This window comes from Haliotis asinina, chromosome 16, assembly GCF_037392515.1.
Source record: "Haliotis asinina isolate JCU_RB_2024 chromosome 16, JCU_Hal_asi_v2, whole genome shotgun sequence".
Classification (NCBI taxonomy): Eukaryota; Metazoa; Mollusca; class Gastropoda; order Lepetellida; family Haliotidae; genus Haliotis; species Haliotis asinina.
The window spans coordinates 2,877,666-2,949,754 of NC_090295.1; the positions used below are offsets into that span (position 1 = coordinate 2,877,666).

Sequence of the window (72,089 nt, forward strand, 5' to 3'; positions counted from 1 at the left end):
TCATGTTGTGAAATAAACGGGTCTAACGCTCATGTTGAAAAATGAACTGGTCTAACACTCATGTTGAAAAATAAACTGGTCTAACACTCATGTTGTGAAATAAACTGGTCTAACATTCATGTTGTGAAATAAACTGGCCTAACACTCATGTTGAAAAATAAACTCGTCTAACACTCATGTTGTGAAATAAACTGGTCTAACGCTCACGTTGTGAGATGAACTGGTCCAACGCTCATGTAGAAAAATGAACTGGCCTAACGCTCATGTTGAAAAATGAACTGGTCTAACGCTCATGTTGAAAAATGAACTGGTCTAACGCTCATGTTGAAAAATGAACTGGTCTAACGCTCATGTTGAAAAATGAACTGCTCTAACACTCATGTTGTGAAATGAACTGGTCTAACACTCATGTTGAAAAATGAACTGGTCTAACACTCATGTTGAAAAATGAACTGGTCTAACGCTCATGTTGAAAAATGAACTGTTCTAACGCTCATGTTGAAAAATGAACTGCTCTAACACTCATGTTGTGAAATAAACTAGTCTAACGCTCATGTTGAAAAAAGAACAGGTCTAACGCTCATGTTGAAAAATGAACTGGTCCAACGCTCTTGTTAAAAAATAAACTGATCTAACACTCATGTTGTGAAATAAACTGGCCTAACACTCGTGTTGAAAAATGAACTGGTCTAACGCTCATGTTCAAAAATGAACTGGTCTAACGCTCATGTTGAAAAATGAACTGGTCTAACACTCATGTTGTGAAATGAACTGGTCTAACACTCATGTTGAAAAATGAACTGGTCTAACACTCATGTTAAAAAATGAACTGGTCTAACGCTCATGTTGAAAAATGAACTGGTCTAACACTCATGATGAAAACTGAACTGGTCTAACGCTCATGTTGAAAAATGAACTGGTCTAACGCTCATGTTGAAAAATGAACTGGTCTAACACTCATGATGAAAACTGAACTGGTCTAACGCTCATGTTGAAAAATGAACTGGTCTAACGCTCATGTTGAAAAATGAACTGGTCTAACGCTCATGTTGAAAAATGAACTGGTCTAACGCTCATGTTGTGAAATAAACTGGTCTAACACTCATATTGAAAAATGAACTGGTCTAACACTCATGATGAAAAATGAACTGCTCTAACACTCATGTTGAAAAATGAACTGGTCTAACACTCATGTTGTAAAATAAACTGGTCTAACACTCATCTTGTAAAACAAACTGGTCTAAGCGCTCATGTTGAAAAATGAACTGGTCTAACACTCATGTTGAAAAATAAACTGGTCCAACGCTCATGTTGAAAAATAAAATGGTCTAACACTCATGTTGAAAAATGAACTGGTCTAACGCTCATGTTGAAAAATGAACTGGTCTAACGCTCATGTTGAAAAATGAACTGGTCTAACGCTCATGTTGAAAAATGAACTGGTCTAACACTCATGTTGTGAAATAAACTGGTCTAACACTCATGTTGAAAAATGAACTGGTCTAACACTCATGTTGAAAAATGAACTGGTCTAACGCTCATGTTGAAAAATGAACTGGTCTAACACTCATGTTGTGAAATAAACTGGTCTAACACTCATGTTGAAAAATGAACTGGTCTAACACTCATGTTGAAAAATGAACTGGTCTAACGCTCATGTTGAAAAATGAACTGGTCTAACACTCATGTTGTAAAATAAACTGGTCTAACACTCATGATGAAAAATGAACTGGTCTAACGCTCATGTTGAAAAATAAACTGCTCTAACACTCATGTTGTAAAATAAACTGCTCTAACACTCATGATGAAAAATGAACTGGTCTAACACTCATGTTGAAAAATGAACTGGCCTAACGCTCATGTTGAAAAATGAACTGGCCTAACGCTCATGTTGAAAAATAAACTGCTCTAACACTCATGTTGTGAAATAAACTGGCCTAACGCTCATGTTGAAAAATAAACTGGTCTAACACTCATGTTGAAAAATAAACTGCTCTAACACTCATGATGAAAAATGAACTGGTCTAACACTCATGTTGTGAAATAAACTGGTCTAACATTCATGTTGTGAAATAAACTGGCCTAACACTCATGTTGAAAAATAAACTCGTCTAACACTCATGTTGTGAAATAAACTGGTCTAACGCTCACGTTGTGAGATGAACTGGTCTACCGCTCATGTAGAAAAATGAACTGGCCTAACGCTCATGTTGAAAAATGAACTGGTCTAACGCTCATGTTGTGAAATAAACTGGTCTAACACTCATGTTGTTAAATAAACTGGTCTAACACTCATGTTGAAAAATAAACTCGTCTAACACTCATGTTGAAAAATGAACTGGTCTAACGCTCATGTTGAAAAATGAACTGGTCTAACGCTCATGTTGAAAAATGAACTGGTCTAACGCTCATGTTGAAAAATGAACTGGTCTAACACTCATGTTGTGAAATAAACTGGTCTAACACTCATGTTGAAAAATGAACTGGTCTAACACTCATGTTGAAAAATGAACTGGTCTAACGCTCATGTTGAAAAATGAACTGGTCTAACACTCATGTTGTGAAATAAACTGGTCTAACACTCATGTTGAAAAATGAACTGGTCTAACACTCATGTTGAAAAATGAACTGGTCTAACGCTCATGTTGAAAAATGAACTGGTCTAACACTCATGTTGTAAAATAAACTGGTCTAACACTCATGATGAAAAATGAACTGGTCTAACGCTCATGTTGAAAAATAAACTGCTCTAACACTCATGTTGTAAAATAAACTGCTCTAACACTCATGATGAAAAATGAACTGGCCTAACGCTCATGTTGAAAAATGAACTGGCCTAACGCTCATTTTGAAAAATAAACTGCTCTAACACTCATGTTGTGAAATAAACTGGCCTAACGCTCATGTTGAAAAATAAACTGGTCTAACACTCATGTTGAAAAATAAACTGCTCTAACACTCATGATGAAAAATGAACTGGTCTAACACTCATGTTGTGAAATAAACGGGTCTAACGCTCATGTTGAAAAATGAACTGGTCTAACACTCATGTTGAAAAATAAACTGGTCTAACACTCATGTTGTGAAATAAACTGGTCTAACATTCATGTTGTGAAATAAACTGGCCTAACACTCATGTTGAAAAATAAACTCGTCTAACACTCATGTTGTGAAATAAACTGGTCTAACGCTCACGTTGTGAGATGAACTGGTCTAACGCTCATGTAGAAAAATGAACTGGCCTAACGCTCATGTTGAAAAATGAACTGGTCTAACGCTCATGTTGTGAAATAAACTGGTCTAACACTCATGTTGTTAAATAAACTGGTCTAACACTCATGTTGAAAAATAAACTCGTCTAACACTCATGGTGAAAAATGAACTGGTCTAACACTCATGTTGAAAAATAAACTGGTCTAAGCGCTCATGCTGAAAAATGAACTGGTCTAACACTCATGTTGAAAAATAAACTGGTCTAACACTCATGTTGAAAAATGAACTGGTCTAACACTCATGTTGTGAAATAAACTGGTCTAACACTCATGTTGAAAAATAAACTGGTCCAACGCTCATGTTGGAAAATAAACTGCTCTAACACTCATGATGAAAAATGAACTGGTCTATCACTCATGTTGAAAAATAAACTGGTCTAACGCTCATGTTGAAAAATGAACTGGTCTAACACTCATGTTGAAAACTAACTGGTCTAACACTCATGTTGAAAAGTAAACTGCTCTAACACTCATGATGAAAAATAAAATGCTCTAACACTCATGTTGAAAAATGAACTGGTCTAACATTCATGTTGAAAAATGAACTTGTCTAACGCTCATGTTGTGAAATAAACTGGCCTAACACTCATGTTGAAAAAATGAACTGGTCAAACACTCATGTTGAAAAATAAACTGGTCTAACACTCATGTTGTGAAATAAACTGGTCTAACACTCATGTTGAAAAATGAACTGGTCTAACACTCATGTTGAAAAATGAACTGGTCTAACACTCATGTTGAAAAATGAACTGGTCTAACACTCATGTTGAAAAATGAACTGGTCTAACACTCATGTTCAAAAATGAACTGGTCTAACGCTCATGTTGAAAAATGAACTGGTCTAACACTCATGTTGAAAAATGAACTGGTCTAACGCTCATGTTGAAAAATGAACTGGTCTAACGCTCATGTTGAAAAATGAACTGGTCTAACGCTCATGTTGAAAAATGAACTGCTCTAACACTCATGTTGTGAAATAAACTGGTCTAACACTCATGTTGAAAAATGATCTGGTCTAACACTCATGTTGAAAAATGAACTGGTCTAACGCTCATGTTCAAAAATGAACTGGTCTAACACTCATGTTGAAAAATGAACTGGTCTAACGCTCATGTTGAAAAATGAACTGGTCTAACGCTCATGTTGAAAAATGAACTGGTCCAACGCTCTTGTTAAAAAATGAACTGGTCTAATATTCATGTTGAAAAATAAACTGATCTAACACTCATGTTGTGAAATAAAGTGGCCTAACACTCGTGTTGAAAAATGAACTGGTCCAACGCTCATGTTGAAAAATAAACTGGTCTAACACTCATGATGAAAAATGAACTGGTCTAACGCTCATGTTGAAAAATGAACTGGTCTAACACTCATGTTGTGAAATAAACTGGTCTAACGCTCACGTTGTGAGATGAACTGGTCTAACGCTCATGTAGAAAAATGAACTTGTCTAATACTCATGGTATAAAATGAACTGGTCTACCGCATCTTAGCACGTGCAATAAAGACACTGCATGGATTTTCCCTGCGTCAACGTATTCTGTCACATACAATGTGTTCAGTGAAAGTAAAGCACTCCGTGATAAGTGTCTCAGTGGGTAAATGCCGAGATGCAGTTGTCAGATTGGACAACGCAGTGAAACCTCAACGTTGAGATTAACTCACACCAGGTATGAAGGAGTACATCTTGAAAGAACAACCTGTCTCTGCCAGACAGGACCACTTCACATGAACCTTCTGCACTAATGATTAAATGTTTGCGAGGATGAACAGCCAAAGACAAAACGTAAGTACAAGACAATTTTCAAACTTTGAAGTCGAACACTGTACATGGTTAGGGTGTTTTCTTCACTGTATTTCTGTTTTTTCTCCTCATACCCTATGGCAGTCGAATTAAGACCCACCCCAAAGCGATGTCATTGGAACTATTCATTTTCAATACTTTTTCATTACATATGTTTCGTTGCAATAAAATGGTAAAAAATGTCGAATGACGGGGTGGGTGGTTCAAGTGAGAGACATTCGATAACCCAGACCCCTCCGGACCTCGAGATATAACGGAAGATTCAGGTCTATGTAGGACGCCCTGATATAAACGAGAGAACGTAAGTACAAGTCATTTGCATACACACATCACAGTTTACAATGTCAGCATGTTTACTTCCCTTAGACGCGTCCATTCATACATTATTTTAAACACGGTGTACATGTCTATTTCACATTTCCTCAGTTGATTGTGAAATGGCGAATGAATAGTCATGTAAGGGGAATAACTCCATACAACCTCAGTAGCACATGTATCTCTGCACTATATCTTGAAGTTGAATTAAGTAGCTCATAACACAGAAGTATTTTACGGGAAAAAGCATATCAGAACATCGGTATCCTTTAGCAAAATATTTGAGTGTCTCCAGAAACGCACGTTTTCTTTTCCCCGAATATTCCACAGCGACTTCTTTCCTTATTTTCAACACAATCATAATGCTAATTAGTAAGTGAAAATTAGATGTTGCTTAAATACACCCAAACTTTGCACTTTGTTGCTAATCTTGGTGCCTGTACAATAGGTAATTTTCTTCATTACGTATTAAATAGGGCTCGGCCATTTAAGCACGGGCAGTTCATTCACGTTAAAGAAGTCAACCCAAATGAGAAATGCACCCAAAGTGTGCTAATTTCAACATGATCTTTATTTAATGGCGATGATTAGACAGTATCATGCGTTCTCTAAAATCAAATACACAGACATAGTGTTTCTCAAAATCATTATTATCCCCATAGATAAAAAGGTTAATCGGCAACAGTAAATAACGCAGGTGCCATTGGTTTTAGATACTATCTCATTGAATATATTTGATTTGAAAGTGGCTAAAAAGGTCGATTGACGGGGTGGGTGGTTCAAGTGAGAGACATTCGATAACCCAGACCCCTCCGGACCTCGAGATATAACGGAAGATTCAGGTCTATATAGGACGCCCTGATATAAACGAGAGAACATAAGTACAATTCATTTGCATACACACGTCACAGTTTACAATGTCAGCATGTTTACTTCCCTTAGTCCATTCATAGTCTTATTTTACACACGGTATATATGCCTATTTCACATTTCCTCAGTTGATTGTGAAATGGCGAATGAATAGTCATGTAAGGGGAATAACTCCACCTAGCCATCTAGCCTCAGTCGCACAAGTTGAAAAACCTCACAACATACACATCGATTTCAACAACTACTGCTAGACACATATTAGATGAGAGGCGGTACAACGAACTGGGCGAGTACACGTGGCTGCTACAGGTAGCTTGACGATTATGCACGTGCAAGACTGCAATTTCAGGCATAAGATACTGATATTCCACGCTAACCTTTAGTTAAGACGAAGACAAATAGATGATTGGGGCATTGACAAGCAGTTTAGATATTCAACAATTTTGTTTAAAAAAACCAGGAAAATGTCATTTGCTTCGTGAAATTCATCGGTGGTCCTAAACATATTTGCTCAGTATATTGTGTTGATTCAATTCGTTGGGATTGTACCTGTTCCCAAATCGAGTGTGCTATAACAATTCATGCGTGAAACGCACGGGGAAAATGAACTTCTCATTATTTATCAGACAACCTGTCTCCCTCTTGTTTGAAGTGGATCGTTCTGTGGGGCGTTCCCAAGTATGCAAATTGGGGTCATTTGTCAGGTCGTGGATCATCTTATATGTGTTTACCAGTACTTCACGAAAATAGCAGATCAGAACATACGTTCTCGTTAGGAAAATAGTTCAGCGTCTCCAGAAACGCACAACCCCACGTAGCATCCGTAGCGTGCGTGCGTGCGTGCGTGCGTGCGTCTGTCTGTCTGTCTGTATATGTATGTATGCACTGTTTCTTGAAGTTAAACTAGTTCACGAAATACACACAAATTCCGCCAACTACTTCAAATCAGAAGTTTCGTTAACACAGAACTACTTTACCGAAAAAGGCAGATCAGAACATCGGTATCCGTTAGAAAATATTTTAGTGTCTCCAGAGACGCATGTTTTCTTTTTTTTCGGAATATTCCACGTCTTCCGTCATTTTCAACACTGTGTCATGATTATTGATAAACGGAGTCAGTGTATGTTTAGATACTCATGATCGAGACTGTAACGTGACTATGACGATAAACTGTCAAAAGGCGTTACAAATGCAGGCTATCAACTCGCCAGTTATAATTCAAATATAACGATAGGCCGTCGAATATACAATAGAAACTGTTTGAGGATAGCTCAAGTCCGAAGTTCTAACCTGTGGCAAGCAGGCAGAGCAAGTAATGTGGACGAATGCACCCGCTGGCTCCTGGGAGATTGCGATTAAGCACGTGCAATACATGCTGACCATGGGTGAAATCAATACCGCTACTGTTTAACACGTGTCTTGTACAGGCCCCCCTAAGTAATTGAAGGAATTACAGCAAATTTGAAGGAATTGCATCTCAAATGTAAACAAACACAGCCCACTCGCGAAACAATTGCAGCGATATCGGTAATTTAGCGGTAATAACAGAAACACATCGGCCCTATCGGAAGCAATGTCGGTAATACTGGAAACACGATCGGCCATCTTCGGAGATTTTTCGGTCGCAAGCGGAAACTCACGCAGCAAAACATGGCGTCGTTGGAAGAAGCACCCGTCTCGGTGAGATTTGTTTTTAGTTCCTACTATTACATTTTTATACTTATCCATCTTTGACCACCCGTGTTGAATGCGTTTAGGTATGAGGTGTTGTCGGGGCAATAGCTTATGTTTTTAGGAAAAGATTGTCACTGCAGAAGAGTGTCACAAGTCATGCCACTGGAGATTGTTTACATCTGAACATCGAAGTCGTGCCGATGATTACGAACATCATGAACGTGTGCCATGAAGAAGTTTATGAGCCATAATTTTTCTTGCTATGAAGTGCAACTGACAAATTTAAACACATTTTACAAAAAAATGATGTTTTATCTGGCGCATGTTCGTAATCATCGGCACGACTTCGATGTTCAGATGTAAACAAACTGCAGGGGCATGACTTATGACACTCTCCTAGAGTGACTATCTTTTCCTAAAAACATAAGCTATTGCCCCGACAACACCTCATACCTAAACGCATTCAACACGGGTGGTCAAAGATGGATAAGTATAAAAATGTAATAGTAGGAACTAAAAACAAATCTCACCGAGACGGGTGCTTCTTCCAACGACGCCATGTTTTGCTGCGTGAGTTTCCGCTCGCGACCGAAAAATCTCCGAAGATGGCCGATCGTGTTTCCAGTATTACCGACATTGCTTCCGATAGGGCCGATGTGTTTCTGTTATTACCGCTAAATTACCGATATCGCTGCAATTGTTTCGCGAGTGGGCAGCGTTTGTTTACATTTGAGATGCAATTCCTTCAAATTTGCTGTAATTCCTTCAATTACTTAGGGGGGCCTGTTGTAGAGCGATCTAGTTCAGCAAAACACTATTACGAGAAGACAATTTATTTCCCTCTTGTTTCAAATGGAATGTTCTGGATATGCAAATTGGGGTCATTTGTCAGGTCGTGTCTCATCCAATACTTGTCTTTCTCCTGAGAAGCGGTGATGTTTCTAGTATACACCTATCACACTCTGTGTACTCGGTGTAATGCTTTTTCATAAATGAAATGCTTAGTAGCTATTCGTAGTATAACCATATCTTGACATGCTTTTTGTTTCAAACTATTAAATTTCATGATACATCTTCAACATTAACAAAATGTTAGTTTATGAGGAATACTTTCACACTGCTCAAAAATACCCAGTCTTGATATTTGTATGAACAGAACCCCGATTGCAGCCTCGTCACTATTTAATGTTGGTGTCATGCCAGTATGTCGACGGGATGATCCTCTCTCTGGCATCCACTGACTTTAATCAGTGGTTGAAAGTGTGGAGACACACACATCTGAGCTAAATGTGGAAATGATGAGATGGCTGAAGTGATATGGAAGATTGTGGATGGGACAGGGGAAGAGAGGAAGTGTGTCAGGGATAGGCGTCCCGTGTGGAGGGGAAGTTTAAATAACAAAGATGGAGCAGACAATCCAGTGATTGACACCCTTAGCATCGACCTATCCTCAGGGATTGGGATGATGTTGGAGGATACTAGTTTGGCTCTAACAAGAATAAATATTCTGAGTTTACTCATGGCTGGATTACACTACTTAGACTTCTGTAGTTAAATGAACAGCTAGATAATTTTATGTGTTTGGTTGTTATAATGTCAGTCTTTCCATTTTGTTAAAGCATTGGTGTCTATTATGCCCTGGAACCAATAAAATAAATATCAACGTCCATCTTATTTAACTAGTTCCATTTACCGTAACTATGAAATTCCTCCAGTCAAATATTCTACAACACTCAACTGAAATCATGGTTGTCACAAGAGGTCACTAATAAGATCGGGTGTCTGTGTTTCCAATACTTAATTTGCCAGTTGGCCACCTGGGCCTGCAGGCTTTAAAATCTACAGGACCTGAATGAAATCTGCAGACCCATTTTGTCAAACCAATGAAAAGAAATTAGACTACACTGTACACAGTTTCACACTGTTTCTACAAAATCAATTAGCCAAACCTATGGCACAGCGAGACCTATTTTATTTGTTAAAACTGGTTATAAAGATATTTCTTTGTGCAGTGGAGTGAAACAAAGCTATCACAGCATGATATATCATGCATCAGTCCCGAACGTCAATAAAGTGGGGGGAAAAGCAAGGGAAAGATTCCAGTACCAAAGAACAAAGTAATATACTGAAGGCGACAAGGGCCTGCAGATATTTGAAACTGCCAACCCGATACAACAACTTATCCTAGTCCTCCGGCCTGGATGTTATTTCAAGCGGATGTTATTTTGAACGTTGTCTGATGTTTAGACTGGCTGACTTCACATCTTTGGATAATTGTGTAGATCCATGCTTATATTGCCTGTCACTGGAGTTTCTGGTACAGATTCAGTAATATAAGCTTGATGACAGGTGTGACATTAAGCATCAAATGAGAAACCCTTTCCAAGCAATCAACAAAAGATTGGTTACACAATAATGACTATTTTAAAATAAGTGTTGGATAATTCCTTAAATAACGTATCAGTAACAGTTATAGTATTGAAGTGTGTGAGTGTGTGGTGGGGGGTGTGGGTGGTGTTAGGGGGGCAAGGTGGGCATGTTGTCTGGTGAGCGAAGGGTGCCTGAATCAATCCCTACTTCTCACAGGGTGTAAAAACCTTGGAACTAACTATTTTTGCAGGCGATTTCACTGTTGTCTCAAACCCCTAGTCAGTATTTAAACCCACTCATCTGACCAGAGGGTGGACATACGAACACCTACGGCTTGTGATCGTGCAGCATCACTGGACAAAATACTGTGACTGTGTCCCAATTCAACCAGCTGCATATGGGATGAGGTTGAGTGATAACCCATTGCACCTAACAAGCTGCATGCGTTGAATACTCCCCAGGAAGTTGAGTTGTGTAAGATAATGCCACTATATAAATATTCTACCCTATCCTATCCTTACAGTACCTTAATCATATCACATGAATAGTTTTATAGAATAGGATCAGGTCTTTCAGTTTGGGAGTAAACAACATTATTGTAGGGCTAGAACAAGTCACAAACCCTAAAAACCAACAGGAAGAAACAGTTCTGATATTTTTATTCCAAAACTATATTTTTATAAAATTGGGGTATTTTGTTTGAAGCATTAACATGGTTTCGCATCACAATACATGTACATTCAAGAGTACACAGCATGGGAATTTTATCAAACCTTGAGGTCTCTACTACATTTAATGGCAGAGGTACATATTGTTAACTTGCAAAATTCAACAAGACCCTTCTGTATGAACTGAAATGTTTTGGGAAAGTTTTATTTCTATCTTGAAAATGATTTGTTTTGACACCCAGACCCCAACCATCCCAAGGGGGCCGAGGCCCTTCTCACATTCACCCCCAAATCTCACTTTTGGGGCTCAGACCAGGCTTTAAGCTAGGGATGACTGAGCTTTCATTAGATTCCATGTTGCCAGCTCTGTAATCCCTATCACAAAGATAGAATTCGAACACTTCAATGACCGAAATAGCTACAAATGCAGATTTTGGATGTAAATAGAATGTGATAGTAAGAACAAATATGTTTAAATCTGAAGTGATGGTTAATTTCATGCTTGTATATCTATCAGCCAGCAGACAGACTAAAGATCATATTCAATTTAAACAATCAGATTGTGTTGGGAATCCTCACACCTCAGGGTTTACCTCGTGGTTATGCATGACTGATTTTGAGATCCACTGAACCATTTCTGAACCAGGGTAGACTGACATTTCCATATCCACTTAAGCTATAGTTTGCCCTGGACGTGGAACAGGTTACAACCTTGACCTGAGAGTTACCATTACCCATGATGAATGATGTCCAAAACACTTCATGCTGATCTGTATATCCATATCGAATTAATCATAGTTCATGACTTTATAAAACCCAAATTAAACAAAATTCATCAAATCAAATTCAACAATAATCACAGTTTTAATTAAAACTATAGTTTCAAAACATTTCAGAACTTAATCACTAAATGAACAAAATTCATCAAAATCGAAGTGAACACAATCCACAAAATCGAACTTTCTTTACCTGGTGAAGTCAGTTTACCAGCTATTTGAGCTACCTTTCAATAAGTGAACACAGTTCAGATACAGAACATAATTCCCCAGCTCTAATCCCCTTGAATTTCAGTTTTGAGTAGCTGAGAACACCCCAGCTGAATATTGGAAACTGAGAAACCCCCCTTAAATGTTGGTTGGGTAACCAGTGGTTAAGTATTCACTAGTTATGCTGAAGGTCTGGGTTTTACTCCCACTTGAATGCAATATGCGGAACCCATTTCTGGTGTTCCATGATACAAAATTGCTGTAATATTGCTAAGAATGGTGTAACACCTGACTTGCTCATTCCTTAAACATGCGACTTTTGTCCTGAGATTCTGCAAAACCCATCAAATTATCAGTTCGCACTATCCCTTGTAATGAAAGTGTACCACTTGATAGTTCATATATGCTCATGGAAACAAATAAGGGAACACATAGACATGCAAGTGTTCCTTTATTGTTTTCCAGGTTTTCCCACAAGGTATGTATTGGACTGTGGGTGATACTATGGAAGTAAGTCGAGGAACAGTTGTACCATAGGACTTGCTATGAGTTAGTGATAGCACCAGTGGTTGTCACAAACTTAAATGTGGGTGACAATTTCTATCACCCTGACAAAGGTAGGTCAGTAATGACTGATAACTTTATAATGTGGATGACTTCTGATGTTACCGTGAAGATGTTTTTAGACTGACTGATAACTATATAGTGTGGATGACTTCTGATGTTACTGTGAAGATGTTTTTAGATTGACTGATAACTATATAGTGTGGATGACTTCTGATGTTACTGTGAAGATGTTTTTAGACTGACTGATAACTATATAGTGTGGATGACTTCTGATGTTACCGTGAAGATGTTTTTAGATTGACTGATAACTTTATAGTGTGGATGACTTCTGATGTTACTGTGAAGATGTTTTCAGATTGACTGATAACTTTATAGTGTGGATGACTTCTGATGTTACCGTGAAGATGCTTTTAGATTGACTGATAACTATATAGTGTGGATGACTTCTGATGTTACTGTGAAGATGTTTTTAGATTGACTGATAACTATATAGTGTGGATGACTTCTGATGTTACCGTGAAGATGTTTTCAGATTGACTGATAACTATATAGTGTGGATGACTTCTGATGTTACCGTGAAGATGCTTTTAGATTGACTGATAACTTTATAGTGTGGATGACTTCTGATGTTACTGTGAAGATGTTTTTACACTAATATCTATTTATGTCCAGTTCACCAAAGGCTTGTGAACTGTGATTGTCTGGCAAAAGCTGGTGTGTTTCATTTGCTTCAAGAGAGACCGCAGCAACTTCGCTGGTGGATGAAAGAAGCATCTTTCGTTCTATCTGATCAGGATCAAAGACGTCTGCTGACTTTGTCGTTAAAGCAGACAGGGAAGATCCTAATATGTTCAATGGTATCGACTCATCTGAAATAGAAGTAAGAACCTTTTAGTGTAGTTACCAAAATGGTCAAGGTATTGTATATAAATGTAGAGTTATGTCCCTTTGAAAGACTGAATCACATACTCCTGTGTCTGTCGGCAGTGTTCCCCATGTCCTGAGTTGGGTCGTATCCACTCCTTCAGCTGACATGCCATGATGATTTGCTTCCAGCCAACAACTATACACGTGAACAAAACTGTTCTGCTTTCTTTGTTTGGTGTTGATTAATGCTGCTCTTGGCAATATTCCACTGATAATGGCTGCAGTCTGAACATGATTGTGTCTGGATCAGACAATTCAGTGACTGACATCATATGCATTAATGTATGCCAGCGGGATACGATGACGTGAATCAGCAGGCGTGACAACTTGATCTCTTTAGTCACCTCTTACAACAAGTATGGGTGATAATAACCAATCATGACCAGAGACATATAATAACTTATACAGTCTGTTATAACCAAGATCCCCACACATTTCAGCTATAGACAAAACTACCTATATGAGATAAATCAGGTTATAATATCCAGTCGTGTGACCTAAATAAGAAATGATTCAAAGCAACTAAACATAAAGTATTACATAAAGACAAGTACCATTTCATGTACATAGGGAGAAAAAGCCTGCATGTCATTAATGAAATGAACGGGTGAGTGTTTGCAAAACAGCACCCTTAGGTGATTGTAAGTCACTAAGGTAACCTTAGTGCCGAGTTAAAGAATGGGATAAGATTAACTTTAGTACAAGTTGAACAATAAAAAGGAATGAAGAAAACTTAGTAAATGTTGCTTCATAAAAGGGCTCCCTGTCTTAATCATCTGAATGCAAGTGTTTCTGGTGAGATTTTTATCTGTGGACTGGTTGTCCTGACTAAAAATGATTGCTGATAATACAAAAGGATTGAGCCTATATGGATCACGAAAAGGTTGATACGTCCCCCTAGCCCCATAAGAGCCAGAAGAAACCTTGTCTCTGGATTAAAGAGGCATATATAGTTCAATCTGCTCAAGATCAAAGATTTCCGCCAGCTTGACGTCTGCTGACCTTGTGTGGATTTAAGTTTGCTCCGTAAAGTATTTCAATGATCATTCTTACCAGCAGTGTCAACATTTTGCATTGGGTTGTTTTGTCCATGTTGAGGGGCCTGGCTTGCTTCAGGTATGGCCCTGATTGAGTATTCTGCTTGACTATAGGTGGGGCTTTGTCTTGAAGTGCCAAAACTTGATGTGCTTCTGTTCGTATCTCCAGATTCGCCAAGGGTTCCACTCGGGTCCAATGAGTGGTTCCATGTCATGCCAGTAGAAAGCTCTCCTCCACCATTACTGGAGATGCTTCCATCTGTCAGACCATCTGTGGAGGGACCATCAGCCAGTTCATTCGCCTGATCACCTGTTGGTGTTTGATAACCACCATTTGGCTGCTGATGCCTTGTCGTCCTGTTTGACTGACCACCAGTTGTTCCATTAGGGCAACTGCCGTTGTCTGCATTGAGGCGGCAATGATTGGTCCCATTGGGCAGACGGTCTGCAATGTTCAAACTTACATTAGGAAACTGAATAATTTTGTATTCTGTGGAGTGGGAAGGGGTAGGTGGGATTTGGGTGAGAAAATTTGAGGGCTGCCTAACAATATCAAAGAGGGTGAGCATTGTTAAACAGGTCAGCTGGGACCTGTACAAACAGTCATACAGAACCAAAAAGGTAGCTACATAACTCATGACTTATAAGATGTGATATGCCCCGTTTCGCTTGCCTCCTTTCAGAGGTGTTACTCTTGCCAATAAAGAGTAAATCAGTTTATGTAACAGGCAGAGGTATTGTGGCAGTACTTTATCTGCTCGTCATCGTACAGTTGGGAGAAAGTAAGAATGACAAAGTAAGGTGTCTCCACGCCAAGATGACAAGTATCACCTACCATCACTGTAAGGCGGAGGAGGATGGTCACCTGACCTCTCTTGTGTGTCACACCCCTCCCGATCTGCTAAATAAAACATCAGCATAATATCTGTTATCAAAGTAATAATTCAGTTTAAAAAAAAGTTTTAAAAAAACAAAATTGGGAAAAACAGCCTTAAACATATCAAAATAAAACCCTCTACTTACTTTAAAAAAAAAAATCTAGTATTTTAACAGATATATTTGAAACCCTTTACCGTGTAAGCATGGTGAGGTGGTGGAGTAGCCTAGTGGTTAAATCAATCGCTCATCACACCAAAGACCCGGGTTCGATTCCCTGCATTTGTACAGTGTGTGGATCCCATTTTTTATTTCCCCCTGAGATATTGCTAGAATATTCCTAAAAAGTGGCATAAAACCATTCTCACTCACTCACTCACTCACTCACTCACTCACTGTAAGCATGTTTCCATGGTAAATGAAAATATTTACCCGTATTGTTTGAATCCTGAATTGCCCGTCCACAGCATGCAATATTTATTTTTCCTAAAAGTAAAGTAAATATGAAAAATTAAAATTATGAAAAAGTATAAAATCTTCAAAATGAATGTTACGAAAAAGAATAAACTGTTATAAATGAACATTATCCTTTCTCAATATATTGATGGAATAAAGAAACAAGACAAATGTTTGAATAAAATACAAGCAATACTTGCCACTTTTAACACAAGCAATCACAACGATGATGGCGACAACTGCAACCACTGCAATCACTACAACAGCCACGGTAGTATAGTTGGTGCTGTCAAAGGAAGATATCACAGATCAAAAGTTACTAATAATATATCAATAACAACTGACAGGTCATTGCAACAGGAGGGCTGATGAATGAGTCATTTAGGGGTGGTGGGGTAGCTTAGTGGTTCAGTGTTTGGTCTTCACACTGAACACATGGGTTCGATTCCCCAAATGTGTACAATGTGTGAAGCCCATTTCTGATGTCCCCCGTCATGATATTGCTGGAATATTGCTGAAAGGACATAGAACTAAACTCACTCACTATTTATGCATTAATGAAAATAATCACTCTCCTCCCATTTTTGGAATATGTTTAGATGATCCTCCCAAATCCTATTTTTCATTACCATTCAGAATGTTTATTTTATGAGACTTTCTAGAGAGTCAGTTCCCATTTGTACACATTGGTACTCATGATGTTGATCACTGGATTGACAGTTCCAGACTCGATTATTTAGACCATTGCCATATAGCTGGAATATTGCTGAATAAACTGAACTCACTCACTCGCTCACTCACTTCTAGAAACAGTGATTTCCTTATTCCCCCTGACCCAACCATGATATTTTTTCTTAAACTTAGTTTCAGTGTGAGGTAAACAGTATCATTGTGCTGTACATAATGGTATGATATACACTTTTGACATAAGGTTGAGGAGTTAACATCAAAAAGGAGAAACTAGAAATCAGTATAACATAAGATGGTAAACTGTCCAGTTCCAAATGCCCAGTTGTCTTTGAATTATGCTCATGCTGTTGATCACTGAACCAGACACAATTATTTACAGACCACCGTCATGCAGCTGGAATGTTGATAAGTGCAGGGTTAACCAACAAACAAACAACAAATCATTCTACATGACATTAACTGTTACATAAAAAATAGTATATTAGGTTAGGTAGTGGAGCATGCCTCTGGCGTCGTGGCCCTTGCATGTACCCTCTCGTTTCTCCTCTTGATTATATTGATGAATTGAGCCCATTCATTATTTCTGTTTTCAAGGGCTTCTTTAAGATTGTTGTTGGCTGTTGACCTGATTTCATCATATTCGGGGCATCTGAATAAGATGTGCTCAAGATCTTCCTCTTCTTGATTACAAAATGTGCAAATGGGGTCAGTTGCCAGATGATATTTGGCTAGATAGCTCTGACGGGAAAATGGTTCATTCGGATTCTAGAGATGGTAACTTGATCCGTTCTTTTGATATTTTTGTAGAAAATACTGTTGGGTTTTTCCTGCAGTTCAAAGTACTTTCGACCTTTGCTGTTATTGAGCCAGATATTTGACCATTTATCACTAGAGGTTTCCTTCACTCTGCATTTCAAACTAGGTAGAGATGACATAGGTTTTAGCAGAGGGCCACACTCAGATGCTTGCTTGGCAAGTTCGTCAGCCTTTTCGTTCCCAATAATCCCTACATGGCTTGGGATCCATTGTAGGCAGATGACAGTTTTCAGGGTTTGTAGCAGACTGTTGATGGCTTTGGTTTGATGGTAGTACTCAGTAGGTTTGTATGACAACAGAGTGTGCAGGGATGATAAAGAGTCAGTCAGGATGGTGTAAGGACCGGAGTTGGAAAGATCTTTAGTTTCCAGCAAGGCTCTTTCTATTGCTGTAAGTTCTGCACTGAGGATTGAGCAGGGGGTGAGTGGAATGATGACACTACTCTCATCGTCTTGGAGATATATGCCTGCCCCAGCTTTTCCATTGTTTGGATCCAGGGAGCCGTCAGTGTAGATCTTTCTGTATTCTGAATATTTAGTCTGGATTAACTCCAAGGCTAGCATCTTCAACTTGACTGGGTTTTCTGACTTATTGGCTTGTTCTGGAACTGATGTTACTATGGTTGGAGGTTTCCATTGCCATGGTGGTATATCATTCATGATTGCTGTTGGAGAGAAGTTGGGGTCTGACCTAGAAGGGAGATAGATGTTTCTTTCCTTGAGTAGCCTGCTGGATCTTGCATAGAAGGAGTTCTTTGCTTTGTTTTTCTTGAGATGCCCTGGAGAATCTTTTGGAAGGAAGTGATTTTTAATCCTTAGGGTGGTAAAATCGGCCCCCCAAGCTTTTGATGAAATGACCTTCATGAGGTTCAGCCTCTTTAGACAGTCATGATGTAACCGGTCAATATGGGCATTCCATGTGAGTTTAGGGTCGAGTGTTAGCCCTAGTATTTTCGGATTTTTGTTGTAGCCTGTTGACCGACCAGAGATTTGTATACCAAGTTTGTCAAGTGGCAACACATGTTTTCGTTTTCTGTGATGACTGTGTATTCTGTCTTTTCTTGGGATATCTTTAATTTCCACTTGGTTGCCCAATTGTTTATTGCTTCCATACATTCATTGGCATGCGTCACAATGTGGTTGAGATCTTTGTGAGTGATATATATGGAGCCATCATCAGCATATGTGACTTGTCCCAGTGGCTTTGAAACTACAGATGGTAGATCCTGCATCATGATGTTAAAAAGGATTGGGCTGATTATTGAACCCTGGGGTGTTCCAGTGTTGATGCTGATTAAGTCTGAATACTCATTACCTACTTTGGTTTGGATGTATCTTTTGCTGAGGAAGCTTCTGATGAATTTAAGAAGTCTGCCACTTATTCCCAGTTCAGCTGCCTTTAAGGTGACTCCATCCCACCACACCTTATCAAATGCACCTTCTAGATCGATCAGGATTATAACCGTGTATTCATTCCTGCTTAATCCTTGATGACATTGTTCAGTTAGCTGCATGAGTGCATCTATGGTACCTGATTTTGGGCGGAAGCCACACTGAGATTTGTGAAAGACCTTTGTGTGTTGGTGGGTTGTATGCACAAGTCTGTGTGATGTGTCTAGTGTGTAGTGGTAGTTGGTAGTGGCTTTTTTGCTTTTGCTTTAACGTCTCTTCCGCTCTACTGCTATACCGCTGGCTAGCCGTAAAAGGTGAAAGGAAAGCCGAGTGCGTAAGTCTTTCCTGCCAGTACATAACCTCTCCATAGACTAGACTCTTGTAGTGCCTCCTAGTGGCAACACACGGTAACTGGACACCTTGCGGCTCCAGGCTAAACTACAGGGGATCTCGGAGCAGCATGGGCCCCAGAGGTTCAATATGCAGGCCCACCGGCGAGTGGACATGCCCTGATATTGATCCAACCATGCCCCAGCCATGGGTAAATGGTGAGAAGGACACTTTCTCTGAGCAAAGGAGATTCTACAGGAGTCCAATGGTCAAGTGTCACCAATAGGTGTTTCACCTGAGAAGCTTGGTTTATCCAAGTCCCTTTCTATTTCCCCTTGATAATGATGATCAAAAATAGTATATTTCTAAACTTAATAACATGGCCATGTGATTGGAATCCAAGGACACAAGTAAAGCAACACTGGTATGCTCAGCTAGATTCATACTTACATATCTGTAAAACAGTTAATACACATATTTTTTGACATTGGTTTTTTTTGTGATAAGGCCAGACCAATTTTATTTCTTGTCTGCCATATTTTTTCAAGAATGAGAAAAAAATAAAAATCAATTTCCCTTGCTCAAAAAATAAAATCCAAATGTTTTTATTGGCTAAAAATGTAAACTAACAAGAAAATACTTTTTCTGTTTTTTTTTAACACACATTCATTTCATAAATTGCCAAGAGTAACATATTTTGAGTATTTAGAAGGAATATTACATTAATTGGAAATTTTATTTTTATTGTTTTTCTGCCTCTCTTTAGGTTTTTAGAGGACAAAAATCCGTAAAACAAGAAATAGAATTGGTTTGGCCTAATATAAAGTAAACAAATAAACCAGATACAAACCTTTTTCATCAGTAACATTTTACTTTCGCAGGGCAAGGGTGGTGGGGTAGCCTAGTGGTAAAAGCGTTTGCTCACAATGCCGCAGACCCAGGTTCGACTCCCTACCATCTCAGGTATAATGATGTCCATTTCATATATAGCTGGAATATTGCTAAAAGTGCCGTAAAACTAAACTCACAATACAGTCAGAACAGCAGTTGGGAATGAACATTCAGTTTCTCTCACAGGTGGCACAGTAGGATGTGCACTCTTATGTACAGGCATTTACCAGGCAGTCTGTTGTGGCCATTAGATATGCAAGATTTTATGATATTGGGTTTCAGTCCATTTTTCCTCATATCTATTCTGAGTTTGTCCACACCTGTAACTTTCACTAAGGTTTACCAGGCTTTGTCCCAACTAAGTTCAGTCTTTTTTGGTTCCCAGTACACATATTATCTTATAAATCATATCATTCTCCTAGTCAAAAAAATGCATACATAATATGAGATTAAAGTATAATATTCCTATATTTTGGAAATTCAAGAAAGCTCTGAGAGATAACGATAACGATAACGATAACGATAATAGAAAGACATACTGTAACTAAGAACAATAAATACTATTAATTTGATAAAAAATGGAGACGGCTGGTAGGTATTCCCCAACAGTTCCAGTCTAAGTATATCTTTTTGTGTGAAAATGTGTTTGACATTTAGGTATCTGACATTTAAATGTGGCTAGGTTTAATGGCTGCAGTGTATACAAAGTCTGTCTGTCTGTCTGTCTGTCTGTGTCTGTGTGCATATATATATATATATCCACACACACATATATATACATACATATATATACATACATATACTCTTGAACTGAATAAAAATATTTGAAAAACTGCATCCCAGTAAGCATTTCATCCACATTCGACTTACTGGCAGTATGACAGGAATAGTGTTGAAACCAAACTCACTCACTCCTGGGTCATAGTGACCTGAGACTGGCAGCACCTGTAGGTTTGACCAAAGGTGAAAATAACCTCACTCACTCACTCACTCACTCACTCACTCACTCACTCACTCACTCACTCACTCACTCACTCACTCACTCACTCACTCACTCACTCACTCACTCACTCGTCTCTGTGACCAGTCCTACGTGTGTTCAATATTATATGTGATAAAGACAGATTTAATACCTCCAGAGATACTTGTAGACAACACTTGACTCACATTGACTGCCATACAGATCCTGAAGCAAACATATTCAAGAAAGCCCATGCAAGTCTAGAAAATGTATTGCATCTAGTTTTCCACAGCTTCAGAAGAAAGCCTCTGGGATCCTTTTCGTTATATTTTATTTTCCTATGAATTTTTTTCAGTAAAATATGTTCATTTCAGAGACTAGTTATGTGTCTGTTCAATGCAACACTCAGCAACATTCCATCTATCTGATGGTGGCCTGGACCAGACAATACCATGCTGGATACACACAAGTTATCACTGGCCCCAAGTCTGACCTCCTGCTACAAGAGGTCAGCACTTCAGCACACTTCTGGAAGTCTATTCAAATCCCAAATCCCAACAGGGGATTCTGGGCAGTTAACAAAATTTCAGATAACCTACCTTTCATCGTCTTGGCTTGTCGGAATATTTTGTGTGGAATGCAATACTTCTGTCACCAAATCCATAAGTGGACGCCATGTGCTGAGAACAGATTAGACAAGCAGCTGAATAAAGTCGTCATATTGGACTCGACATAAGATGCTACATTCTTTATTTAGGCCAGACATTTTGTAAGCCTGCTTTTATTCTGTTTTTAGGCCAGACCAATTTTATTTCTTGTTTTACGGATTCGCCTGACATTTTTTCATGAATAAGGAAAAAAATAAAAATTAATTAAAAAACAAAATCCTAATGTCTTTATTGGCTAAAAATGTAAACTCGCAAGAAAATACTTTTTAGGTTGTATTCTTTTCCTTAGTAACATTGCAAAAGTAAAATACTTTTGAGTATTTAGGAGGACTATTACTTTGATTGGAAATTTTATTTTTATTTTTTTTTCCTGCTTGCCTTTAGGTTTTCAGAGGACAAAAATTCGTAAAACAAGAAATAAAACTGATCTGGCCTTAGCAATATTCCAGCACCATCACCTGCAAGGGACACCAGAAATAGGCTTCACACACTGCACATATTATGAAATGAAATAACCTGGCACATATTATGAAATGAAATAACCTGGCTATCCCTACCGCTCTAACACCTGTTGGAAATTTAGCTTAAAGCTCCAAAACACAAATAACGACCAATTGCATGAGGAAGGCATATTTAATATTTGTTTTGAAGTATTTTGGGGGCATAGTAACCACAGAGGCTTGTAACGCTGAACACTGCCATCAAGGTATATATTGTCCTGAATATATATTGTTTGTGAAATATACTTTTAAATTTTATCATTAATCCACTTTGTGGTAAGACTTACTGACTCCATCCCAAGTGCATAGATCAATGCTCATAGTGGCAATTACTGGATCTGTCCCTACTATAATGTACTGAATATATGTCCTTTTCCAGAAATATTTAGATGGAAGTACGTAATCGTGAAGCATAGTATGGCCATATGGTGGACATATATAGCATATGGATCTCCTGTATAGCACACCTTGATGATGGTTGTGTCGAAGGCGACTTGGAGACATCCGGGTCACATCGACCAAACTTCGGATCGGCATTGTGGTGCCCCTTGTCACACGGAACACAGGAGCCTGCAGTGCACCAAAAGAAAACATATACCCTGACAACCTGTGTCAACCCCTGATTGGGAATTGTGTGTCAAGCAAACAACCTAAGACAAATGGTATAAATTTTGAAAGATGGTAACAAAAGTTGTTCACAAAAAATATCGAATGATTTCTATAGCTATACATATAAAACACAAACACATAAGTAAAGAGTGGGGGTGGGATTGGGGTGGGGTGTGTCATCATATGACAAGTGAGCCAGTCTAACCACTCGATCTTACAGGCTACTGAAGATTGATTCTAACATGGCACATATGAACTGTGTATTGTTACCAGGCAAACACACAAACTGCAACAAATGATCTAAATTTTGAAAGATAACAAGAATAGTTCCAAAAGTATCCAGTGGTTTCTAAGCATTTAAAACACAAAGGAAGAATCAAATAAGCTATCTACATTTATACTGTATACTACATTGTATCTATATGAATTATCACATGTCTCAGTTTTATATCAGGTTTGTTTGTTTGCTGTTGAAAAACATTCAGCAATAAACCAGCTTTATGGTGGTGATCTGTATATAATCGAGTCTGGATCAGACAATCCAGTGATCAACAGCAAACTCATCATTCTATGGCAAGGATACAATACCATGTGTCACCCAAGTCAGCGAGTCTGAGCTCTTGATCACATTAGTCACATCTTACACTATGCATTGGTTGTAGCTGCTTAAGACAAGTTCTAACCTAGACCCCCATGGATCATTCAGGAAAAATATTATTCATTTACACTTTTGAATCCTGAGAGTAAATAAATATTTCTTAAAATGCCTTCTCTGTATACTACGTTTTACTTACCATTCCTGAGTTCTCTGTCCACCCCACATGGTTGTTCATGAAGGCTACAGTTGAAGCCCAAGGTCCCTGTGTACCCCATGGCCTCGTTACAGACACAGGAAACAGTACATGTCTTGTCTTCATTCCAGGTCAATCTAACCTTGGTCACTGAAATAAGATACAGATGTACAGTATAGAACTAAGGCAAGATCAAGATATAACATCTGATTCATGTCATAAAGAGGCAATTTTACAGGTGCCAATCCCATTTGGGAATGCTCAATGCAAAGCCCTGTGAAGTGGTATTCCTAGGTATTCTCACGTCGTGGACACCCTGTGTCTTGTGTAAAAACAAAGTCCAGAGAAAAGGGTTGTGCAAAAGAGCTGCTGAGGTAATTAACGCAAAACATTACACAAAGTTGGCCATTAATTAACGTCAAGCAACTCTAAATTGTAAAACATGACCACGCTGATGTCCTAAGGTGAAGTCCTGGTGGCCTCGTGTATAAATTCTTGCATGTTGGTGTGATTTATTATAAAACATCACAAAACAACACACAACACACTGGTCATTCATGAAATGGAAACCAAATATATGGTTATAATTTCATTAACTGAACCATCTAAAGTGTCAATCCATCATGTCCAATACTATGGTCACACCGACAATGTCTGTGGTCCAACGTACACAAAGTTCTCAAAAAACGTTCACTGTTCAATCCTAAGCCAACAGTAATGGTGACATTAGCATTTGGTGTATCCTCCCCTTGCACTGATAACTGCTGCAACCCTCCTCCTCATGCTGGAAATCAAACGCTGAATGTGCATCATTGGAAGCCTCTGCCATCCCTCATGAAGAGACTGGGCTAATTCCTGTAGAATTTTGAACAGGTGGATCCCCAGATGGTCCCATAAATGCTCAAGGTTGAGATCAGGGCTTCTCGCACGCCAAGGTAATCAGTCAACTGCATTGTTCTGCAAGTACAGCTCTGGAATGATGGGGCCTAGCATTATCGTCCATAAATAGTGGCCGACTGGAGAAGGGGTGGTTATCAAAATGCCTGACAACAGCAACTTCCAGTACTTCCTATTGGTATCTCTGACCATTAAGTGTCCCTTGAATGATGATTAGATTCAGCTTACAGTCATAGGAGATACACCCCCACATCATTATAGAGTCACCACCAAGGGGTTCAGCTGCATGGATCATCCGCTGTTGATAAGCCTCCTTACTACTGCTCCAAACTCGCCATCAGTAACATGAAGAGGAAAACGACTTTAATGGATCCTGTGCCATGTCCTCAGATTGTGGTTTTGCCGTTGATTACACCACGCCAAACATTGAGCCTTGTGTCTATCAGTGAGTAAGGGATGTTTGATTGGATGACGTGCATGGAATCCAGCGGACATGAGCCTCCTTCGGATGGTGCTGGTTGAGAGCTGGTTGAACACCCACTCTCCATTGTTGTCCGAGATTTCGGCATTGGTCATGGGCCTGCTTCTCACTAGGCAAACAAGGGCACAGTCATCACGGGGAGTGGTCTCTTTCGGCCTTCCTGGTCATGGACGATCCTTGATCTAACCAGTGGCCACATGTTTCCTTACAAAGAGACTAATGACAGTGTGATTGATATTCAATCTGGCCATAATGGTGCGACAGGACAAACCAGCTTCATGCCATCTGGTATTTTCAGAAAGCCTACGCTTCGGTATGTCCAAAAATTTCAATTTCAGCACTGTTCTCTTATTGATGCGTCAATAAGAAAGCAATGAGAATACTTCATTTCACCTTTTTATACCCCTCAGTCGCTTGAACCATGACAGAACTTTAGCATGAAAAGCATGCATTTGAGTCAGCACGTAAACTTCATTCTAACTGCATGTGTATTTAGATAGAACTGGTTGACTTCTCTGTTTTGATCTCTTTTTGTTACAAGCTACAATTATATTTGGTGGTGCATAATTAATGCTCATGTGTATGTTTTATGAAATCAATCAACACCGAAAACAACTGAAATAAAAATAACAATAAAAAAAATTCAAAGAAATATTCCTTCTAAATACTAAAAGTATGTTAGTTTTGGCAATGAATGAAGTGAATATGGGCCAAAAAACTAAAAAAAAACATTTTGGCAAATAAAAACAATACAATTTTATTTTTTAATATTTCTTTAAATTTTAATTTGTGTTTGTTTTTCTTATTCTTGAAACAATACCTCAGATGCATAAAACAAGAAATAAAATTGATCTGACCTTAGCAGAGGTTTCAGAGAATGAGCCACTTTACTACAGAACTAAATTTCCTCCCCTCTCAAAACAGACTTCATCTGTGGTCCAGTGGACAGGATTTGTCTTGCATAAAGTAATAGTACAGAGTCCCTGGCAATACCATAAAATAATGCAGAAAGATGTATTTGTTAGTAGTTCTTTCCCTGCCTGGCACTTGCTGTTAAGATGTTAAAACAAAGAGTAGTTGCCATGGCAACAGTGTCCCATGTCTTGGTGGAGTATGCATGTTACAGTGTGGTATAATTAGTTACAATTGGTTCAGTTATCATATTTGATGACTGGTTCAATACTATATATCAATCATCAAAAATAATTGGTTAGTGTGATTTATACAGTTGATGATAATGTGGGTACTTATACTGTACAGTATTCCATGCCGCTATGTGGCATGCTCAAAGCGCGCACAAACAGTTAAAAAATAACAAACAAAAGTCACTGACTGGTAGACAACAGTGGTAAATATGAGCTTGGAGAAAGTTTGTATTGGCTGAAAAGGTGTGTTTTGAAGTTACGGTTGAATGCTTGATGAGATGGAGATGCACAGAGTTTAAGTGGAAGTGAATTACATAGTGCAGTTGCAACAGAAGCAAGAAAGTGAGCTCCAAATGTCTTGAGGTTGGATGGTGAAGGATCCAGCAGGGGTTGGTTCTGGATCCGAGGACACGAGCAGGAGAGTATGGTGTTAGAGGATCCAATACATAAGGAGGCGCCGTGGAGTATCTGTACTGGTAAGAAAGGGTAACTACCTTGAAATCAATTCTTTCGTGGATCCGTAACCAGTGCAAGGAGGAAAGGCAGTCCATTTTGCACATTAAAATGAAAAATGGCCTATTAAAATTGGGAAGTTTACTATTGATACAAGGGTAGTGGCCCATTCTAAATTCAGGAAATGCCTAATAATCCTGAAAATGGCCCATTGTCAAATTTCTCTTCCGAATCCCTGCGCTATGGAAAAAAAAGATAAGTTTGAAACTGGTCTGTACCAGTAGTTTGAATACTGTTCAGAATCTAGTGAAGGCTTCTTTATGCGAGGCTTTATCATGGCGGTTTTGAAGCCGGATGGAAAGATGCCAGTTTCCAAACTTTTGTTGATAACACTGGTGACTGTGGGTTGAAGAGTGTCAAGAATTTTCATGAAGAACGTGGTGGGTACAGGATCCAGGTGACAACAAATTATCTTAGAGGACAACATCACAAAAAGGATCAAAAGGCACCAGTAAATTCCTTAGACGAGATATTCTCACACACCCCTCATAAAGAATGACATAAGTTGGCGATTTTCTCCATGAAGTATGTTTTGAGTGGTTAGAAGGTCACCTTGTGGTAAAAGTCAGGTCATTTGTTTTTCCTAGGAGCTTAAACAAAATGGAAAACACGGATGTTTAGGCTTTTGAGAGTTTGCCTCAATCTTGCTATGTATGTGCTTCAATTTAGACGTTTTGATTCACTTGGTGACATTGTTCCGTGCAGCACAATACAGCGAACGATGAATAACGATGAATTTTCATAGAAATTTTCCTTATGTATGTTAATGAAAACAAGAGTCATCGGAAGATGACATATCCCCCCAGTCCCCACATGTTTGAAAGTTACTTATTGTGTCTTTAGACCAAGTCTGAATTGTTTCCATGGAATTCATGAAAAATATAAATGCCATATATCGGTAATCAGAAAAAGTTACCATTTCAAGATCTGTCTCGTATATCTGCCAAGACCTTTTAAAAGATATGAAATGGTTTTCAAGCTGTGCTCCGGAAACGAGGTCAGCAACGTGTTCATGGAACCGACAAAATAATACATCATAAAAACCTGTAAACAGCAAAAGGCACCACTTTGGGGTCTGCCACACATATCTACCAAGTTTTACTGACAGATATTAAGAAGTTTTTGAATTCTGCTCTGGAAATGAAACACACCTCTCAATTTTGAGAGTAAGTCAAAGACCTTTCCATGGAAACTGAAAAAATGATAAATCACTAAAACCTGGAAATAGCAAAAGGCACCACTTTGGGTTCCGATTGATATATCTACCAAGTTTTGCTGAAAAATATTGAATGGTTTTTGAGTTGTGCTCCGGACACAAAGCCCATACTTCCATTTTGAGACTAAGTCCGAAACGTTTCCATGGAAACCAAGAAAATAACACCTCACAAAAACCTTTAAAAACCAAAAGTCACCACTTTGGGGTCTGCCACACACATTTACCAAGTTTTACTGACAGATATTAAGAAGTTTTTGAGTTCTGCTCTGGAAATGAAACGCACCTCTCACTTTTCAGACTAGGTCCAAAACGTTTCCATGGAAAACGAGAAAACAATAAATCACAAAAAACTTGTACATAGCAAAATGCACCACTTTAGTTTCTCATTGATATATCTACCAAGTTTTCCAGAAAAATATTGAATGTTTTTTCAGTTCTGCTCCAGGAACGAAGCCCACCCCACCATAAGACTAACAACAAAATGTTCCATGGAAAAACGAAAAAAATATAAATGCCCAAATTCTGAGTTATGCTCCGGAAACCAAATGATTACGGACGGACGGACAGACAGACAAGGCGTCGACTTTATCCCCCCGCATTACATGCCGGGGGATAAATATCATTTAAGAAAAGTCATAGTTCTTTCTCATTTTGGCAAATTGTGACTACTAGCAGTATGCTAGGAACATAAATCACATTGAGTCTTTTAAGATGAATTCAGTCATGACTTTTCAAAGTCAAATTTTCAAAGTTTCGGTCCCGACCATTCCATGTTATAGTAGTCATCATTTGATTTCCGGTTACACGAATTCATCTCATAAATACACATGATGACTAGAGAAGGAAATTTCGTACCATGAGATTCAAACAGCAGCAATCTTGTATACTTAAGATGAAATCAATCAATGAGAAGTTAACTGGATCAGTTAGCTACACCAATTATAGCCCTCATAGACAAAACTCTGTTGAATACATCGATAAGTCGAAGTTATTACTTCGTCCCGAGTGATTCGACTTGTCGGGATTTGACTGTATTTGCATTAATCAGACCTCGACTAGGTGTAATATCTAGCTGTATAGGGTCAGCATTCGGCAAGCCCAGCATCTTTGATAATCTCTAAGGTATATATTCCGTATCTCTACAAGTACCCTGGATGCATCTATGGTTCAGCTGGGTGGTGGGGTAGCCTAGTGGTTAAAGCATCGACTCATCACAATGTGTGAAGCCCAATTCTGGTGTCCCCTACCATTAGAGCTGTGACGATATATCATAGTATCGATAATCGTGATACTTTATCAGATGATAAATATATCGATACTTTTTTTGTATCACGATACCTATTGTTGACCTTAAAATTGCAAATTTTCATTAGAAATTGATGGTTATGTGTAAATTTACACCATTACTTGATATAAAAATATATGTTTTCAAAGAAAATGACTAAAAGTAGCATATCGTGATGTGCATCAAATCGAATCGCATCATTCCAAGATATTGCGTTACATAGCGTTACATAGCGTATCTTAAATTTTCTATATCATCACACCTCTACCTACCATCATGTTGCTGGAATATAGCTAAAAATAGTGTAAAACCGAACTCAGTCATTCTATGGCTTGGCCAATCAGCTAAGCTGCCATCACAACCAAGCTTGCCAGTGCCAACAAAGATTATAAGCGGTCCCAGATGCAAAGGTTTGTTCACAGTGAACACAGGAAAATCATATAGACAAATTGATAGGTCTGAAATGTTAAAAAAAAATACATGCAAGGATGCCGTCTACTTCTTTCAGAGTACCTCTGCATCAATTGTTTCAAAGTTTAGCCAGTTTCATAATTTAAGAAGCAAAAGTGAGTTGTGACTGGTACGCTCAACTTCCCAGCATAGACACCTGATAAAAGTCAGCCAAGGGACGTAACAAAATCACCTGGCTGAGACGTAGATACATACAAGGTACTCGCGGCATTTTAACAGAACATATACCATGAAGATTATCCACGACATTAGGCTAGTAAATCTATGGATTTTGTTATCTCAAAGTCTTGAAGTGAAAAAAACTTGTATTTATGTGACTTACCTCCTTCATCCATTTCTGGACATGGGATGCGATAGCACTTGACAGGAAAACTTGTGTTTGTGAAGTCACACTGACTGTAGCCCTCCCTGCACGGCACACACTCCATCAGGCCATGCCCACATCTTGCCGTCACCAGCTCATTCCCTGGGGATCAACCAGCCATATTTAGAATCATTTAAACCATAACTTTAACGATGAAATAACTTGACTTTATGATATGAGTTTCTTACTGCTTCAATGATGAACTTGCTCTTGCACCCACACATTCACTCTTTCTCTTGTTCATTCAAATACTCAACCTGTGATGGTCCCGGGGGTAGAATAGGCCTTCAGCAACCCATAAAAGGTGACTTAATGATGTTTGTCGTAAGATCAGGGATAATGGATCAGGCTCGCTGACTTGGTTGACATGTCATCGGTTTCCAATTGCACAGATTGATACTCATGTTGTTGGTCACTGGATTGTCTGGTCCAGACTTGATTATTTACAGACCACCGCCATATAGCTGTAATATTGCTGAGTGTGGCGTAAAAATAAACTCACTCACTCACTCATAAAAGGCGGCCTGTGAAGGTCCAGGGTAGACTAGGCCTTCAGCAACCCATGCTTGTCATAAAAGGCAACTATGCTTGTTGTAAGAGTCTACTAAAGGGATCGGCTGGTCACGCTCACTGACTTGGTTGACACATGTCATTGGTTCCCAATTGCACAGATCTATGCTCATGTTGCTGATCACTGGCCTGTCTGGTCCAAACTCAATTATTTACAGACCGCCGCCATATAGCTGGAATATTGGCAAGTGCAGCGTAAAACTAAACTCACTCACTCACTCACTCACTCTAGCACTCATACATTCAATCTGTATCTTGTTCATTCACACACTGAGAAGTAAAATCACTCACTCATTCATTCATTTAATACATGTACTTTGTTCACTCACACATTAATTCACTCTCACTACACCATGCACTTATTCATCCACACATTAACTCATTCTTTTATTCCATATTATTCTCTTCATTCACTGATATTGATTCACTCATTGGCACATTCATTGCCTATATCACTTATTCATCTTCTACATCATATCGCCGTCATATCACCGTCATATGGCTGTCATATTGTTGAGTGCGGTGTAAAACTAAACTAACATCACACACTCATTAACTCACTCAGGTACCCATTCTCATTCACTGTTACTGTTGATTCGTTAATTTGTTCATTTGCACATTCATTGTTTAAATCACACATTAAGCCATTCACTTACTCTTTCACACTCTCATTCATTCACTCGCTCGTTCACTCGCTAAGGTAGTCATTCTCTTGTTCACTAATATTCATTCACTCATCGTACCTGGAGGGCAAGGATTGTTATTTGTGAAGATTTGGCATTTGTTTCCTTGTCCAAGCACCTGAAAGGGTAGAATAACTTAAATCAGATCTATACCACCTGCAGCCAAGGGGTTAAAAAGTTCATTAACATCTATAGCTTCTGCAATAAAAGGGACTGAATATGTCCAATAACTATGACACCTGCAATAGGGGTTGAATAACTTCAACAACAAAAAGGGAACAGCTACAGCACCAGCAGTAGGGAAGGGAATAACATCAATGACAAAACAGGACAAGAAACTAGCACTTGTAGCAGTGTAGGGAGGGGAGATTACTTCAATGACAAAACAGGACATGAAACTAGCACTTGTAGCAGTGTAGGGAGGGGAAGAGGCGAGATTACTTCAATAACAAAAGAGAAATGACAATAGCACTTGTAACAGAAGGGGTTAAATAAATAAATAAATAAATAAATAAATAAATAAATAAATAAATAAATAAAAAAGGACATGAAAGTCCTCAAGCAATAGAGGGGTGGGGGTGGGGTTGTGTGTTAGCCTACTGATTAGCTGCTTCACTCTGTGTGCATAGGTTTGAGTCCCAGATGGGACTCAACCCAACAAAAGTACTTGAATCTGTACTTCAGTGTAATGCCGGATACAATATAAGTTATAACGCATTTATCTAGCTGAATGTTTTCACTAAATCAAAACAAAACATCGAATCAACTTGCTGCCATGTTGACACCAGCTGATCGTTTGGCCTCAATGCACCGCACGTTACTAAAGGCTTGTCGATGCATGCTTCTCTCACTTCTCGTGTCATCACCAAGGCGTAGCAGGAGGATATGACTTTTGCAGCAGGAGTATAAAAGTCGTATACTCCCACTGGCGGATCGTGATGGATGTACATGGTATTTTATCAGTCACGTGGACCAATCAAAACTCAACATTCTTATGAGACTAGATAACAGGTGTTACTAGTGGTTAAAGCCCTCGCTAATCACACCGAAGACACAGGTTTGATTATCCGCATGTGTACTATGTGTGAAGCCCATTGCTTGTGTTCTCTGCCATAATACTACTTAAATACTGCTAGAAGTGGTGTAAAACTGCACTTGCTCACTCATTTTCATGATAAAACTGTATTTACACAACTGACCCCAGCTGCAGCTGTACAGATGCATATGAAGTATGCAAGGTACATGGGATACATCCTCCTTCATTATCAGGTTCATTCTTGTCTTCCAAATGATAAATCCATTTTCTGAAAAAAGATGATGATTGTTAAATGATACTGTCATCATTTTCTCAAAGAACAGTTGCAGCTGAAATGATATACACCTCATTACTGGGTGAAGGGTATGAGACTAACTCTAAAGTTCATATATCACATCATTGTTATAAACCAACTCAAACCCTACCCATGTTATATCATTGGTTATAAATAACTCAAACCCTACTAATGCTATATCATTGGTTATAAATAACTCAAACCCTACTCATGTTATATCACTGGTTATAAATAACTCAAACCCTACCCATTTTATATCAGTAATTACAAGCCAAGTCAAACCATATTTTGTCAAACATGCATGTTATAAATGGCTGGTTATAAATCTGCCCTTTCACGCCATTTGTTACAATCAATACCATTCCTGCTTATGTTATACCACTGGTTATACACTAGCCCAAACTCACATGTGCTATTGGTTAAAAACGATCCCTACCCTCACGTTATACCCTTGTTATGAACCAGCTGAAAGCCCACTGAAGCTGTGCCATTGGTTAATGACCAGCCTAAATCCTGCTCATGTTGTATCTATAGTTATGAACCAGAGTAGCCGAGAGCCGCGATGCAGGGTCATGTCTTGACTGTATAGGACCGCATCGCGGCTCTCGGCTACCCCAAACCCAGCCCACACCCAACCCAACCCACCCCTCGCACACACATAACCAACACTCACCCGAGCCGAAGAGCCGCAATGCAGTCCTATACAGATAAATCTCCACGTCAAACTTGCGAACACAACAATAACTTAGAACATCACACTGGTTCAGCATGCAGCTGATTATCAAATGGACAATAACAGCCTCGATTGACAGTTTAGGCATGGACCATACAGCGCGGCGCATTTCTTTCACCTTGTATTTACCTTGCAGAATCCGGTAAAATCCCGCCTTATCACGTTTTAAAGAGACGAAAAGGTTGCTCTTCACAAACCTAAACCCAGCTCCATTAAGAATTAACTAAAACATTTTGAACATTTTCAAATTAATGTACTTACGAATACACTGTGATCCGGGTGCCTCCGCGAATGAACCACCCTTATATGAAGACATCGCCCCAGCAGGCACGTGACCGAGCGGACGCATTGGCTGCGATTTGCATTTTTTTAAAATAAACACTCGTTTTCAAAAGTACTTGAATATGTAAGGGTTTCTGATATCGTTGTACTCGTATTCGGTCATTTGTCAGTTGTAAATTCAAGAATTATGTACTATTTCTCACGAATCAAACCATCAGTCGCAGTATGTATGTTAAGACAGGTAAACTCAAAATAGGGAAAAATACTTTGTAAATACTAGTTTCCAAATACTTTATCAATTCTCTAGGGCACCCTTAACCCAAAATTCCTCACCAAAATTAAAAAAAATTCAAATAACGAAAATGTAAGCAGTATTTTATACACCGTACATATAAGTTATTGAATGAATCATACATGACAGTCAGGTCTTCGTCTGTGGGTTGCTATGACGTGGTTCTATATTTAGATGTCTGGGTTTTTCCACGTGTAGGCGCTTCTACGTCATGCTCCTCAGACAGTCCAAGTAAACTTATCCTCAGTACTTTTCGTTACACTCCACTACTGATCAGACATCTGTGAATTTCAGCGTTTTCATAAAGTATAACATTCTGCAAAAACCTCACAGAGTTAGTATGATGTTCTGATTATGATCAGAGTTTCATGGAGTATGTTATATTTATTAGTTTTCATGCTAGACATAAATTCATTCGTCCGCTTTTGAGTTGTTAAAAAACATGGGTATACAAGTCACAGAAATACAAAATCGAGATTTCTCAGTTCAGTGTTGTGTGTGGCCGCCCACGAATTCACCACTGCCAAACACCGTCGATCTCCTCGGCGACTGCCTGATGCTTGTGAACACGTGGTTGGGGATTCTCAGCCATTGCTCTAACAAGGCAGCGCATAGGGCAAATTCTGAGGTTGGTTCCTAAGACCACGAAGCCTTCTCCCAAGTGCATCCCAAACGTGCTGTATTGGATTACGGTCAGGGGCCCTCGATGGTCGATCCATGACGCTGATTCCAGCGTTTTGAAGGAAATTTCATGTCAACATCACGGTATGCTGGAACTGCAGACCTGGGCCATGAGTCGCCATGAAAGAAAAGAGTTCAGGTTTGAGCACCTGGTCGCGGTAAGCAGAAGCTGTGAGGGTTCCACGGATGACCAGAAGTCGGGAACGGTTGTTTCCACAGAAAGCACCCCACACCATGCGACTTCCGCCCCCGAATCTGTTGACTTCCTGTACACAACATACCGTTCACGACTTCGTCTCCAGAATCTATGCCTGTCGTCCGCGAATCTGAGGGTAAACCTGGATTCATCGGTAAAGACGACTCGATTCCAGTGTTTATGGGTACATCGGAGGTGACGTTGGGCCCACAGCAGACGCTGACATTGATGAAATGGCGTCAATATTGGCCCACGATATAGAATTCGAGGACGGAGACTGGCAGTCCGCAACCGATTTCGAATGGTCTGTGAGGACAGTCGACCTCTAAACATCTCAGGCCCCAGTTCGTGTAGCCAGCAGAAATGACGTAGGTGACGTAGGAAGATTTGACGGTCTTCTGCTCGTGACGTAGCACGTGGGCGACCCGACCTTGGGCGATAAGAAGTGGTGCCAGTTTGTTGTAGACGACCTGTCAAGTCATAAATAGTATGACGGCTGCATCCCATTGCTCTTGCGACGTCAATAACTGTGATTTAAAAGTGTTTTTCTTTTCAATTCTTGAGGCCAATCTAAACACGTGCAAATGAAGAAAAGTTCGATGCGAAGATCACGTGATCGACTGTACATGCAAAACCTGATTTGGCACTGACGACATTTGCACGACGAAGGGATGGGTTTGAGTGGGTTTTGCTAATGTTTTTCTAGAGTCGAAAGATAGGGATCCCATTTTGGATACATAGATGTATCATCAGAGAAAAAATATTCATTATCTTTAAAACTTACATTATGTGAAGTTTCTTTTTTGACTCAGTATAGTTTCCCCATGAAATGTATTCATCGTTGGGGAACAGTCTGACGCACTGTGATCGAGGATAAAATAATGTGTCAGCCCGTACTCTGTATATTAGCCACTATGTAAGCTCATTATAAAAATAAAGAATTTTGGTTGAAATTATTAATTTTCCAAAGTTTAGCTAGCTAAATAAGAAAACATACGCGAATGAATAACTCAGCATATTTTGAGCATTTACTCAGTCATTCTATATTTTGTTAAATGTCTCTCTCAACAAGGAATATAGTCAACTCCATCATTTTGAATTCGTTTTCGGGTGCATGTGTACTAAGATGACCTATATCTAAACACTGAAGTTTTCAAAAGTATATCATATCAGAATCATAACATATCTATTTCTATAAATGATAAGCTACATAAAATATGATAATTAGTCGCCTGAGGTGGCACCGACTACCCTACCAGGCCCGTGGACTATTAGCACTTAAAATTATGCTACGATATGACATGTGAACTGCCGACGTTTGGAAAGAGGTGGGAAACTGTCTTGGAAGTGTTCTCATTTAGTAAACTATAACAGTACACCACGTTTAAAACGAACTAATGGATATGCCGAAGTGCTCTGGGTTCGTGCGAAGTGTCGTATATTTCAGCTGAAACGCGTATATAATAACGTACGGCTGTAACAATTGTTTCTGGGTTACCGACCACGTGCTGTATATTTTAAAGGAGTAAGTAAGTTTAGTTTTACGCCGCACTCAGCAATATTCCAGCTGTATGGCGGCGGTCTGTAAATAATCGAGTCTGGAACAGACAGTCCAGTGATCAACAGCATGAACATCGAACTGCGCAATTAGGAACCGATGACATGTGTCAACCATGTCAGCAAGCCTGACCACCCGATCCCGTTAGTCGCCTCTTACGACAAGCATAGTCGCCTTTTCTGGCAAGCATGGGTTACTAAAGGCCTATTCTACCCCGGGACCTTCACGGATTTATTTTAGTGGAAGTGTATATTACGGATTGCTAGCACTGGCTCGTTATAACGGCAGTATAGGGTGCTAACGTGTGAGTGAGTGGGCGAATGTCGTTGGAAGTCCTGTCAGTGATATTCTAGGGAAAGTGTTTTTCCTTGTGCGGCCGTGTGATCCTAGTGGCAGTTGGCGACATCACACATGTTCAATGCCAACACAGATGCAGTTTGAGTAGCGCGGTGGTTAAGCCGTTCGCCCAAGTTCGTTTCCCCACGTGGGTACAGTGTGAGAAGCACACTTGTGGTGTCCACTGCCGTGAGAAAAGCGGCGATAAAAGAGTGACACAAAATATCAGAACGCCCGTTGGTTCGCAGGAGTATGTGCACTCGTGCACATCTACTTTGAAAAGTTCAAAAATTATGTAGGAGCCAAATTGTATTTACGTATAGTTATAGACAGTTAACCTGTCAGTTGCGTGCGGCACTATGATTAGCAGGTAATAGAGAAGAAGCCTTTCTGGAAGGTTATACAGAAGGTGTGAGTGGTAAGGAATATTGTCTACAGTTTGCTGTCTCCGTGAAGATCCGGGTTGGAACTGATCTTCAACAATCCATGTTTGTCTTGAGCGGGGACTGACTGGATCGGATGGTCAGGCTCGCTGACTTGGTTGACACAAGTCATCAGTTCCCAGTTGCGCAGATGCTCATGTTGTTGATCACTGGATTGTCTGGTCCAGACGGGCTAAGTACAGTAAGCATATGTGGTTTTAGTATCAGGTACGTGCATAGAGGAATTGTGCAGGTCTGTACGTGACACTAGCCACATCTCATTTAGCAGATCACATGTTCATAAGAAACCCTCCTGATACTGCATCAAATTAGAAGCATGTGAGTATGTATGTCAGCGCTTAAACATGCATGTATGTAAAGCGGCATGCATGTTGTAGTGGGCTGGGTGCAGTTGTCGTGGCACATGGTGATGCACAAGCTGGCTGATGTTCCTGATTTGACCTACTGAATCGCTTGGTCATGCTGCATAATGTGTCAGATTTATCATAGTTGATATACTTGTTTGGAGACAGTCCATTGATATCTAGATGCAGTGAGAGACACTTGACAAGCAGATTGTAGTGTATGTCACCTGCTAGTTGGATGTACTGGTCCTATACATGTTGTGTATGACAGTATGGCGAATGTCAGATGTGCTGACAGACAGACCGACCATAGATTTCGAATTTCTCGGAAATTATTTTTCCTTAAAGTGAACATGTAACACAAAGGTATCAAGAAAACTCGCCTCACTTCATGTTGAAGCTACAATTGAATTAAACAAAAACAAAACTGTTCAACACACCTTCTTGTGTCGAGTTGCCATCTGATGCAAGTCTCAGGCCTGTGTGAGATCATAACACTTTGGGTTAAATAGCCGCATATTAAGCGTAAGGTACGATTTTCTTTGTCCATAGTGAGCTTCGAAAATGTAGGCCCTGGGGATTGTAAAGTTGCCACTTACGACTAACCTAGCCAAAACATGCCATTTAGTGCAAACCTACATGTAAGAATGGAGAGCCAGCATTCAGGAAGAACAAGTCATCATTCAAACTCCAGACAAGAAATTATAATTTAGTTATACTTCAGGGATTGTCAAGGGCAAAAGTCTCAATTTCAGGTCATAACATAGAAGAAAATCCACTTTTTGTTGTAATTCCTTGGAAATTAACCTTCAAAAGTAAAGTAACAAAGATTATCACAATAAGTGGTCTCATTCCATTTCGAAGCTATGAAAGAATTAGGGATACAGTGTCAACGGATGGATGGGTGGATGGACTGAATAATGAATGGTAAAGTTGGACCATTGTTGCTAGGTGTATTTATCATCTTTTCTCAATTTTGTTACTTCTACTGTTATTGAATTTGAATATCGAATATTTGAATATTGAATATGTACTGTTATTGTATTTTGTACTGTTACCGAATTTTGTACTGTTATTCAATTTTATACTGTCATTGAATTGTATACGGTTAGCGTATTTTCTACTGCCACTCTTTTGTTTACTTTGCAGTGATTAGAAGTTACCCGTGAGTAAGAATAGATGAATGAACACATCCTTTAGTTACAAGAAAGAGTCACGGTTTGGAGATTTTAACACTGTTATCAAGTAAATGATATTAAGCTTGTTAACAGTGTTAGAATCTTCTCATTTCTAATACAGAAGTTGTTCATCCACATATATTATAAACCAACCTCTATATGCCTCTCTGAGAAGTTATAACCTTGTTAGTTGCATTATATAATTGTTATAGTGAGTTTTATGATGTTGTTTTAGCATACAGATTGCCCAGTTCACTTACTCAAACTGAGATGTAATCCTCAAAACCTGATTATGCAATGTTGACACCAAGCCCCAAATAAGGTTTGGTTTGTTTTATTCCAGCTGTGTGGCGGTGGACTGAAAATGATTGAACCTGGACCAGACAATCCAGTGATGAAATGGGTGATCAGTCTGATATGCGACGATGTGTCAGCCAAGTCAACGAGCCAGACCACCCGATCCTTGGAGTCGCCCCTTACGGCAAGACCAATTCCAACCTGATCTTCATAGGTACTGTAAATAAGGTCTCCAGTAAAACTTCTGTTATTAAAAAGGAAAGCCATTAGCCAACATCTTTATTTCCCACATAACAGTGCAGGCATGACATGTGATAAATTTACACAGATCTGGCGCAACTCCGTAACAAAACCATGTACCAGGTAATTCACATAAAAGAATTACTTCCGTAAAAGTCATTACTTCATATGTTGGAACATCTAACAATTCCTTACCTTATATATACATGTAAACAATCTCAATGTAGTAAACGCCATCCCAATCTCTTACAAAACATCCTTTGAGAATTGTAGAACTGCTGCCACTTGCGCAAACAGATTACCTACTGCTAATCAAAAGAAATGTTTCCTTATGTCAAAAACTCATCTTAAAACAAAAATTATACACAAATAATATGATTATCACAAAAAACTTTTTCAAACACAGAATTTTGTTTTGTTATGTGTTTTGTTTGTTAGATGCTTTTAAAAGATGCGATTTGATGAACATAGAGAATTTTTCTGGCTTACAACTTTACATCAAACTTTATTTATTTATATATTATTTGTTTGTTGTTTAATGCCACACTCAGCAATGTTCCAGCTATATGACAGCAGTCTGTAAGTAATCAAGTCTGGACCAGACAATCCACTGACTAACAGCAATTGGGAGGGATGACCAATCAGATTGCCAGCATTTTAATGAACACAATAAAAATTTAATTATGAAAAAAATATCGGTGAGATTCATGTGTTGACAAGATCATTAAAGAGCTGCCTGTATATTCCTGAAAGGCACTTTTGATTTTAGTGTCCTTTCAGTACAAAGCCTTTAACAATATATTACTGACAAGTAATGCTATTCATACTAACTGACCTAATATTTCTAAAAATAATTTAAATATACCCCTGATGTTCATTGTTATGTATCGACTATACTACCCATCAATATTTTAGGCTTGCTTAAAAGACTCATTTTATGTTATGTAACTATATGAGGTCACATCGAAGATTAATTTCTCCACTAACTTGAAGGATGCAACTGCAAGCCTTATGCAGATGAATTGTACAAGGATCATGCTTCAAATTGCTGAAAAGCATGTGAAAATATCATGCATGTAAACAGCTGAGTAGATTTAGACAATTTTCATTGCGTTTCGTCTTTTATTGAACTCACAGCACATCTTAAGAATTTGTTTTACAATCCATTAGTTCATGTGTTAACAGTACCTTTAAACAGTATGGAATATTTTGCAAAATCTAGCTGAGAACAGATGACTGAAGTAAGTGGCTGCATTTACACTAGTTAAGTGTAAACTTTTGATGGGTAGTGTCAGTGTTTCATGGTCAGGATATACATGTTAACAGATCTTCAAACACAAAAAACAATAAATGCTGTGAATATTCTGTTTTACAACATCTTCTGTGCAGGTAATCACAGTGAATCACATCCATCATGAAATCAACTGGCTTACATAAACAACATTCTATAAATAGACAAAACATAATTACTAAACAAATGTGTAAACAGATATAATTTTACATATGTCTTCCGTAAAATGTTTTTTCATTATCACATTTTTTCTTATGTCAAAAACTCATCTTAAAACAAAAATTATACAGAATAATGTGATTATCACAAAAAGCTTTTTCAAACACAGAACTTTGTTTTGTTATGAGTTTTGTTTGTTAGATGCGTTTAAAAGATGCGATTTGATGAACATAGAGAATTTTTCTGGGTTACAACTTTACATCAAACTTACTCCAAAATAACACAGAAGGTGTAATCCAGAAATAATCTATTATTTGTTTGTTGTTTAATGCCGCACTCAGCAATGTTCCAGCTATATGACAGCAGTCTGTAAGTAATCAAGTCTGGACCAGACAATCCACTGACTAACAGCAATTGGGAGGGATGATATTTGTAAAACAGATCACAACCAAACCACCTAATCCCTTTAGTCGCCTCTTACGACAAGCATGGGTTGCTGTGGGCCAATTCTATCCTGGATTTCACAGTATTTTACAGATTATCACACACAGACATATATTGTTCTGCTGGCAAAAGTGTCACAAATATCACATTGTTATGGGTAGATAAATGTACGAGATCAACAATGTCTTTGCTCGGAATGATTTGAGCTCAAGAGGTCATCTTTTATGATTTCAAGTTGAAGGTTTTGTGTTTTGGTGTATTATGACACTATTTGAAGTAATCAGGCACACTTGATATGTTACAGGAGACGGAAGTTGAGGTATATTGGTTTGATTGTCAGACATATCTTTCATCACTTCAATTTTAAAACTTTAAAATATTATGCCATCATTTTTAAATTTTATTGTAAAAAGTATAATAAAGAATATTGTCTGGAATTCACTGGTTCACTTTTGTGTCAAACAATCTAAAGGACTGCAGTGTGTGTGATATACAAAGCTACAAACAAGCTGTGTATTTGTGTATAATATGCTGTAGAAAATTTGATTCCATCTCCAAATTTTCTTGATTAAAAGAATCTTAAATGTTTAAAAACCCATTTTAGATGCGCAACATAGACAGAATACCAGTCATGGTTTGTAAACCTTCACTCATCGGCCCATCTATAAATAACAACCAGTGACACAGCTGTTGTCTTTCCACATGCAATGTAAACAACTGATCATGTCGAGAGTTTGGAGTTAAATAAGATTAAACACTCAAAATAGAACATCTAATTTTTTTTTTTAAACAAACAGAAAACTGCTAGATGAATTAAGAGGCAAGTGCTGTGTTTCACAATCAGATTCAATTGACGTTAATATCTTAAATGAACTTGTAACACTAGCTGTTCGCGGCACCAAACCAGATACAGACCACAGCATATAATATTTCCTACAGCAGTATTAGCTATTTGCAATAAATTAGCATTATTTGTTAATCATCATAAACCTGGAGGATGTTGTATTATATCGTGCGCAAACATGTTGCACTTCCTATACTCTTTTTCTTTTTTTTTATCATTATTATTTTCTTTAATTTTAGTGGACCAATAGCAAGACAGTATAAGTATACATGTAAGTCATGACAGAGTTGGGAGAACAGATTTGCGCAAGAAGTAGGTAGCACCTAGTACACTTATACACAAACGTAATCAATCTTTCATTTCAGTGGAGCATTAAAAAACAAGTTTAATTATGTGTTGACAGTGTAACAATATTGGCATAGTATGCTTGCATACCAAGTAGGTCGTGGCTAACATACTCATACAGAAAATACAATCACGCATACATTTCCGAGGAGAATTTACACAAGAGTATAAGTGTTAATAACAAGTAGGTAATGACTAACATGCTTATACAGTCAGGCTTTCGTTTCAGTGAAACAATTACATATGAGTATAAATGTTCATTAATAGCATGGTAGTGTTAGCATAACAGACTAGCATAACAAGTACAGAAATGTCAGGAGAACGTTGGCATGACAGGCACAGTAGTATAGGGAATGACAGTTCTAAAACACTTCACATATAGAGTGTGCTAAAGCTAAGCAAAGCTAAGCAAAAGCTAAGCAAAGCTAAGGAAATTTCCTTAGCTTTGCTTAGCTTTTGCTTAGCTTTGCTTAGCTTTAGCACACTCTATATGTGAAGTGTTTTAGAACTGTCATTCCCTATACTACTATTGCATATTATGTCTTGTTTTGTTAGTCTATTCTGCAAGCACTGCTGTGTCATCAAACTATATTTACATTCCTTCTTAAATGCTCCAGTGAAATGAACGGTTTGCTTTTTCGTGTAAGTGTATTATGTACTTCCTTTGGTGTTGGCTATGTGAGTCTTCTGTGGTCTCATCAAACCACAATTACATACCTGTGTAAATGCTCCATTGAAAGGAATAGTGTACCCTTTCATATATGTGTATTAGGCACTGCCTACTGTATTTACCTGTGCCAACTTTGTTTTATTAAATCTTACACTTTTGTCTCCTGACATTTCTGTATAAGTATACTTACTACCTGCAGTAGGTATTATGTGTGCCTGTCATGCCAACGTTCTCCTGACATTTCTGTATAAGTATGCTTGGGCACTACCTGCAGTATGTATTATGTGTGCCTGTCATGCCAACGTTCACCTGACATTTCTGTATAAGTATGCTTGGGCACTACCTGCAGTATGTATTATGTGTGCCAGTAGTATAGGGAATGACAGTTCTGGACCACTTTCAAGAAATGTCTCTACAAAGCCTTATTTACTAAATAAGGCTTTGGTTGGGCCATTAGCTCTTGCTACTATTACCCCTACTACTTAACGTGTGTTGGAGGTAACACTGTGCCGTACGGTACGATCAATAATTCTTCTCTTACAAACCCCCTACCCGGCCCATCCCTCAAGTAGTACAAGTTAGGTTCGTCGGCTTTCATATCCACTTTATCTATGTTGTAAGTTTTGACTGACCATATAGGATCGGTGGCCCGCTTACGGCTATCACCCTCGTGTTCCCCCGGCTGGTATAGATATATTACCCCTACTACTTAACGTGTGTTGGAGGTAACACTGTGCCTATGTTACGTTTATATCGATGAAACAGTTTAACGTGAACCGCCTACGATCTCTTTGGTGTTCATAATAAAGGCTTGCTGGGCTTTTTGTATCCCCTGTTCTATGTACTTTTTTTTCTCGTCCTCGCTGATAGCAGACTTACGAGACTTGGATCGAATATCTTGTTTCATTCCGTTATATTTTTTGAGTTCAGATAGGATTGAACGAAACTCCTCTTCTGAGATCTTACTGTCAGAGAGTGCCGTGGAAATACGCTCACTCACTGTGTTCAGCTTTGCTTCGGCCAGAACCCTGATCTCGTCGTGTTTCAATGCCTTACGATTAAGTCTGCGTGATACTAACTTAAGCGCCAATCCTGCTAACCCTGCCACCCCTGCCGTTATTTCAATACCTAGCACTATAGGTGCAGCCACGATGGTAGCCAACAACCCAACGCCTGCCGCCCCTAGCCCCATGCTGGTTGCCATAAGGGTAGTGTCAGCCCCGTCCACGATATTGAAAGCTCTATTGTACTTTTTACATAGTGCTTTCCGCGTGTCACGGTCTTGTTCTAGTTGACGTTTCACATCACATAACTGCCTCAAGCGGAACCCATCTACGGTTTCCAGCGTCTTCGCTACTTCCTCTACGACTGGGTACAGGCCCATCCTATAATATATATTTTGAAAGATATTTTAATTGGGTTTCAGTTAATAGTCTATCAATGTATTTGAAACCTACAAGGGATAGATCATAACTAATGATAATAGGTGAGAGGCTAATAGACTTTTCTGTTGTAATAAAAACCCCACTGAGGCTTATTAAGCGGTTTATAGAACCCGTGGGGGAATCCCGTTGTATAACAATACGACAATATTGGTCTAAGTGTTCGGTATACCAGTGTATTACCAACCCGGGTAAAATTTGGCGTCCTTTCGAGGAGTTTACCTGGTCAAAATACGTAAAGACGACTTCTATGATGAGTGTGTAGGGGGAGGATATTCTATCAAGAGACCCCGGGGTCAAAAATTTACTGCTAAATGTTAATTTATTATCTACTCCAGAACTTAACCCATTTGTTTCGTTATACAAACTTATCGGAGCTCCTAAGGGATTCTCCGGAATGAAATCCCCGGGCCAGATACCGTTGTTCCTAATCTTAGAGATCTCCCACGTATCTGCGTCTATTGTGATATAAGGTGAGGCGAGTGTTAAGTTGATCAGCCATTTGGGCTCTTTTAAATCTGATAACGACACCCGTCTGTACACGTTGTCTTTGAAGTGCAGGATATATAATTCATCTTCCTCACCAGGCTGATCGAATCCCTCCGTATCTCCTAGGTCGTTAAGCGTAGTGTTGGGACGATGACTGGTCATTATTATACTATTACGATATAATTTCCAACTGGTTTTCTGATAATAATTCAGGGGTGAACTTCATACCCATGAAGTGTATGTTGTCAGGCAGGAAGATCTTGGTTAGTGATATCTTGTTTTCCACGATCACGTTGACCCCCTGCAGACTGGTGTTGGAGCCGACATTCATCCGCACGTAAACGTTGCAAACTTGATACTGGTGTCGTTTCACCCACCCGAGTTTGATTCCCTTCACGATCTCGACATCATTCCCCGATGGTTCCCCTAGGTAGACTTTGATGACCAGTGTTGAGTTTGCCGGTAGACTCTCTAGTATACTGACCACGCCTTCGAATTCAGACACCAACTGCAATGTCACGTTTTGTATGGCTGGTTTACTCGATAGCATGTGGGCTGCCATAGTGTTGAGTGGGCTGACGACTACGCTACGTCTCTGAGTTGGGACGTAAGCCACGAGCAGGGTTCCATTGTTCACGACTTTGTTTAGGTGGTTGTCTTTGTTATCAGTAAACACGTAGGGAGAGACGAGTCTAATATTGAGAAACCACTCGTCGTTATCGGGTAACAACACCCACTTGTCATCTTCGGTGAAGACGAGCATATATGGCTTGTTTCGGGCGACGGTAGTGCTCTCAACATCGTCTAAGTCGAACAGTTTACCCCCGAACGATGGGTATATTATCCAATTATTATTACCGGTGTTGACAAGGGCGTACTTAGTGTTGACTGTTGCTCTTGTGGTATCTACTATATCACTTAGGGTTCCACCGGAGGGGATTTCAACGCGTTTGTAAATGTTGTTTTTCAGTTGCAAGGCGTATGATTTACCATCTACTCCGGGAGCGTCGAAACCGCGTGTGTCTCCGAGGTCGGAGATCCCGATATTGACGCATTTCTTCACTCCGGGCCCTTGTGCGCTGGTCATTTTACATGAAGCATTAAGCTGAGGTATCCTATATTTACAGGATTATGATTTATATCTAACACCGATATTGTCAGCTCAGGTATGTTGCCCTGGGTTAATCTCTTATACTGCCGTGGTGAAAACGACTCGGTTCTACCGTCGTTGTATTTCTCAGTTTTCACCGGCACTGCTCTCAGTATAGTGGAAGGGTGACCTCCTTGAATGTTGTACGTTGTGCTCACCTGACCGAGATGAATGTACAGCTCTCGGTACGGTACTAGGTCGGGTACCTTCGTGCCTGTGACGGTTGTTGTTGGTTTTATCTCGTCAGGAGACATACCGAGTATCCTCGCTAATGGTCGGCCTAGCCTTAAGGGGTTTCTTCCGTTGTTGATTAACACCACTGTACCGTTTGAGTCGTTCATCTTGAGTTCGGCTCCCAGGGGTTTGAAGACCTCGTCGTTTAGAGAGCAAACGCTGTAGTAGCCGTCAGTTATCTGACTGCGAGTTCCACTGACGAACAGCTTATTGTTGCTGGCGTTGATGTTAGTCCATTGCGGTAGGTAGGTGATATCGCAGAGTGCGACTTCGAGTTGACCTGACGTGTTATCGATCGCGTGCGTCAGCTGAACGGCCTCACCGCTCGTTATCCCTGGAAGTGTTATGTACATATTACATATATATTTATTATATAATAGTTTTAAAATGTATTCCCCTGGTGTGTTTTACCCTAAACTGGACGTAGATTTCTCCCCCATGAAGATCGTGGTTGCTCCTGGGTTGTATTTCAATGCCCAGCTTTTAGATGTGTTCGATAAGTATAAGCTTTCGATGACTAACATCAAGGCAGTCCACGCTTGGTTCAACAACCCTATGCAGTTCTGGCAGAATCAATTCAACTTTGCCGTGTGGTGCGCTACAACGGGGTGTGGTGTGACATTGACCGACACTCAGCGTGGACCGCTGAGTCAGTCTGTGTTCAAGTTCCACGTGTACTACCAGGTCAGACGTATCCTTAAAGAGATCAGCGCCCCCCTCCCACAGGACAAAGCGTGGGACGCAACAAACAACCCGTACGATAGACGGGTCTACGAACGTATTTGCAATGAATTCGAAATCAACCCGAAGACGGATTGGCGTTTGCCGGGGCCGAACCACGGGTTGGGTATTCCTTATGATGGCGCGCGACCAGTGAAAGAAGTCAGTGATGATTTACTGAAACGAGATATACTACGCCAGGACTTTGCTTTGTCGAGTAATGAATGGAGGGATGATCGTATGAACTTTAAAGGTGGTGTTGCTTTCACAGTCCAGAAAGTGGAGCAGTCAACCGCAGACGGGTGGAAAATGTTCATGCTGGACACGTCGAAAGGATTCACTCGTGCCGGGGTAGTCAGGTTGAACGACTCGATTCGAACGTACGTGTGGGCGCTGTTGGGTGCGCAGTCGATGACGCGTTCCAACATCCTCGGTAAGGGAACTGCTTACGACGCTCAGACACAATTCGTTTCCAACGTTGAGGATGCTATCAATTCTCCAGTTGATCTCCCGAGGGCCATCGACCGTTACCAAAACGTGTTAGAATACGCCAGATCTAAAGTCAATTACGTGTTCGGCGTGGGGTTGTACATGGCTCCGAGTGATATGCAACTGAGAATAAAAAAAGTGGTGGGTTATAACAACAAAATAGTCATAGCCACGGCGGACCAAAAGTTGGGTATCAATCCCGATATTAACACCCCCTATATCCCACACATCCCACCACGTGAAAAGGGTATAGTGGCGCCACCTCCGGAGCCTAAAATTCAACCAACACCACACCCCCATATTCATGTGGGGGTAACCCCCTATCAGCAGCATATTGATAATAAAACAGCCCTAGTGGTTGGTGGGGTAACTTTGGGACTTATTTGGTTAAAGATTTCTTAGCCGCTACGTACACCAGACCCGCCACGGCGACGATGGCTGCCCACAGGTTTTGACTGAGCCACATGGCAGTTTTAGACAGAGCGCTCAACAACCACGAGACGATGCTACCCAGGATGCCGGGAAGGGCTTCGGCGGCTTTACCAGCTAGTTTAGCTAGGCGTTCCCCGAGTTTTTTTATCCAGTCTTTAACACCACCGCCTGTGGGAGTGGGAGTTCCCCCGCCGGCAGATGTGGGGGTTCCTCCCACCAGTGACACCACCAGGGTTGATATGATGAAACCCAATGCAGTTAGAATGCTGGCGATGGTGATCCCTTGCTCCCGGAACAATATCCGAATCCTGTTGGCTAAAGTTGTATCCTCGTTCAGTATTCTATCGATTGTTTCCCGAATGCGACTGATCTGGGATCGAAGCTGTTCACGATTCGAGGAAGCGGATTCCAATCGTGTACGTCTCTCGTCTTCTAAATCACGTATTCGTTCATTGATACGACGCTTCATATCATCGTTTTCAGTTTCGTTGAGTTTGGTTTTTTCCCTAGCGATGTGCTCGTCGATTTCGTTCAGTTTCCCCATGTTGTTCACGAGTTCTCCACGCACGCGTTTCATGGCTTCGTCTAAGCCGCGCAGTTCCCTTACCGGAAAGTCAAACCCCGGTAACGGTTTGTCCCAGTAGGTGCTCAACAGTTTTTCTATGCTGTCCGAGGCTTCTGTAGCACGCTGTGGTGTCATTTCATCTCTAGTGGTGAGGTGGGATCTGGTAGCTTGCAGATCTTCTTTAACGGCCTTAGGTATTGCACCACCGTAATCATTCATGTTTAGATTTTTACGGATAAATTCGACACCATGGCGGCTGGCTAGAGTTGATAAGGCCAGTGGTTTTTTATTGCTCTTGTTAAAGAGGTCAACCCCTGGGTCAGACTTAAGGCGTAGAACACCCTTTGTATCAATAAAAAAATTCTTATGGTATCGACCCTGTGGTTCAACGTAGTTTTTATCTCTTCTTAAACTTTCGTAATAATCATTTACCGTTGTTTCCAAGAGTTCTTGGTTCAATGGTGAACTAGTAAATGAGGTCTCCTGCTCATCATCGAATGCCTGGGCACTAGCGCCCGGCATCTCCGTCATATCTATGTCTTCATCCATTAGTATTAAAAATATATTTCTTTTATATAACAATGTACGGCAGAAAATTAGATCCTTTCAGAAGATTGAGAGAGCCATTAGGGGCCAGAGCCGTGCGACAGTCGGTGACCATCACCAACAATCCCAGCAAGAGAGACCAGAATCAAACTCTGCTGGTTAGATTTCCAAACCTTGGTGAGAATGCCAGGCAGGTTCGAAGCCAGTACTCTGGGAAGATGGCTATCCTGTACGATCGCGTACTGAGGCATAGATCAGTCGTGCGAGATAAGAGCGACACTGTGTGGAATATCAACCTGAACGTGCCGGCGCGATCGATGAAAGGTATCCTGGTCGTCCCCGTGGAGTATTACGATCCATTCCGGAGGGACAGCGAGAAGTTTTTCAACCCCGAGATTGAAAAGGTGGAGGTTACCATCGAGGGCGTGCCCAACCAGCTGTTCAGTCATGGTATGAGGCCACACCAGCAGTGGGATGAGATAAAAAAGCTACCAGTGGGGGACTACATAACAAAGGACCTGGACCTCGGCTCCGTGCAGATCGGTGAATACCTGACCACCAAGTACGCCCTATGGTTGGACATGCGATCCACGGATGATGATAAACTGCACGGTAGCGGGCGCCGTATAGATAACGGCAGCGAAGGGATAACCATCCAGATTACTAAGAAGGCTCAACCCGCTGGTAAGTTGAAATTATATCTGTACGTTATTATGGACGCGCAACTTAATATAGACAATGGGAGATTCGTGCAAGCCATCTACTAGTGGGGGGTGGCCCCCCCACACCCCCCAACAATAAACAGTCCCCACTGACCCAACTACCCACTGACCCACACTGCGCCATAGTGTGCGGGCAGACTGGCTGTGGGAAGACCGTTTTCGTGTTGGATATGTTGGAGGGTTACTACAAGGATAACATCGTTATCATGTGTCCTACTCTGAGCATGAATAAAACGTACGCGCGACCTTGGGTGATGACGGACCCGGACGTACACAAAATCGACCCTGGAACACGCCTGCAGGACTGGTTGAAAGCTCTTCACGAGAAATTTAAAGGGGAACCGACGCTGTTCATACTGGACGACTGCAGCGCTAATCGCGAGATAACAAAAAAGAGAGACATGCTATCGTACCTGGCCTTCTCCGGCCGGCATGCAAATCACAGCGTCTGGGTGCTAACGCAGAAGTTCAACTCGGTGTTGAAAGACCTCAGGGAGCAGACGCGATGGGTGGCCTTATTTCACTGCAAGGACAGGGATTCGTTCGAGGAGTGTTTGAGAGAGAACGATGTGATGAGTAAATTAGAACGGGAACGGGTGAAGAAACAGCTCGCTGAAACTAAACACGCTAAGCTCGTGCTAAAGACCGACCAACCCGTGGCTTATATAGTATGCTAAGCAAAGCTAAGCAAAGCTAAGCAAAGCTAAGCAAAGCTAAGTATATAGCTATGATATTTGAAGTATTTGTCGTGTGCAACTTAACCTTCATTTCTCTGTGTTTTGTCTGCATCGGGTATTATATAGTTAAAACTAAATCTTACTTGTTATATTATAAGATGGAGTGTGAGGAATTGCTCGAACAGTTGGGGGGTACCCCCACTGGGGGTGTGGGGGATTCCCCCAAGCGAGAGAAACTGGTGGCGTTGGCTGTTGGCGGCAAAGCCAAACATTACTTTGGAGACTACACTCCGGATAAAATTCACAAAATGTCAGCCGAAGAAATCGATAAGCTGTACGCTAGATACAAGTCCCGGCTCGGAGCAGAAATGACAAAGACAATAGGATCGGCTATGACCCAGATATACACCGGTATTGTATCATACTTCTTTCCCATTCCACCAGAGCGCCGACTTTACCTGTGGGAGGACCTCGAGAAAGACCCTTTTATCGAACACGCCGTGAGCTCTATCAGCTGCGGGCTGTACCACAAATATGGCATGTTGTTGGCTCCAGTGACGGCGGCGATTATCACGGCAAAACATTGTCAATTTGAGAGAAAGAATAATAATAATAGTATAGATGGATACTGCTCCCGAGGTGACGGAAGTGACACAGGAACCAGTGAGGGAAACCCCTCCCGAGGTGATACCCCCCACAGTGACCCCTTCACAAACAGTAACCAGGCAGAAGAATCCTAAGAGAGTAGCTGCCGGTAAAAAACGGTGGTGTAACCAACATAAAGTGACCAACCCCCGACTGTTGTTGGCTGTAGGTGTAACTGCTGCCGTGGTTATAACATGGTTATACGTGGGGGTACCCTCCCACAGTGAGCCCCCACCCAACAGTGAGGTAACCCCCAACAGTGGGGGTGTGGGGGTATCCCCCACTATTGACCCGCATATCATGTTATAATTTAAAATATTTTTTATATATACATAATGTCTGAGGGGAAAACGTTCGTCAACGACGCATACCACGCCACAGTGGTAGCCAGTCTAGCAGTAGGGTACGCTCGGTTGACTAAAATGGTGCTTAAACAACCAACTATCAAGCTAGATTTCAACCTGCAGGATATGGGTATGCTCATAATGAACCTTGGTATGGCGATGGCCACAAAAGACATCCTAGTAAAACAAGGAATAATACCTGATAATATAATGAAATAAATATAGGGATGGCCACGATAGCTATGATGGTCGGTGGGGCGTTAGTGAATGCCCTGGCATTTTCCGGGAGTAATTTCCTCTTCTCGAAACTATGAGATGATCACGCGGCTGAAATACAGGAAGAAAGGAAGCGACACGATCTCGCTACTGAGAAATTACAAAGAGCACAGGCCGATTACGCTAAAAAACGCCTCCAGAGGATCGATTTTATTAACGAACAACTCCAGCGTGAAAACCATGCCATTAAAACATTCTACGATGTCGATGAAGCAATGAAAGAATACTATCTACTAACTGGTAAACAATTGGAACCGCTCAATAAACCCACACTCGCTCAGTACTACACACCATCCAAGGGACAAATGAATCGTGAACTGGGCTTCATAGTGTTGGGTATAGCAGCTACTGCGTTGGTTGCGAAGCAATTAAATTAAAATACCTATATAAGTAAACATGAGACCCGCTCCATACCGATGCGAATACATACTTATGGGGAAGACCGAGGCCTGTGGTAGGAAATGCAGGAATCAGGGGTTCTGTTGTTTCCATATGGGAAGTCCTAACTACACGTGTTCTGTGTGTGGTATCGGGGTTAAAGGACACTACTGTCTATGTAAAGCTCACGGAGCGAACGTAGTCAGACATCAACTCATCTACGAGAATAAAAAAGGCTACATAAAAGAACGTAGGCGACTGCTCAAGATAGACTCCAATGCGTGAAAGGGTTACCTCCCTTTACTGTGAAGCAATTAGACATTGGTTCTCTTAGGTGTAAACACGATGTCTACTGTAAGCGAGCTCAAGCGGGTCGCAAAACAGAGAGGTGTGATCGGGTATTCTAGAATGCGGAAGTCAGCATTGTTGAGATTACTAGGTTTAGAAGCCCCTCCTACAGTAAAACAATTAAAAGCTCAAGCAAAACAGCTTGGATACACGGGTTATTCAAACCTGGGGAGAGCCGGGTTAACCGCATTGTTATCACATGCCCCCGTAGCACGTCCCACTGTAAAACAACTGAAAGTCGAGGCACAGGATTTGGGTTTAGGCGGGTATTCCCGTATGAGAAAACGACAGCTTTTAGAATTATTACGACAGAATAGAGCTATTGACCTACAGTTCGTGCGCACTGAGCGCGCTGTAGGCAACTATTTGAGAGGTTGGCGCATGCACGTTGATAGAAACATAGACATTACAGATATCAAGCCTCTGATAGCTGATAAGGTCAACCAGGAACTAAATAATCTAGGAAGTATCAAGTTTCAGATCACAGTGAAAATGTCGCTCGATAAGCAGGTTGGGAGTACCACTGAGTATGTTCAGCCTTACTTCCGAGGTCAACAAGAGGTCGCCACACATACAGAGACCATTGACGCATCAATCGATACCAGTTTTCAGCAGATACGAGAATACCTAGAACGCTACACACACTTGGGGTCCGGGTGGGTTGTAGATAAAATCGATAATATCTATCTAGACATAGCTAACTACGTGCCGTTCAGAGGCGGGTCATACCTAGCCTTGCCTCCCTACTATAGGAACAAACATGCTATAGTAAACGTTAAGAATAGAGGAAATGATTGCCTGAGGTTAGCTATCAGGTCAGCCTTATTTCCAGCTGGCACTCATTCAGATAGGCTTTCTAGCTATCCCCAAGACGATGGGCTCAACTGGGATGGTATAGATGAACCCACCCCCATATCCCAGATCACTAAAGTAGAAAAACAGAATAATCTGGTTATAAATGTCTTTGGGCACGAAGGTAACACAACAATAGTACACAGGGTCAGCCCGGTGAAGGATCGCCAAGTTATCAATATATTCATGATCCAACGAGGTGAAAAGTATCACTACACGTGGATAAAACATCTCAGCCGGTTGTTGCACGACCAGTCGAAACACGATGGGGAAAAACACTTTTGTGTACGATGCCTACATGGCTTCACCCAAGCTGATTTATTAGAATCCCACCGGGATGATTGTCAAGGTGTGGGGCAGACGGCCATACGAGTCGACATGCCTAAGGAAGGTGACAATATCCTAAAATTCAGTAACCACAAGAGTCAAATGTCTGTGCCTTATATCATATACGCCGACTTCGAAGCCTTAGTTGTGGGGGATACCCCCACACCCCCCAGTGGTAGCTTCACCCACAAAACACAAGAGCATAAAGCCTGTTCGTTTGGATACATTGTCGTCCGTTGTGACGGGGAAACGAAAGCTCCGGTAGTATATAGGGGGCCTGACGCGGCTGAAAGGTTTCTAAAGTGTTTGCAGGAGGAAGAAAAAATTATTAGGAATGCATTGTATAAAATCGCTCCCATGCGTCTGACCCGAGTCGACAGGCTAGCCCACGCTAGTAGCACTAACTGTCACGTGTGTGAATCACCACTTAACGGTGATTCGGTGAGAGATCACTGTCACATAACTGGTAAGTATAGAGGCGCCGCTCACAACGCGTGCAACCTCAAGCTTAAAATCAACCCTAAGACAATAAACATCCCCGTTGTCTTTCACAACTTGAGAGGGTACGACTCACACTTGATCATGCAGGCCATCGCGAAAATCGATGGTAATATAACGTGCATCCCCAACAACATGGAGAGATACATCTCCTTCAGCTTAAACGGACTTAGGTTCATTGACTCGTTTCAATTCCTCCTGTCGTCACTCGACAGTCTGGTCAAGGCCAACAATACCTTCCCTATCACCGATCGATACACAGACGCCGAGACTAGACCCCTGCTTATGAGGAAGGGTGTGTACCCCTATGAGTACATGGATAGTTGGGTCAAGTTCACCGAAACCAGACTACCCCCCTATTGACTGCTTTTATAGCAAGCTGAATGAGGCGTCCGTCTCACGAGATGATTACTCGCACGCGACTAACGTATGGAATAAACTGGGTTGTAAGAACCTGGGTGATTATCAAGACCTGTACTTGAGTACTGCTGTTAGCCGACGTGTTTGAGACGTTTAGGCGGACATGTTTCAAGCAGTATAAACTCGACCCCGCATGGTATTACACCAGCCCAGGTCTGTCGTGGGACGCCTTGCTTAAAAAGACCGGAGTTAATTTAGAATTGCTCACAGATTACGACATGCACCTATTCATTGAGAAAGGCTTGCGAGGTGGGATTTCCATGGCATCCAAACGATACGCGAAAGCAAATAATCAATACGTGAAAGGTTACGATCCTAACAAGCCAACCAATCACATTCTCTACCTCGACGCAAACAACCTGTACGGCTGGGCCATGAGCCAGTATCTACCTACAGGGGGATTCGAATGGGTACCCCACGTTGATGTTATGGGGGTTGCACCAGATTCGAACAAAGGTTATATCCTCGAGGTTGACTTAGAGTATACCAAGGAATTACACACATCGCACAACAGCTACCCCCTGGCCCCCGAACGTATGAGGGTTAACCCAGACTGGATGTCTGAGTACCAACATAACTTGTTAGGTGGGCATGTGACAGACGTTGAAAAACTCGTTCCTAACTTAATGAATAAGACCAAGTACATCGTTCACTATCGCAACCTACAGCTGTACCTGTCGTTGGGTATGAGGCTGACCAAAATACACAGGGTGCTCATGTTCGACCAGAGCCCATGGATGGAGCCCTACATCAGAATGAACACAGACCTACGAAAAAAAGCCACCAGTGATTTTGAGAAAAATCTCTACAAACTCATGAACAACTCGGTGTTTGGTAAGACTATGGAGAACCTGAGGAAACGCGTGACCGTGAAGCTGGTTCGGTCGAGTGAGGAAGACAAGCTCAGGAGATTGATAGCCAGTCCGGCATTCAACCGTAGTAAGATATTCACAGACAACCTGGTTGCCCTACACATGAAGAAAAGTCACATAAAATTCAACCGGCCTGTTTACGTGGGGATGAGCATCCTCGATTTATCCAAACACCTGATGTACGACTTTTACTACAACGAGCTCAAGAAACAGTACGGTGACAGGTGTGAAGTGCTGTACACTGACACGGATTCCCTGCTGATGGAGATTCGAACCGAGGACGTGTACGAGGACATGAAAAAACACCTCGATTTATACGACACCAGCAACTACCCTAAGACCCATGCCATACACAGTACGGTAAATAAAAAGGTCCTAGGTAAGATGAAGGACGAGTGTGCTGGCACGCCCATAGCCGAGTACATAGGTTTGAGACCTAAGATGTACTCCATACTGAAAGCCGACAATAGTGAGATCCGGAAGGCTAAGGGGGTTAAGAAGTATGTGGTGAAACAACACATCAAACACGCCAGATTCAAGGAAGCCCTGTTCAAGACCCGTACCTTTAGGCATAAAATGAACACACTTAGAAGTGATGGACATAAGATATACGGACTGACTATAAACAAGACGTCCCTGTCGCCTATGGACACGAAACATTGGATAGCTATTGATGGGATAAACACATACGCGTATGGACATGAAAAAATTTGAGGCTATTTACTACAGCCCGCGTGGGTACTGGAAAGGAGCTAGCGCAGTAGATAAGCTAGCTAAAATAGCGCGAGTACCCCTGGAGGAAGCCAAAGCGTGGCTTGAAAAACAAGCCCTGTGGCAGATCTATTTGCCGGCACCACGCTACGTGCCTAGAAGGAGGTTCGGTATTAACATACCTAATAGCGTTCACCAGGCAGACCTACTGTTCCTACCCCACGACAAGAGGTACAAGTATGCCTTAACCGTAGTGGACGTAGCCAGTCGTTACAAGGAAGCCGAACCCTTGACCACGAAAGATTCGGCCCAGGTAGCCAGAGGATTCGAACGCATATACAAACGCAGTCCGCTGACGTGGCCAACAGAGCTGCAAGTTGACCCCGGACGGGAGTTCATGGGTGCCGTGTCACAACTGCTAGCCAAACACGATACAAAGGTCAGGCGTGGCACGGCCGGAGCCCATCGCAGCCAAGCCATAGTTGAGAGATTTAATAGGACTTTGGCTGAGCGCTTGTTCGGCCATCAGTATGCTAGGGAGATGGTCACCCCTGGAAAACGATCGACTGAATGGGTCACGAGGTTACCCAAGGTGGTGTCGGCAATCAACCATGAAGTCACCCGTCTCACCGGTAAGAAACCGGCAGACGCTGTCAAACTAAAATCAATAGTTGCAGAGTCGGCCGCTCCATTGCGTGGGAAGGAGAAACAGATACCAGATAGGGCCCTAGTGAGGTATCTATACCAGCCGGGGGAACACGAGGGTGATAACCGTAAGCGGGCCACCGATCCTATATGGTCACTCAAAACTTACAACATAGATAAAGTGGATATGAAAGCCGACGAACCTAACTTGTACTACTTGAGGGATGGGCCGGGTAGGGGGTTTGTAAGAGAAGAATTATTGATCGTACCGTACGGCACAGTGTTACCTCCTACCAACACAAAGTAGGCATAGTAATTACCGCCAACTTTTTTGTAGTAGGGGTAATAGTAGCAAGAGCTAAGGGCCCAACCAAAGCCTTATTTACTAAATAAGGCTTTGTAGAGACATTTCTTGAAAGTGGTCCAGAACTGTCATTCCCTATACTACTGCAATGCCCAATACACATAATATGATGAAGTACCATCAGGTTATGTGTTATTTCGGTGGTAGATGTGGTGCAATAATGGCATAGTAAGCATGATAGAGTAACAAACAAATACAGTAGGTAATAAATAGCACCCCTAGGAGACAGAGAAACACTGTTTCATATAATATAAGGACAATGGGTGGTATAGTGAACAAAATAGTTAGGCCTTGAGCCATTTCCTCTGGAATTTTGTCATATTATTTTTTCTAGCTATGTATCTTTTAATTGATAAAATATTTTTTTTAGCTCACTCAAGAACTTGTCATGAGTCAGTGCACCTCTTAAACTTGATATTTGAAATAAGTACTCGGATTTTAAAAATATGGTGGGTATCAAAAAGTACAGATACCCACTTGAAACTGGAAATACCCACGTAGTTTCACAAGTATGGTTATCATCTCCACATGGACAAAAGCTTATCTGGAGCTCTCATACCATCTGTATTACATCGCCCATGTTCTGGTGTCCCCCCGCTGTGATATTGCTGGAATATTGCCAAAAACAATGTAAAACTAAACTTACCAGTGGCCATATTTCATACGATCATTTAGACAGTGGACACACACTGGCTCAATGACAGGTCTGGCCTCTGAGCACGTCAGTAATAAATGTCATGTTATAAATATATATAAATATAGATATAAATAATACAATATATAAAACTTCATATGAGCAAGTCTTTGTGACCTGAGAACAGCAGTATGGAGGCATCTATTTTGTTCACAACAATTATTGGGACGTCATTTAGAAACACATAGAAATGGGCTTACCAATACCAGTGTTTTAAACTCTTTGCAGCTTCATACTGATGTGTACATGACCTTGGTTTGCAGTGAAACACTTCTTTATAATATTTTGATGCAAACACCTCTGGAATATTGTGCCAAATATGCAATTATTTCTTGACAATCTGTCGAAAGTTTAAAAACATAAACGAACTATACAATATGTTGCTTATCACTAGTCAGTGGTTGTAAGGAAAATCGACATGGCAAACTGACGTAATATTGTGGAAATTGTGCCCAATAAATGCAAAAATGGATAAACCAATTCATTTTCAGAAGTATTTTTCAGAATAAAGTTTATATATGAGTAGTTTTCCATCCTTCTGATTGGCCCCACTTTCTGAAGGAAGCAATGGACATTGCTTTGTCACTGTGACTCTATTGGTTTAGAGCTGCGATTCCTATCTGTTTCAAAATGGCCGATGACGTGACACCATGAATATTCATGATGTCAGAAGAGGAAATAAATTGTCTACTAAAGGGAAAAAATGCTTCCAACACCAGAAGGGCAATACCAAGTGCCACTAAGACCTTGCTAGTCTATGAAGCATTTGTCCATGGATTTTGAAGAGCTTCAAGTTGTAAAGTTCACTCACTTCAAACTTTTCAACATTCCTATACAAACTTTCTCACATAGATAGGCTTTCAAGGTCTTAATGACACCTTCCATTGCCCTTCTTGTGTTGGATCTCCCTAGAACTTGCGATTTTTAATTGGACAGATTGTCTTGTAATTCTGCTTGATCTTTCCTCAATTGAAGGATGGCATTTTGTTCAGAAGGCCCTGTGGATAGAGGAGGACAGAGGGGAAAAGATTCTCTTTCGCCTTCTACCTGATTTTGACCTTCACCTTCTGAAAAGGAACATTTTTTCAAAACTGTCAATAATTAAGTACATTTCAAGATCCACATGTCATAAAAGTCAAAACAAGTGTTATGCCCCTTGAGTATGCCATGTGATCATGGATTTAAATACCATGTTCCAGCTGAGCTTATAAGTATATAAGCAGCAAGTTCATGCTAACTGCCAAATACCTACTTCCTGCAACATGTCAGAATTTCCTCCCATGTTGAAAAACTGCTGTGAGTAATATCACTTATAACAATACCAATGTAAATGCACAATACGACTGCCATTTTAAGTCAGAATTCCTTGGGCATATTTGCTTGGATCATAACTCTACATTAAGCCCTCTCAGGAACAAAAGATTTTAGGTGAAATATCAAAACTATTATCTTTGTTTGATTTGGTTTGTTTGTTGCAGATTGAGTGAGTTTAGTTTTACGCCACACTCAGCAATATTCCAGCTATGTGGCAGCCGCCCGTAAATACTCAAGCATGAACCAGACAAACTGGTGATCAACATTATGAGCATCAATCTACAAATCAAGGATAAAATATCATGTGACAACCAAGTCAGCGAGCCTGACAACCCAATCCTAACAGTTGCCTCTTACAATAAGGTTACTGAAGATCACTTCTCACCCGGATCAGTACACACCTTACGTACATGACTAGCAATAATGTAAATACTATGAATACAAAATCAGACAGCTGCTTCATCCATAACAAACAAGCATTGTCACTAAGGTAAAATGATCCCCGCCATCGTAAATTATCAAATCAAACTTAGCAGTAATGAAAGTGAAGGTTAAAGTTAAATGTCAACGACAGCATGGCCAGTCAACCTTTCTTGATATCTTGTTCTTTAGTTGTTCAAAGGCACAAATATTTTCAAGACTCACTTTGATCTTGACATGTACGCAAAAGTAGTAGTAATGGAATTGCATACTGAAAAACATTCAAGGGAAATCTTGAAAGTCTATGAAGAAAAGACCTGTGAAGGTCCCAGGGTAGAATATGCCTTCAGCGACCCATGCTTGCCATAAAAGGTGACTCTTGCTTGTTGTAAGAGGTGACTACCGGGATCAGGTGGTCAGGCTCGCTGATTTGGTTGACACATGTCATCGGTTCCCAATTGCGGAGATCAATGCTCATGCTGTTGATCATTGGATCGTCTGATCCAGATTTGATTATTTACAGACTGCTGCCATATGGCTGGAATATTGTTGAGTGCGGCGTAAAACTATGAATACAAAATCAGACAGCTGCTTCATCCATAACAAACAAGCATTGTCACTAAGGTGAAATGATCCCCGTCATCATAAATTATCAAATCAAACTTAGCAGTAATGAAAGTGAAGGTTAAAGTTAAATGTCAACAAATTTATGCTGTTGATCACTGGCTTGTCTGGTCCAGACTCGATTATTTACAGACTGCCGCCATATGGCTGGAATATTGTTAAGTGCGGCATAAAACTAAATATGGCTGGAATATTATTGAGTGCTCACTCACTCAGAAGAAAATCCAGTGAACTAATTTTGAGATATCTCGCTGACAAGTTTGACATGCACTTTAACATGATGAAATCTTCAATATGTTGCCATGACCTTGAAAATTAAGTGAAGGTCACCAAAATCGACTGGGCCCTCCCTAGAAAAAGCTTGGTGTTGAATATAAAGAATATCCAGTGAACGGTTCTTGAGATAACATGCTGACAAGGGTAAAACATTAAAGTCCCCTTGTGACCATGAAATGAACATCAAGGTCAACAAATCTGACTGGGACCTTTGTTATACTGTGATGAACCTAGGTACCAAATATGAAAAGAAACTAGCCGACGGTTCTTAAGACATTGCAATTCAGACACAAGGATGCCAGCTGCATACTACATCTCACGCTTCACACTAAATGTGAGGCAGGGATAATCATTTAATCATGCATCCATCTTAAATTAGCTGCCATTTTTATTCTGTCAGAAGTGTAATCATAGTTCCTCTTTTAACTCTCATTTCATTCTTTAGTATAAACATGTAATCACACTGAGAAATTCACGCAGGTCACAAATGTTAACATTGGTCTCTTTCTTTTTTCCATTTCAGCATAAAAGAAATCCCAATTCCTAATATCCAAGAAATCACAAATCCCCATATTAAGCTTGTTGGGGTAGCCTAGTGGTCAAACCATTTGCTCATCACACTGAAGACCCAGGTTCGATTCCCCACATGGGTAAAATGTATGAAGGCCATTTCTTGTGTCCCACCCACCATAACATTGCTAGAATATTGCTAAAATCTACATGAAACAGTACTCACTCCCTATCCCGAAAATATCCATCAAATCACAAATCATATACAGTCGAACCCCATTTACCTGGACGTTTTGGTTTCACTCGAAAATTGTCCGGATAGTGAGATGTCCGGTTAACTGGATCAAACATCCTAAACGTGAAAATTAAGTGAAAGCAAAAAGTATTCATGTACGTATATCAATAAATCAACAGTCAGTAGTAATAACACTGAATCATCATAACATATAAATGTACCGATAATACATGGAAGGCGGAACGGTAGGTTACCATTTGTCAAGTTGTCTGGGACATAATCATGTAGCGTGTGGAACTTCAGATGGTAAGTTAGATGAAAAACATAAATTGATGACACAAAGTTTCTATTTTGCCAATTGCATATTCTTTTGTTAATTTTAAATGCCCTAAAAACATACGACATCATCTCGAATTTATGCTGTCTGCAGAGAGTAAATTTCTGACGGGATCACATGACTTAGATCATGTGGCAGGCTATTTTTAACTTGCATCGCGACAGATAGCAGGGGTCAGTTTATAATTACAAATACAGTGTAGTTTCCCATAATCCTACTTAACATTTGTTTTCGTTACTGATGTGATGTTCTCACATGCGCCAAATCCTAATGAACAACCTGGGTGACACGCGTCACTAGTGTTTTGATGGCTAATTATTCAATTCACACCAAATGCCTTCTGAGAGATTAAGAAATCACATAGTCGTGTGGTAAACGGTATTGACGTGACTCATACACGTTGCACAGATCTCTCCGTCCGGATAACTGGATCATTTTTCAATGGAAATGTATGGGAATGGTTTGAAAATTCGCCGTCCGGGTCCGGAAGCGCAGGATCCGGTTAAGTGAGTACAATTAATGAATGTAAGTTTCGTTTCACATAAAAATCATCCAGAAGGCGGGGTTTCCGGATATGTGGGGTCCGGGTAAACGGGGTTCGACTGTATATATAATCAGAAAGTAAGTCTGGCATAGAAAACAGGGGGAATCTGACTTCAAAGTTAAACAATGCGGCTTACCATCATATCTTGGAGTTCTTTGTCCAGTTTCGATGTCTGAAAAATATGACCAGACATTTCGCAAAATATACATTACTGTGATGTAAACGCAATTTACTGTTCAAGTTAATTCTCAATAAATTTTAGGACATAAAAGAAATCCTAAATATCTAAGCTGTCAAGTAGCCAGTGATAGACTCAGTGGCAGTCAGGTCTAAAAGGAAGAAGCTAAAGTCAGATATGGATGCTGAGTGGAAGAAGAGGAGGAAAAGTCGTTTGAAGTTTGACAAGCTGATGTTTGAAGATGGTGACGTTCTAACATGGAACGTGGAGATGGACTAGGCTGTATACATCAGTCAACGTAAAGATGACCAGACGAACACAGAGAGAACATAGGGGCGAGGCCGGACCCCAGGGAACGAGTTGTATCTCTGTTAAATTGGAACATTAATGGACTTCATACGAAACTCAATGGTGGCGAATTTATTAAGTTTTGTCTTTTACATGATATTACTAGCTTTTCAGAAATATGGTGCAACTGCGATAAACATGATATTGGTAATGCTTTCCCAAATTATAATTGTTATTTAAATTACAAGACTTAAAATAATCGAGGAGGTGTTGGAGTGTTAGTACCAAAGAGGCTCAGTATTAGCACTGTTAAAGTATATCTGAGTTATAGTGTCTGTATCTTCATTGTACTTGATAAATCATTGTCCGGTTAAGGTCGGGAACTTATTCTGGGATTTGTGTACATGCACCCTGAAAACTCTTCAGTGGCTAGTGATAGATGTGACTTTAAGGGTATACAATATATAGATAAAGCTATCATTGAACTTGATCAAAACATAATGACTGTCACATTCTCTTGAGTGGCGACTTTAACATGCGTACTGGGCTGCTGATGGATTATGCTATAAGAGAACCCAATGAACATATATTAGCGCTGAACGATGTTGACGACGTCATTGATGACATCGATGTACCATGTTCATCACGTGACAACGAGACCAACCTCTATGGGAAGGATCTGATCAACCTGTGTTGCTCACACGGGATCCATATTTTGAATGGAGGTCAGTCAGCGACCCGTATGGTGCTTTTACCTCTTATGTAAAAAATGGTGCAAGTCTTGTGGACTATGTGTTGTGCTCAACAGATTTATTTACCACCGACTTTACCGTTAAAACAAGAGTACTGATCACTTCACAGTTATATGTGAACAGAAATTTTTTTATTATCACTCTGATTCACCAGACTCAGTTAACACCTCACCTATATCTAGATTAGTGTGGCGCCCAACACTCACTGACGCTTTTCATCGGACACTACAGAATGAGTTGAGCGATATTCCAATGGATGACTTTACCAACTTTGCATGTGAAAACACCCCACTTGCCGCCAGTAAACTGACAGAGTGTATTGTGATGGCAGCCCAGAGCTGTGGTATGACATTCAGTAATAACAGTAACATTGTCAGGCGTTCTGCAGGTGCTGCTTGGTTTGATTGGGACTGTGAAAAACTAAAACGTGACAAATATGCTCTTCTTGTTTTTTTTATACTAACTGGTGATTTTGGACTTCTGACCTTGTTTCATACAGCAAGAAACAAATTTAGTGAATGATGTCGCCATAAAAAAGAACTCTATTATTCCAATGTCACGAGTGACATGCTATTGCAATGTAACAGTGCAAACGCTAAATCATTTTGGTCTTGTGTAAAAAGTTTTATAAAAATTTTATGTATGTGTCGGCTGCCATTAAATGTTCATCTTGGGTTGTTTATTTCCAATCTGTTCTTGATATACAAGATAACATTGTCGACTAGGAATTTTTGTGTTCAGATCCTGATGGCATTCCACCGGAAGTGTTTAAACATAATTATGATTTACTCTCTTCATATTTGTTGGTTCTATACAATAACATTTTCAAATCTGGCAATTTTCCAGCGCAGTGGTCTAAGAGTATGATTTTACCATTACATAAGAAGGGTAGCAAACATGACGTAAACATCGTGGTTTATCATTGATGGATATTTGTGGGAAACTGTTTACTTCAATTCTTCACAACCGTTTGAAAGATTTTGTTGATTTTATGAATATGTATCCTGAGAGTCAAGGCAGATTTCGGAAAGCGTATTCAACCGTGGATAACATGTTTACTTTGCACAGTATTATTCTAAAGTATTTTTGAAAGTCTAGAGGTAGCTTTTATTGTTTATATGTAGATTTCTGTAAGGTTTTTGATTCTGTCAACACAGATTTGTTGCATTATCTTCTATTATCTCACAATATTCACAATCGCATGTTTAATATTATAAGGGATATATATTCTAAGACAAGGGCCTGTGTTAAAGTGTCTCAGACATCCGTTACTGATTATTTTGATTCATTTAGTGGGGTTAGACAGGGTTGTATTTTAAGTCCATTGTTGTTCTCATTATTTGTAAATCAGCTTCATGGTGAAATGGAGAGTTTAGATATGTGTTTCTGGAGCCATATTTATTGTTGTATGCAGATGATTTATGTCTATTTTCAGACAATTTTATTGTTTGCAGAGGAAGGTTAATTTGTTGGTTAAATTTTGTCATAGATGGTGACTGAGGGTTAATTTTGACAAGACAGAAGTTATAGTGTTCAGAAACGGTGGTAAACTTCGGAAAAACAAATCTTGGTTGTTTTTAATCCTCTCAATGCTGCACTCAAACACATTCGACAGGAGTGCAGGATAATGACATTTCCAAATAAAACTTGCAATAATTATTCAACGAGTCGGATTTACGTGTCATATGATTTATGTGTGGAATGCACTAATTCTCAGCTTTATAAATATATCATCTTCAATATGTATATGTACCTTAAAATGAAATGCCTGTGAATTAAAAATGTGATCGCCAAATTTCTCGGCATGCAGTCGAAAATAACGGCCATTGTTGACTTTCAAGCACATCATGTCGAGTGGTACCCAGTCTAATATTTTCTTCATAATGAAATATATTTTGATAGTTTAATCAATATTTTTGTTTTCTGACGAAGAGAAAGCTCACAAGTTTCCCATTTTCTAAAAATTAGTAACTTTCGGCTTAAAAAAATACAAACAAAACCAATCTCAATGTTACATCATCGATTGGATGAACAGGAACGATCATGGCAACGGCGGTAAACAAACAAGTCCACATGCATCGTGATGCCGAAGAAAATGTGCCATCCTTTTGATATAGCCAACTATTTTATCTGGAATTAATTACATGGTGTGAATAGGTAAATGTTATTGTCTCTGCACAGAAATTACCATATTTAGCGAGTTTATTTTGATTTTGTTTGATAAACCTTCCAACATTCACAATGTTGACAGCTGTAAGGTGACCCGAAAGGGCATGGCCAACCTTGCGTTTTTTCTAAGTGACAAGACATGAAGGATGTTTGAAAATACGCGTTCATAAGCAGAATCTGAACTCATATACATTGAAAAAACCGACTCAGTACCTATATAATGCAGATCATGAAACAATATCACAATATTTGTAATTGTACCCACCCTTGAAACCGGAAGCGCACATGGCATGGCACTTGTGGAGGTAAAATATAAACGAGTTGGAAAAAAACCATTGATACATTTTCTAAATTGATTCAAATTCCTGTAAGATCCATACTATACACCAAAATTACCTTTCAGTCATCCTCAATTATTTACTGTTAGTTGTGTTCAATAGCAATTGTCATTTGTTGCTTGTGCTGTAGTATTTCTCCTCAAGTTAGCCGTCGATGTGTTGATCTTTAGCTTAGCAAATCCGAAGTCGATAATTTTCGCGGTCTATTTTTTTCAAAGAATGTTCTGACACGGGGACACTGATAAATTGTCAGTGTGTTGTAACAATAACATTATATTGTTCTGTGTATATCGTCATAAGAAGTACAATTTTAGTGTTTGAAGATGTCAGGAATAAAATCATTTTTCCTTTCGTAGAAATTAACGTACAAAACCAGAGCTAGTGTGAGAATGTAATGTACAGTAAATGTATTTCATTAAAAAAAAGATTGCTTAGAAAAAAACTGTCATCGTCTTTGTGAATCAGTATATATTTTAGACTTTGAAACAGCTAAACATCACATCTTTTGTTCATGAATTTGGAGCAAACTTGAAATTATTTTGTTACTCCAAACAGCAGAGCTTTCGGAGTTAATTCTACCTAGTATAATGCAGGTAATGTTTGAGTTCAAATTGACGTATGTGCATATTTGTATATAAAAAAATCATGTCATGTGGCTCAGTCCGTGGCTCCATACAGCATTTAGATATTGCAATAGTGCAACCTGAACTGCAAAATGTACCTCATGTTTATGGCCATACTTTTTACCTACTTGCACACTGTCTATGTTCAGACTTCATCTGGGAAACAGACTGATGATCCAAACTCTTCGGATTACACTGACAGTGTTTGAAAGACAGACTCATTTTCTTCTTGTGATGAAATTTCATGAAGTAATATGAAATTATCATACCAGACCTAGAATAATTTTGTTGTAGTGATGTTTTGAATATGGAATATGAAAACTACAAGTGACAGACAATTAACTGTTGAGCAGGATGTGCAACGTGTGTTAGTCTGTGGCATCAAGGTAATCATGTGGTGGCACCAGGGACAAGTAGATATCTTTTTCCTAATACTGAGCTCTGCAGTGAGTGGTTTTTGTTGTCCAGTTTGGAGCTATTTCATTAAGATTTCAATTTGGATTTTTTTCATTGCCATATGTATATGGCAAAAACATATATATCAAATGCTTCCAGATCTTAAACGAAAAACTGCTCAGTCCTTGGCATTTTGTTATTCAAAGAAGACTGTTCTTGATGTTTAGTGTTTTATGATGGTTTAGGCTATTGTACACTAAATAATTGGAGTATATCATCATCCGACACATCAGCAAACAGAAACAATCCTTGAAAGTTCATTAGACCCATTTCATATTGTGACATTGCTCCTAGACCCAGGAAAAGACAATAAGGTAGAATAATTTATATCTACAAAATATGAAGCCTGTTTACTTTCACCAGAGACAATATAACCTATTATATGTATATGCTTTCTTTTTTTATCAAATGATAACATTTTCTGATAAATATACTGTTACTGCAACAACATAAATGACATTAGTCATGTGTGATTCAAAATAATTCAGCAAACAAAGTGGTACTGTTGAAAACAAAAATAGCTCATCACCCTTTTGTATTTGATGTACATTTTGGCATGATAATATAAAGAAATAAAATACACAAAATAATATGTAACATCTAACCATATATTTTATGGCATACATATAGTTGTATTAAAGAATTGTGTAAAATTGTCAGTTTTCCACATTACTGAAAGACATTAATTAGAATTTGGTTATTTACACGTTGCTAATGTATTGACAGATCCTGAGTGTCTTTGCCCATGTCTATTTGGGAGAGAAAAATAATTGTCATATTATTAATATCAATTAACATATGAAAATATATGAAAAAATTTAAAGTTGTAACCAGTTATGAAACATAGAGCATTGACAAATCTATCATAATTATTGATCAAGAATGTTAATTTATTGCATAAAATTATGAATGTAATTCAACTTGTTCTGAAGTGAGACATATAATTTTTCCAATCATGTAATATGAACGCAATATTTATGAAATCATCTCCGATTTCATGTGAAACTATAACTGAAAATATATTTTAGTTTATAAAACATGTATACTGCAGTTGCTACTACACTAAATCTTCACAAAAAGAAAAGCATGAATGTTATTTTGAAACACAAATGCCACGCCCATATCCACGCACCTGTTGTTGAGAATGATGTTTGTAAAAGTTTTGGTGTCGGACCATGTAAAAAAAAGAACAAGTTAGGATCAATATGCATCACAATTATATCTTTGCTATCTTTATATTCAGTGGACAATAAAGTAATGTGCCTAATATGAAAAAAAATTCAAATAAAAGATACTGAAAAACTTGCATCTGCAGTGTTGATCGACTACTGTTTCCGGGTCACGGGAGCATACAAGGTCAAACTGGTTCAGCTATGTGCGAATTATATAGTCAAAAATACACCAAGAAATTTCTATGCGCTCTGATTAATCATCTTAAACAGTTATTTGTGCTATATTTTGGTTTGTCAGATGAAATATCTCCAACAGCGAATGAATTTCATCAGGCAATCCCTGTCTGTGACATCACATCCGGTGACCTTTGCACTTACTAGAAAACAAGTTAGATTTCACGATCTTAATTTTCGTCTGTCTTTCGTCATACTAAATGGAAAATGATACACGGAACACTTGTAGAATGAGAAATTTTCCCTCTTTCGCCAGGTCTTACACAGAAGAGTTCTGTAATCTTTCTTCTGACCAAAAAAGCTATATTATGTAGGAGTTGAAGCGCGCCATGTTTGTTTTTCGTACGTGTAACACGATCAAACACCGGCTTTTTGCAGGTTTGTGCAAAAATTAATGAACCATAACACTTGAAATTTGCACTCATGAATGTTTATAAATCATGTGTTTTATTCTGCTAATTTTCATGACATGACACGTTTAAATAAACATAATGGTGCCATTTCAGTAAGACCTGTCATGACATCGAAAATATGATTTGTTTACGATGAACGTTTACGATTATTTTTTTTCAGAATCAATTCTTAACTTGTCGTCGCATGGATATTTGGCGATACAAATTTACGACATTAAAGTCACATACTTATGAAATATCAGTAGTAAGAATATTGAAATCGGTTTGCGATAATTGGACAATTTATACGGTTCCTAACATAAAACGCATCTGGCTGTCTAATTCAGGTAAATTCAGGAAAATTTACTTTATTTGTGTTTGTCTTGTAATTAATATCTGTACGTTTGAAATTATCTGGATATTTTTTGATAATAATGTTTATTATTATTATTAGTCTTTCCTTATTTAGTGACACACCGACTATTTGAAATCACCCACCCTCTTATCAGCGCCTTATGCTGAAATGAATTCAGCAGGGCTAAAGGTTAAGGATCAAAGGTTGAAGATTTCAACCTATTATAATTACTTGGGTTCATTATTTTCCAGTAGGCATTCATGGTCAAAGGCAGTCCAAAATTTGGTTAGTACAGCAAACAATGCCTTATGTTCAATTACTCTTCTTACTTTTAAACTTAAGAATACCTCTCCGGTAATTATGTGAAAAAATGTTTGATGTACAGATTAAACCAGTCACGTTACATGCTTCTGAAATTTGGCCTTATTACTGAATAAAGGAATTGAATTGATATACTCTCACCTGTGGAGCCGGTACATGTGAAGATCTTTTTTATACAGTCACTGAATTTGTTTTGGCCTGAAATGGAAAAATTAACTGTCACCAAAATCACATAGGAACAATGAATGATAAAGATGCATTCAAAATTATTTCAACTGAGTTGAAGCGATGTATATGATGTTTGCAAGCATTTGGAGAGAGAGTCAGTCTTCACCATGTCTTTACACTAGACTGTTGTTTCGGTGTTGGAATCAACATTGTGATGGTGTGTTTCATCAACCTTGTTTCTCACTGTTTTTGACATTGTTTACTGAAACACAGCAAATATAGAATCAGTTGCTTCACTGCATGTTTTAACATGTCATTTAAACTGCCCATTAAACACACAAAAAGTTGCATATACCCTAAGTTACTATGAGCACAGAAATGACCTCACCACTTTTAAGTTTATATATGACTATCAAATCTAAAGGTATTCCCATATTTTTTGTTTGCAGTATATATCCCCCTGATACTCCCTACAATTCACCTTATGAATGAGCAAGCATACACTCCGCAATGTCATGTTGTTCACAATAAAGAAGTTGACAGACATAATTCTTGCCCTTCTAAGATTCATATAGTTTACACATCAGTTGTACTTTTCATACATCAAGGAAGTAGAAAAATACACCTTGCACATAAATGAAGTACTCACAAAAGAGATTACTTGTATCTCGTCTTTTGCAGCAGAACACACACACTGCAATCAGTATGACTACTGATAAGACTGGGACGACCACATAGATCATCTGGTTTACCCCTGGAGCGCTGTCAGTAGTGGCAGGCCTGTGAAGGATTCAAAAGAAATGAACTCAGGGGATCTCTCCTCCGTGTGTAGGGCCAATCATAGGCTTTGTTCACAATAGTATGAACCTATAGTGTGCTTCTCACTATATATTATTAGGTCATCTCTTGTTTTCCCAGAAAAACTACATTTGAGGTTTTTGTTTTGTAGGGACAGGTTTTACTTTTTGCTAGAAAGACCTCTTCCTAGGTTGTACTTTTTGCTAGTAAGACTTCTTCCCAGGTTTTACTATCTGCAATCATCTTTTCCTAACTCTTTATGTGTACTATATGAACACCAACATTCAATTGATGTATGAGTGTTTGAAATCAGTTGAGCTTCAGCTTGCATGCTAATTTTCAAAGTGCAAATGTTTTCCCTAGCAAGATTGGAACTGCAACTTTCAGATTTGTAGGCAGACACTCGACCACACAGACAATGGGCCAATGAAGGTCGTGGCGTTGAATTATCTATTTACAGTTACTGTCATTAAATTGACTTTACGTGTGCTTCAGTTATTGCTATGTAGCTTCATTAAATGATCATCTACATTTTAATTATCCATCATTGACGATATACATCAGGGTTCGAAATTATTGCTTTGAGGTAGCAAATTTGCTACTTGAAATCCTATTTTTCTACCTGAAAGGAAGACACAGTAGGAACAACTTGATACCAGGTATTTTTCAGTGAAACCGCACATGTTCATCAATTAACTGTCATTTTCAAAAGATAGATCTCCACTTGGCTGCAGACAGATACACTTGAAGATTTGATGAAAATTAAGCTTGCAGAACCACAGACTTTTAGAGAATTTGATCCAACAAACCACTAGTCAACAGGTGGTGGTGGGCGGAGAGAGGGTCAGGAGACATAATACAGTTACATATGGCCAAAGACTGTGAGAAATCATTGGTAATGGGACTGGGAGGGAGGGAAAAGTTAAATGAGACATACCTGTAAGTTGAAGGTTGACTTTGGTTTTATCAGGTAACCTTTGTGAAAGATTTGTTACCTGAGATTACATCTACGCATGCCTGACATTTGAAGAGTTTATGAGGGAGTGTCCCACTAAAAACAGGATAAGGGAGGGATAATACAGCAGTCGACATGAACCCACCTCTGATGACTGGCCATACTCCTGTCTTTCTGGCTATCAGCAATATCATCACCAAACAGATAGTCACATGAAGTGTGTGCACTTGGAGAACATAAAGGTCGATACTGGGAATTCAAATGTGGTTGGATGAGTTCTTTTTGTCTTTGGACGATTTAGAAATTTAGAATTTTCTAACAGTTTTGAGGTAGAATGTATTGGAAGGATTCTTCAAGGAGGAAAGAAAATTTAGTTAATCTCATCCCTATCCTTCATCTGAGGTCCATGCTGACACTTAACTTACGTGGAAGACGTGACGTTTGGGCCAGATGTGACATTTGACACAAACGTGAATGGTGTGCTGCGTCCAAATCCCATGCCTGGTCGGACAGTTCCAACTGGGCAATCTGTACATTTCCCTGTAAACAGTAACAATTCCGCATACCTTGTTCCAAAGATTGAAGCAATAGCTGGGGACATTCACCATATTGATATGTGGTATGTGAAGTGGGGCGAGTAGATGTAGTTTAAGTGTATTTTAAGTGTAGTGTAGTGGAAGTGAAGTGAAAGCATCACTTAAGTGGTAGTATAACATAAGTGTCATGTAAACGTGATGTAGAGTAAGTGTAGTGGTAATGGTAGTGGGTGTGGTGTGGGTGTGGGTGTGGTGTGGGTGTGGGTGTGGGTGTGGTGTAGGTGTGGTGAGGTGTGGTGAGGTGTGGTGTGGGTGTGGTGTAGGTGTGGTGAGGTGTGGTGAGGTGTGGTGTGGGTGTGGTGTAGGTGTGGTGAGGTGTGGTGTGGGTGTGGGTGTGGGTGTGGTGTAGGTGTGGTGAGGTGTGGTAATGGTAGTGGGTGTGGTGAGGTGTGGGTGTGGTGTGGGTGTGGTGTAGGTGTGGTGAGGTGTGGTGTGG

At 39.8% G+C, this 72,089-nt stretch overlaps 1 protein-coding gene across 2 annotated transcripts; it reads right to left on the reverse strand.

The window, feature by feature from the left end:
• Positions 1-10,947: 10,947 nt before the first annotated feature.
• On the reverse strand, positions 10,948-33,475 carry LOC137268190 (uncharacterized). 2 transcript variants are annotated; one of them, XM_067802723.1, is made up of 12 exons: positions 33,420-33,475; positions 32,294-32,398; positions 31,155-31,212; positions 29,800-29,943; positions 23,473-23,619; positions 22,537-22,639; positions 21,501-21,581; positions 16,023-16,108; positions 15,799-15,852; positions 15,326-15,388; positions 14,507-14,935; positions 10,948-13,395 (listed from the first exon to the last, which is right to left on the reverse strand). In XM_067802723.1, exons 2-12 carry the CDS (start codon positions 32,345-32,347, stop codon positions 13,178-13,180), a joined length of 1,437 nt encoding a protein of 478 aa, XP_067658824.1. In that variant the 5' UTR covers positions 32,348-32,398; positions 33,420-33,475; the 3' UTR covers positions 10,948-13,177. The 2 variants fall into 2 exon arrangements, with proteins under 2 accessions (XP_067658824.1, XP_067658823.1); XM_067802722.1 differs by having other exon boundaries at positions 15,326-15,391.
• Positions 33,476-72,089: the final 38,614 nt, after the last annotated feature.

What these genes read in the sequence shown, in the direction of transcription:
- LOC137268190 (XM_067802722.1), bottom strand. Translation starts at nt 32,347, where the DNA reads ATGTATCCCATGTACCTTGCATACTTCATATGCATCTGTACAGCTGCA. An exon ending in TCGACACAACCATCATCAAG is followed by an intron (nt 21,582 to 22,536) that starts GTGTGCTATACA and finishes ATCTGTTCTCAG; the next exon opens with CACATGGCGTCCACTTATGG. An exon ending in GATTGCTTGTGTTAAAAGTG is followed by an intron (nt 15,853 to 16,022) that starts GCAAGTATTGCT and finishes CTTTACTTTTAG; the next exon opens with GAAAAATAAATATTGCATGC.